We start from the raw sequence: 72,089 nt of genomic DNA, 5'->3' as shown, positions 1-72,089 counted from the left end.
AAGACACATGAAACAAGACGAAGTGCTGGAAAGATGAGCATGGCCCTATATCAAGTATGTGAATGAATTTGTTGAGCGGAAGTTTTCAGGCACACAAAAAATCACGACTTGGCTGATTTGACTGGTGAAGACACAACGAGTCTCTTGTATTAACACTTCAATACTTAAATAGAGAAAAGAAGGGTGGGCAAAGATACCAGTTTCTATTTGGCCCAAAAATACAACAAATAAAACTACAGCACTGAAATGAAAGGGATGCTTCAATGTAGGTAATGGGTCGTCCCGCTGCTGAGCAGCTAACTCCTGACTGTGGTTAGCCCCGGCCACTGTGACTATTTGGGGAGTGAACAAAATGGAAGACCTCTCTCTCTTTCTTTGTAACTCTGCCTTTCAAATAAATAAAAACAAAAATTTTTTAAAAAATCTGAATGGATGCAGGGATGAGAGGTTGTCCCTAGGAAGGCAAGGTGATGAGTGGAAGATAGCCTACTACAAGCTCCCCTTATGGCTTCCATCCCCTTATGTTCCAGAACTGTCACAAAACACCTGCTGAAATTCATGAGCTGTGGTTCAAATATTTTTCTATGTGACCTTTAAGGAACTATGCGAGGCTCACAAGGTATGGTGGTGGAATCATTCTCCTACAGGGCCATAATCAAAGGTGATGCATGCCATTCAGGCTTAATATGTTTCTCTATCACTTTTGTCTTTCTATATATATATATGTATCTCTAACATGCTGTAAGAGAAATCAGACCAACTGTGACATTATTTGTGCCATCTAAGTTTTAAATAGCTCAAAGATGATCAAAAAGATATTGCACAAAATCATATTATTCTCTATACTCAACTGCACTAAATTTCACTGATTAAAGGCGAACATACCACCACTATTCTGAATTATTTCCTTCACACACTATATGTGAATAATGAGCATTATTTCATTGATCATCTTTCCAATGAGTCCAGGTGACTAACAGATATTATTTGTGTTGTCATTAACCTACCTCAAAAAATTTTTATAAAAATGGGAGAAAAATTATAAACAGCTACAGATTTTCCATGTATAAATAATTTTAGCAAGTCTTACTGCAGAATATTATATTTTCTGCTGCTTTTTTAAAGAGGCAAATAGCTTTTTCAGAATTTAAAGAATAATTAAAATGAATTCTTCCTCAACAATTTAGTGCTGTGTGGCCCTGAAATTATTGCTATATTTTTAAAGTCTAGAAACCTAAATTAGAACTTGAACCATGTAATTATGCACAATGCATATTGTAAGGACAGCTAATGGCCTCTATCATTTTGCTGCTAACAGCTGTTTTCTCCTCATAAATTCTCTCCATAGTTTCCATCCACACCATCAACCAAAACTGATAAAGGAAGATAAAGGAGCACAATACAGTCACACAGACATTTTCTTTATTTTGTAAAATCTGAACCACTGCTCAATAACCAATCAAAAAAGCCATATAATTCACATCTTTTTTTAAAAATAATGCAGAGTTTTTCCTTCAGAAAGAGAGACGAAAAGAAGAGTGCAAGTAAAAGAAAAAAAATGAGAAGATAAAAGAAAAGGGAAAGACGGAGAAGGAAAAGGAGAGGAAAAAAATGTAGCCAACATATAAGGAACGATCACTCAGATTTGATGATGTAAACATTGACCACATTCACTTCTGACACTTGCTACAGAACTAAAATAACACAAGTAGAGTTGAAGTTTCCTTGGGTATCTTCACAATCACATTTCTCATCTTTGATCATTAAAATTAACACTATTCCCAGATTTACGACATTGCTGCCCTTTTTTCAATAAGTTTCCTTTGTTATTATCCATAAATTATCACTACGAATCACCATATATCATTACAGTATCACTAATATCATGCAAACACCATCTCAGGACTATAACGATAGTACTGAAAGCTCACTTCAGTTTTCTTCTTCTGTATTAAGGTCATGTCTAGTCTTTTCACATTAGCATGTATTTTAGGAAGAGTCTGATCAAAGTCTACGAAATATAATGAATGAATAGATTTGTTAGCCCAGAATTGGCATCATTATAATGCTCAGTTTTGCCAACCATAACCACAACATCTATCTTCAAAAATTTAGCATTCCATTATTTCATTTTTTTTATTTTTTAAGGTGAACAAATTTCATGTATTTCATATATTCAGATTTAGGAGCACAGTGATACTTTCCAGCCTACCCTCCATCCTGCCCATTAGCTCTCCCTCCTTCCTCCTGCTTTATTATTCTGTATTTTAATTTTTACAATGATCTGCACTCAATTGTTTTTCCCTCATAAGATTAACCCTACACTAAGATCAACAGATCACAGAAAAAAACACTGCTCCTCAACAGTAGAGACAAGAGCTGTAAACAGACATCAGATCTGAAAATGTCAATGTCACTCAAATGCATTATATTTTCTTTTTACTTTGTTACCATAAATCATGGAAAACAGGATATTTGTCTTTAGGGAATAGCTTATTTCACAAATTGTAATGCTTTCCAATTGCATCGATTTTGTTGCAAATGATAGGTTTGCATCCTTTTTTACAGTAGAGTAGTATTCCATACTGTGTGTGTGTGTGTGTGTGTGTGTGTATGCCAGAATTTCTTTATCCAGTCATAATTTGATCGACATCTCGGTTTCCATATCTTAGCTACTGCTAATTGAGTTGCAATAAACATAGAAGGGGGAGAGCACTGTGGCACAGTGGGTTAATGCCCTGGCCTGAAGCACCGGCATCTCATATTGGTGCCAGTTAGAGACGGCTGCTCCACTTCCGATTTAGCTCTCTGCTATGGCCTGTGAAAGCAGTAGAAGACTGCCCAAGTCCCTGGACCCTGCACCTGCATGGGAGACCCGGAAGAGGCTCCTGGCTCAGCTCCAGCGTTGTAGCCAATTGGGGAGTGAACCGTCTGATAGAAGATCTCTCTCTCTGTCTCTCTCTCTCTCTCTGCCTCTCTTCTCTCTGTGTAACTCTTTCAAAAATTAAATAAATCTTAAAAGGAATAATAAACATTGAAGTACAGATAACTCTTTCATATGTTCATTTCATTTTGTTTGAGTAAATCCCAGGAGTGGGATTGCAGGGCCATATGGTAATTCTACTTTCAGATATCTGAGGTGCCCAATATTGTCTTCCACAATGGCTGACTAGTTTATATTCCTACCAACAGTGGTTTAGGGCACCTTTTTCCCACATCCTTGCCAGCACTTATTGTTTGTTGATTTCTGTATGACAGCCATTCTAACTGGGATGTGAAGAAACCTCATTTTGTTTTGGATTTGCATTTCCCTGATGGCTAGTGATCCTGAACATTTTTTCATGTCTTGGCCACTTGAATTTGCTCTTTTGAAAAATGACTGTTCAAGTCCTTTGCCCATTTAGTGACTGGATATTTTGCTTTGTTGTTGTTGAGTTTCTTAAGCACTTTAGAGATTCTAGACAATAATCTTTTATCAGTATCATAGATTGTAAACATTTTCTCCCATTCTGTCAGTTTCCTCTTCACTTGCTGAGTGCAGACTCTTTTCAGCTTGATGTAATCCCACTTGTCTATTTTGGTTTTGACTGCCTGTGCATCTGTATCTTTTCCAAGAAGTCTTTGTCTATGCCACTGCCTTGCAGAGTTTCCCCAATGTTCTGTAATAATTTGATGGTATCAGGTCATAGATTTAGGTCCTTGATCCATTTTTAGTAGATTTTTGTATAAGGTAGGGGTCTTATTTCATACTTCTGAACATGGAGATCTAGTCTTCCCAGCACCCTTTATTGAAAAGAGTGTCCTTGCGCCAGGGATTGATTTTAGCTCTCTTGTCAAAAATTAGTTCATTGTAGATGTGTGGATTGATTTCTTTAGGTTCTCTTCTGTTCCATTCATCTATGTGTCTATTTTTGTTCCAATATCAGGTTGTTTTGATTATATCTACCTTGTAGTATGTCTTAAAATCTGGTATTGTGATGCCTCTGGCTTTTTGTTGTATAAGATTGCCTTAGCTATTAAGGCTCTCTTGTGTTTCCATATAAATTCTAGAATCAATTTTTCTAAAGCTGAGAAGAATGCCCTTGGTATTTTGATTGGGATCACATTGAATCTGTAAATTGCTTTCATTACTATGGACATTTTGATGATATTAATTCTTCTAATCAACAAACATGGAACATTTTTCCACAAATGTGTCTTCTTATATTTCTTTTATATTTCATAATTTTCATCATAGGAATCTTTCATCTACTTGGTTAAATTTACTCCAAATTATTTAAGTTTCTTGCAGTTAGTGTGGATGCGACTTAACTTACAAGTTCTTTTTCTCTTTCTCAGCCATAGCATTGTCTGTATACACAAAATCTATTGATTTTTGTGTGTTGATTTTATATGCTGCAACTTTACCAAGGTCTCTTATTATTTCCAATAGTAAGTTAGTGGAGTATTTTGCTATATATATATATATATATATATATATATATATATATATCAAATCATGTCATCTGCAAGATTTTGTCATCTGTATGATTTTCCAATTTACACTTCTTAGATTTCCTTCTATTATCTAATGGCTTTGGCTGAAACTTTCAGGACTATATTGAATAGCAATGCTGAAAGTCAGCATTTTGTGTAGTTCCAGATCTGAATGGAAATGCATGCAGATTTTCCCTGTTCAGTATGATGCTGGCTGTGGATCTGTCATACACTGCCTTGATTGTGTCAAGGAATGTTCCTTCTACACCCAAATTGCTTATGGTTTTAATCATGAAAGGATGTTGTAACTTATCATTTGTTTCTCTTTCTCTGTTGTATCATATTCTGGTTTTGGAACTAAGGTGATGCTGGCCTCATGGAAGGAGTTCAGGAGGATTCTCTCCCTTTTAATTATTTTTGAGTAGCTTGATAAGAATTGGAGTAAGATCCTAGTGGAAAGAACGGGCCATCAAAGAAGGAGGTACCTTTCTCTGAAGGGAGGAGAGAACTTCCACTTTGACTATGACCTTGTCTAAATAAGATAGAAGTCAGCAAACTCAATAGGCTTCCATAGCCTTGGCAACTCATGACAAGAGCCTAGAGAGATTACTGATGCCATAAACAAGAGTGTCAATTTGTTAAGTCAACAACAGGAGTCACTGTACACTTATTCCTCATGCAGGATCTCTGTCCTTAATGTGTTGTACAATGTGAATTAATGCTATAACTAGTACTGAAACAGTATTTTACACTTTCTGTTTCTGTGTGGATGCAAACAGTTGAAATCTTTACTTAATATATACTAAATTGATCTTCTGTATATAAAGATAATTGAAAATGAATCTTGATGTGAATGGAATGAGAGAGGGAGCAGGAGAAGGGAGGGTTGCGGGTGGAGGGATCTTATGGGGGGGGAAGCCATTGTAATCCATAAGCTGTACTTTGGAAATTTATATTCATTAAATAAAAGTTAAAAAAAGAGTCTGGTAGAATTCAGCAGTGAAGCCATCATGCTTTGCTTTTCTTTGTTGGGAAGGTCTTTATTACTGATTCAATCTCAGTTTTGGTTATTGGTCTGTTACAGTTTTCTCTGTCTTGATGACTCAATTTGGGTAAATTGTATGTGTCCAGGATCTATCCACTTCATCTAAATTTTCCAATTTGTTGGCATAGAGCTGTTTAGAATAATTCCTGATGATTCTTTACATTAGTGTGGTTTTTGTGGCTACATTTCTTTTCATCTCTGATTTCACTAATTTGGTTCTTCTTCCTCATTTTTGGGCAATCGTATTTCAATGTTGTTTATTTAAAAAAAAGTATTTCAATGATGCTTGTGTTTTTGCCTCAATTTTATTTATTCTCTAATTTTAATTATTTCTTTCCTCCTATTAATTTTGGATTTAGTTTGTTATTATTTTTCTAGATTCTTAGGATGAATTGATAGTTCATTGATTTGATGCCATTCTAATTTCTTGATGTAGGCATTAATTGCTAAGAACTTCTTTCTAAACACTGCTCTTGCTGTATCCCATAAGTTTTGATAAGTCTTACTGTCATCTTAATTCATTTCCAGGAATTTTTTATTTCCTTTTTGATTTGTTCAATTACCCACTTTTCATTCAAGAGTATGTTGTTTGGTCTCCATGTGTTCCTATATTTTCTAGAGATTCTTAAGTTTTTAATTTCTAGCTTCATTCCATTGTGGTCAGAAAAGATACAGAGTATGATTTCATTTTTTTTAATTCTCTGAAACTTAATTTATAGCCTAGCATTTGATCTAACTTAGAGAACCTCCTATGAACGGATGAAAAGAATATGTCTTCTGCCACTGTGGGATGAATATTTCTGCTGATATTAGTTAGGTCCATTTGGTCCATAATGTAAGATTAGCTCTGTTTTTTTTTTTTAAACTTTTATTTAATGTATATAATTTTCCAAAGTACGACTTATGGATTACAATGGCTTCCCCCCATACCGTCCCTCCCACCAACAACCCTCCCCTTTCCCACTCCCTCTCCCCTTCCATTCACATCAAGATTCATTTTCGATTATCTTAATATACAGAAGATCAGCTTAGTATACATTAAGTATGGATTTCAACAGTTTGCTCCCACACAGAAACATAAAGTGAAAAATAATAGATGATTTTTTTTTAAATGATGATGAAATCAGAGCAGACCTATTGTCATGTTTAATCCCAGTGAGAGTCAAGTTGGGAATTGATAATTTCTTTTTTTCTTTTCTTTTTTTTTTTTTTTTTTTTTACAGAAGATCAGTTTAGTATGCATTAAGTAAAGATTTCAACAGTTTGCACCCACATAGAAACACAAAGTGAAATATATTGTTTGAGTACTCGTTATAGGATTAAATCTCAATGCACAGCACATTAAGGATAGAGATCCTACATGAGGAGTAAGTGCACAGTGACTCCTGTTGTTGACTTTACCAATTGACACTCCTGTCTATGGCATCAGTAATCTCCCTATGCTCCAGTCATGAGTTTCCAAGGCTATGGAAGCCCTCTGAGTTCTCCGACTCTTATCTTGTTTAGACAAGACAAGGTCATAGTCAAAGTGGAGGTTCTCTCCTCCCTTCAGAGAAAGGTACCTCCTTCTTTGATGACCTGTTCTTTCCACTGGGATCTCACTCGCAGAGATCTTTTGCCAGAGTGTCTTGGCTTTCCATGCCTGAAATACTCTCATGAGCTCTTCAGCCAGCTCCGAATGCCTTTAGGGCTGATTCTGAGGCCAGAGTGCTATTTAGGACATCTGCCATTCTATGAGTCTGCTGAGTATCTCACTTCCCATGTTGGATCACTCTCCCCTTTATTTACTCCATCAGTTAGCATTAGGAGGTACTAGACTTGTCTATGTGCTCCCTTAGACTCCCAGTCCCTTCACCATGACCAACTGTGAACTGAAACTGATCACCTGGAACAGTGAGATGGCATTGGTACATGCCACCTCGATGGGATTGAATTGGAATCCCCTGGTATGCTTCCAACTCCACCACTTGGGGCAAGTCAGCCTGAGCATGTCCCAAATTATACATCTCTTCCCTCTCCCATTCCCACCACCATGTTCAACAGGGATCACATTTCAGTTAATTTTCAACACTTAAGAATAACTGTGCATCAATTACAGATCTAAACCAGTCATATTAAGTAGAACAGATAAAAAAACTACTAAGAGGGATAATGTATTAAGTTGTTCATTAACAGTCAGGGCCATGCTGATCAAGCCACCATTTCCCATAGTGTCCACCTCACTCCAACAGGTTTCCCTCTTGGTGTTCAGTCAGTCGTCACCGATCAGGGAGAACATATGGTATTTGTCCCTTTGGGACTGGCTTACTTCACTCAGCATGATGTGTTCCAGATTCCTCCATTTTGTTGCAAATGACTGGATTTCGTTGTTTCTTACTGCGGTATAGGATTCTAAAGAGTACATATCCCATAATTTCTTTATCCAGTCTATCGTTGATGGGCATTTAGGTTGGTTCCAGGTCTTAGCTATTGTGAATTGAGCTGCAATAAACATTAGGGTGCAGACCTCTTTTTTGTTTGCCAATTTAAATTCCTTTGGGTAAATTCCAAGGAGTGGGATGGCTGGGTCCTGTGGTAGTGCTACATTCAGGTTTCTGAGGACTCTCCAGACTGACTTCCATAGTGGCTTGACCAGTTTGCATTCCCACCAACAGTGGGTTAGTGTCCCTTTTTCCCCACATCCTCGCCAGCATCTGTTGTTGGTAGATTTCTGCATGTGAGCCATTCTAACCGGGGTGAGGTGAAACCTCATTGTGGTTTTGATTTGCATTTCCCTGATTGCCAATGACCTTGAACATTTTTTCATGTGCCTGTTGGCCATTTGGATTTCCTCTTTTGAAAAATGTCTATTGAGGTCCTTGGCCCATCTCTTAAGTGGGTTGTTGGTTTTGTTTTTGTGGAGTTTCTTGATCTCTTTGTAGATTCTGGTTATTAACCCTTTATCTGTTGCATAGTTTGCAAATATTTTTTCCCATTCTGTCGGTTGTCTCTTCACTCTCCTGACTGTTTCTTTTGCAGTACAGAAACTTCTCAATTTGATGCAATCCCAATAGTTGATTTTGGCTTTGACTGCCTGTGCCTCCCGGGTCTTTTCCAGAAATTCTTTGCCTGTGCCAATATCTTGAAGGGTTTCTCCAATGTTCTCTAGTAACTTGATGGTGTCAGGTCGTAGATTTAGGTCTTTAATCCATGTTGAGTGGATTTTTGTGTAAGGTGTAAGGTAGGGGTCTTGCTTCATGATTCTGCACGTGGAAATCCAATTTTCCCAGCACCATTTATTGAATAGACTGTCCTTGCTCCAGGAATTAGTTTTAAATCCTTGATCAAATATAAGTTGGCTGTAGATGTTTGGGTTGATTTCTGGTGTTTCAATTCTGTTCCATTGGTCTATCCATCTGTTTCTGTACCAGTACCATGCTGTTTTAATTACAACTGCCCTGTAGTATGTCCTGAAATCTGGTATTGTGATGCCTCTGGCTTTGTTTTTGTTGTACAAGATTGCTTTAGCTATTCGAGGTCTCTTGTGCCTCCATATAAATTTCAGCACCATTTTTTCCAGATCTGAGAAGAAGGTCTTCGGTATCTTGATTGGTATTGCATTGAATCTGTAAATTGCTTTTGGGAGAATGGACATTTTGATGATATTGATTCTTCCAATCCATGAGCATGGAAGATTTTTCCATTTCTTGGTATCCTCTTCTATTTCTTTCTTTAAGGTTTTGTAATTTTCATCGTAGAGATCTTTAACGTCCTTGGTTAAGTTTATTCCAAGGTATTTGATTGTTTTTGTAGCTATTGTGAATGGGATTGATCTTAGAAGTTCTTCCTCAGCCATGGCATTGTCTGTGTATACAAAGGCTGTTGATTTTTGTGCATTGATTTTATACCCTGCTACTTTGCCAAACTCTTCTATGAGTTCCAATAGTCTCTTAGTGGAGTTCTTTGGGTCCCCTAAATACAGAATCATGTCATCTGCAAAGAGGGATAGTTTGAGTTCTTCCTTCCCAATTTGTATCCCTTTAATTTCTTTTTCTTGCCTAATAGCTCTGGCTAGAACCTCCAGAACTATATTGAATAGCAGTGGTGAGAGTGGGCATCCCTGTCTAGTTCCAGATCTCAGTGGAAATGCTTCCAACTTTTCCCCATTCAATAGGATGTTGGCTGTGGGTTTTTCATAGATTGCTTTGATTGTATTGAGGAATGTTCCTTCCAAACCCAGTTTGCTTAGAGTTTTCATCATGAACGGGTGTTGTATTTTATCAAATGCTTTCTCGGCATCTATTGAGATAATCATATGGTTTTTCTTCTGCAGTCTGTTAATGTGGTGTATCACATTGATTGTCTTGCGCACATTAAACCATCCCTGCATACCAGGGATAAATCCCACTTGGTCTGGGTGGATGATCTTTCTGATGTGTTGTTGCATTCTATTGGCGAGAATTTTATTGAGGATTTTTGCATCTATGTTCATCAGGGATATTGGTCTGTAATTCTCTTTCAGTGCTGCATCTTTTTCCGGCTTAGGAATTAAGGTGATGCTGGCTTCATAGAAAGAATTTGGGAGGACTCCCTCTTCTTCGATTGTTCTGAATAGTTTGAGAAGAATTGGAGTTAGTTCTTCTTTAAACGTCTGGTAGAATTCAGCAGTGAATCCATCTGGTCCTGGGCTTTTCTTTGTTGGGAGGGCCTTTATTACTGTTTCAATTTCTGTCTCAGTTATGGGTCTTTTTAGGTTTTCGATGTCTTCCTGGTTCAATTTAGGCAGGTTGCATGTGTCCAGGAATCTATCCATTTCTGATAGGTTTCCCTGTTTGCTGGCATACAAGTCCTTGTAGTAATTTCTGATGATTCTTTTTATTTCTGTGGTGTCTGTTGTTACATTTCCTTTTTCATCTCTGATTTTATTGATTTGGGTCTTTTCTCTTCTTTTTTTAGTTAGTTGGGCCAATGGGGTGTCAATTTTGTTTATTTTTTCAAAAAACCAGCTCTTCGTTTGGCTGATTTTTTGTAATGTTTTTCTTGATTCAATCCTGTTGATTTCTTCTCTGATTTTAATTATTTCTCTTCTCCTACTAGATTTGGGTCTGATTTGCTGTAGGTTTTCTAGATCCTTGAGGTGAATTGAAAGCTCATCTATTTGGTGTCTTTCCAATTTCTTGATGTAGACACCTATTGATATAAACTTTCCTCTTAACACTGCTTTTGCTGTGTCCCATAAGTTTTGGTATGTTGTGCTGTTATCCTCATTTACTTCCAGAAAGTTTTTGATTTCTCTTTTGATTTCTTCTATGACCCATTGTTCATTCAGGAGCATGTTGTTCAATCTCCATGTGTTTGCGTGTGCTCTAGGGATTCCTGAGTTACTAATTTCCAACTTTATTCCTTTATGGTCTGAGAAGCTGCATGGTATGATTCTAATTCTTTTGAATTTGCTGAGACTTGCTTTATGGCCTAGTATGTGGTCAATCCTAGAGAAGGTTCCATGTACTGCTGAGAAGAATGTAAAATCTTGAGCTGTAGGATTGAAAGTTCTGTATATATCTGTTAGATCCATTTGGGCTATAGTGTCGTTTAAATCTACTGTATCCTTGTTGATCTTCTGACCGGATGATCTGTCTATTTCTGAGAGTGGAGTATTGAAGTCCCCCAGTACTACTGTATTGGGGTCTAAGTCTCCCTTTAAGTCCGTTAATAAATCTTTTAGATAAACTGGTGCCCTGTAGTTAGGTGCATATACATTGATAATTGTTATATCTTCCTGTTGAATTGATCCCTTAATCATGATATAGTGTCCCTCTTTGTCTCTCTTAACAGTTTTTGTGATAAAGTTTATGTTGTCCGATATTAAGATGGCTACGCCCGCTCTTTTTTCATTTCTGTTGGCATGGTATATCTTTTTCCAGCCTTTCACTTTCAGTCTGTATGGATCTTTGTTGGAAAGATGTGTTTCTTATAAGCAGCAAATAGATGGGTTTTGTTCCTTAACCCAATCAGCCAATCGGTGTCTTTTAACTGGACAGTTCAGGCCATTCACGTTCAAAGTGACTAATGATAAGTGGTAACTTTGCCCTGCCATTTGCCAAAGATAAGTTCTAATATATGCTTTGAATTCCCTGTGATCTTTTGCTGTGAGGTTTCCTTCCTTGGTTTCCTTCCTTTACCTTCTTTCATATTGATGACCGTGTTTCTGTGTTTCTGTGTGTAACACATCTTTAAGCATCTTTTGCAGGGCTGGACGAGTGGCAACAAATTCTTTCAATTTCTGTTTGCAATGAAAAGTCTTTATTTCACCTTCATTCACAAATGATAGCTTTGCAGGATATAATATTCTGGGCTGGCAGTTGTTCTCTCTTAGTACCTGGGCTATATCTCGCCATTCCCTCCTAGCTTTTAGAGTTTCTGATGAGAAGTCAGCTGTGAGTCTGATTGGAGATCCTCTGAGAGTAATCTGACATTTCTCTCTTGCACATTTTAGGATCTTTTCTTTATGTTTCACTGTGGAGAGTTTAATTACAACGTGTCGTGGTGAGGGTCTCTTTTGGTCGTGTTTATTAGGGGTTCTGTGGGCTTCCTGTACTAGGATTTCTCTGTCCTTCTCCAAACCTGGGAAATTTTCTGCTAATATCTCACTAAAAAGGCCTTCTAATCCTTTCTCCCTCTCCATGCCTTCAGGAACTCCTAGAACCCGAATGTTGGGTTTTTTAAGAGTATCCTGAAGATTCCCGACAATATGTTTCAGATTTCTAATTTCCTCTTCTTTTCTTTGGTCTGTCTGTATCCTTTCCTGTTCTCTGTCTTCTAAGTCCGATATTCTCTCTTCTGCTTCACCCATTCTGTTTGTAAGGCTCTCTATTGTGTTTTTCATTTGATCTATTGAATTCTTCACTTCAGTCACTATCACAGTTTCCTGTTGTACTAGTTGTTTTGTTTCATTTTGATTCCTCCTTAATATTTCATTTTCACGAGAGAGATTTTCTATCTTGTCCATTAAGGATTTGTGTAGTTCCAGAATTTGTTTTTGAGAACTTCTTAATGTTCTTATCAATTTTTTGAGATCTGCTTCTTGCATTTCTTCTATGTCATCATCTTCATAATCTTGAATTGGGGTGTCTTTTTCATTTGAGGGCTTCATGGTGACTTCCTTGTTTTTATTACCTCGGTTTTTGCGTTTGTTATTTGGCATATTGGAGATATTTGGTTTCTTCACTGTGGTGCTTTTTCTTGTTATACTATGACTCTAGATTAAGTGGACTATCTGTTTTTGATGGAGCCTTAGGGCTTGAGATGGGTGTGGCCTGAGAGCTCTGTTTGGTGTGCCAAAGGTGACACTCCCAGGTTAGGCGTGGTAAATCTCTCTCTCTCTCTTTTTTTTTTTTTTTTTTTGATTCAAAAGGGAAGTAATTCCGCACAGCTGAACGAAGTTGGAGGTAGTTAGCAGGCAAATGATATACCCACAGGAGCCAGAGATCGGAAGCTCTTTCCCAAGATCCCCACAGGGAATCTGTTCAGCCCTCAGAGTGGGCTCAAATTCTCCTTCAGCCTCCCACTGGGTTGCCAAAGTTACGGAATTGTAGCGTCTCTGGAGAGTGCTCACGTGAATTCCGTGAGTTCTCTCCCCCACCGTCTCTTTTTTCACAGTCTCAGTTCAGTAGCACCACAAATTTACTAGGTCCTAATCTCCTGTTAATTCGCCCCGCCCAGAGTCAGGTTTTTCTGCTAGGCTCAGGGCCGGTGCAGACCTGAGGTCGCTCTGCTTATGACGTATGTCCAAGATGGCGCCTGCTCTTTGTCTTGCTCGCCCTTGAGAGGTGAGCGGAGAGAGAGAAACCCGTGTCCGTACTAGTCACCCTTTTTTTTTTTTTCTCTCTCTCTCTCTCTCTTCCAGTTAGCCTTGTGAACTTCCCCCCCCGGGGGTCGTTCCCTCTAGTCTCCTCTCTCCGCTTGCCTGCTGGTGTCTCGGGCTATTGAGGTTCGGCTCACCTCGCGTTCCAGCGCTGGTGTGTTGAGTCTGCCGCTGATGTCCCGAACTGTGGGCTCCCACGCTCTCCACGCAGGTCCGCTGTGAGTCACGCGTTCCGGAAGAGTTTCTTCTGCTGTTTCCTCCCCTACTCTTCCTTGAACCTGCAGTATCTCCACTTTTATTAAACTATCTCTCCCCAGACTATCAGTGTGCTCCCTTCCTATTCCGCCATCTTGCCGGAAGCCTGGTTTTTTTTTATTTTATTTTCTGTGTAGTTGATCTGTGCATTGATGACAGAGGGGTGTTGAAGTCCCCATTACTACTGTATTGGAGTCTTTGCTTCCTTTGCATCCTGTTATTGGCTGCATATACATTTATTATTGCCACAGCTTCTGGTTGAATTGACCATTTAATCATTACAGAGTGCCCTTCTTTGTCTGTTTTAACAGTTTTTGTGTTAGAGTCCATTTTTGTCTGATATTAAGATGGCTATGCCTGGCCAGCGCCATGGCTCACTAGCCTAATACTCTGCCTGCGGCGCCAGCACCCCAGGTTCTAGTCCTGGTTGGGGCACTGGATACTAGTCCTGGTTGCTCCTCTTCCAGTCCAGCTCTCTGCTGTGGCTTGGGTCCCTGCACCCACATGGGAGACTAAGAGGAAGTACCTGGCTCCTGGCTTCAGATGGGCACAGCGCCGGCTGTGGAGGCCATTAGGGGAGTGAACCAACAGAAGGAAGACCTTTCTCTCTCTCTCTCACTGTCTATAACTCTCTCTGTCTCTCTCACTGTCTAACTCTGCCTGGCAATAAATAAATAAATAAAGGTGGCTATGCCTGATTTTTGTTCTTGAGGTGTGTTTTTTGTAGCCAGCAAATAGATGAGTCTGTTTTTTTTTTTTTTATTCATTCAGCCAGTCTATATCTTTTAATTGAAGAATTTAAGTCATTTGCATTCAAGATTACTATTGATAAGTAACAACTTCAAACTCTCATTTTTCCATAAATATTCCGAACTTTTGCTTCGGATTTCATTTGCACTTTTAGAAAGAGATTTTCTGCTTTCACATTTTTTCATTACTATGACTATCTTTCTGTGTAGCACATCCTTAAGCATCTTTTATAAGACCACATGAGAGGTGACAAATTCTTTCAATTTCTGTTTGTTATAGAAGGTCCTTATTTCACTTTCATTCATAAATGGGAACTTGGGCCGGCGCCGCAGCTCAATAGGCTAATCCTCTGCCTGCGGCGCCAGCACACCGGGTTCCAGTCCCGGTCAGGGCGCTGGATTCTGTCCTGGTTGCTCCTCTTCCATTCCAGCTCCCTGCTATGGCCCAGGAAGGCAGTGGAGGATGGCCCAAGTGCTTGGGCCCTGCACCCACATGGGAGACTAGGAGAAACACCTGGCTCCTGGCTATGGATCAGCTCGGTGAGCCGGCCACAGCTCACCAGCCGCAGCGGCCATAGGGGGGTGAACCAATGGGAAGAGGAAGACCTTTCTCTGTCTCTCTCTCTCTCAATGTCCACTCTGCCTGTCAAAAAAATAAAATAAAAAAAATAAATGGGAGCTTAGCGGGATACATTATTTGGATTAACAGGGTTTTTTTTCCCCTTTAAGACATCTCCATTCTCTCCTAGCCTTAGGGTTTCTGATAAAAAATCAGCTGTGAATCTAATTGGGGAGCCTCTGCAAGTAATCTGGCATTTTTGTCATGTACATTTTAGAATCTTTTCTTTTTGTTTGAATGTTGGAAGTCTGACTACAATTTTCCATTTTGAAGATATTTCTGGTAATGTATATTAGCAGTTCTATGTGCCTCATGTATTTGAACATCTTTTTCTTTATCCAAATTAGGGAAATTTTCAGTTATTACTTCACTGAATATGACTTCTAATCAATTCTCTCTTTCCACGTCTTCAGAAAATCACAATATCCATATGTTGTGTCATTTGATAGCATCCCATAAATTTCAAACATTGTTTTTAAATTTTTTAATTATCTCTTCTTTCTCTTCCTCCTCCTCTTCTTTCTTCTTTTTCTCCAGTCTAACTGAGCAATTTCTAAAGATTTTTCTTCTAGCTCAGGCATTCTTTCTTCTGCCTTATGATGTCTGTTGTTAAGACTTTCCACTGGATGTTTTATTTGACATATTATCATTTCTCATATTTCAGTTTAATTTCTATTAAAAATCTCATGGCTCACTTGGCTAATCCTCTGCCCGCAGCACTGGCACCCCAGGTTCTAGTCCCGGTTGGGGCACCGGGTTCTGTACCTGGTTGCTCCTCTTTCAGTCCAGCTCTCTGCTGTGGCCCGGGAGTGCAGTGGAGGATGGCCCAAGTGCTTGGGCCCTGCACCCACATGGGAGACCAGGAGGAGGCACCTGGCTCCTGGCTTCAGATCGGCACAGTGCGCCAGCCATAGTGGCCATTTGGGGGGTGAACCAACAAAAGGAAGACCTTTCTCTCTGTATCTCTCTCTTACTGTCTAACTCTGCCTATCAAAAAAAAAAAAAAAACTCAAACTCAGAGCATTTTTTTCATCCATATCATGTATGAATTTTTTTAACTTGTGAATTTGCTTCTCATTGCTTTTGAGAAATCCTATGATCAATCTTTTGAATTCCTTTTCAGGCATTTCATTAATCTCTTCATTCACATTCTAATATCAAAGTGTTTTTGTGTTCCTTTGCAGAGTCAGGTTGTTGTCCTTACTCTTGTTTCTTGAATTTCTGCATTTATATTTAGGCATTTGTGGAAATACTTGTTGGTTTTCCCTTTTAATGCATTTTTCTTTGAAATATTCCTCTATGGCTCAGTAGAGTCTTTGCTCTTTCAGTGAATACCCAGAGGCATGTGCTGGGTGTGCCAGGGAGCTCTGGTCAGTGCTCCAGAGTGGAGCAAGATTCCAGGGCGACACCTAAGTTGAGCATGGTAGATCTCTATGGTCACCAGGAGAGCAGGTATGATCATGACTGTTGGCATAATCACAACCTTATCTCCTCTCTTGCTAGGTGATCAATGCCCTGGGTTAGCCCATAGTACAGAGAGGTGCATGACCCACAAAAAGGTTCAGTGTAGTCCTCAGTGTGAGCAAGAAAGCCGCTGCAATGACCCATGCCAGGCCGTCAGAGAGTTCTGAGCCTATGATGCCAAATGCAGTGATTGCCCACATCCCCAGCTTCACCTCTGCCCCTCTGTGCTGTCACAGAACTTCCACTGTCATATGATGCAGAGGATCCCCAGGAGCCTGCCCCATGCACAGACACAGCAGATTCATTTCCAGAGCCAGCTGCCCGTTGGTGCTTCATCTGGGCAATTTGAGCCCTAGAGCCTGTGCTATGTGGCAAGGATGGGGGAACATCATCGTCCTATGTAGATGCACAGGCCCCTTCAACTCTCTCAGCCAGATTCAAAACTGATTGAGAATGCAGATTTTTTCTTCTGGTAAAATTCTCTGGTCACACGTGTGCAAAAGAGCTGCCACAACCTCTATTGATGTCAAACTTGAAGCTTCCTCCCACCAGTTGCTAGGACTCCTTGGAGGTGATGGGGAGAAAGAAACATGGGTTTTTTGTATGTCTCTTTGTTTGTTTGTTGTTATTTTGCTGGATTAGGCAGGTACCCTGCCCCCCCACTAGGGTTCCAGGCCAAATTCAAAGACAGTGTGGTCTGCAAGGCTCTTCCTCAGGCACTAACACCAGTGGCACAGGCTACCACAGTCTGCTTCCACTTTGCTCTCCCAAGCTGGCGTTCCCTCCAGCGGCTGGGCTGGCTGCAGGAGTTGTGTTAGCTGCCGAGCATCCACATCTTCCACACTGCTCCATGCATCCCTCTTCCTTCTGTAGAGTTTTCACTGCAATTCGCTCACCAAACTCTCCCCTGGGAATGCACGTCCTCCAGTTTTCTTCTGCTATTTTCCTCTAGGCAAAAGCAAGAAATCTTTTCCGTGTTCAGCCATCATGGAATTCCTCACTATTTGTTTCAATAGCTTTGCAAGCTTTTTTCTTTTGTTAGATTCATACCTGAGATCATAATATATTTCTCACTGTGGTTATTAATTATTTTTTTTTTATTTTTTATTTGACAGGTAGGGTTACAGACAGTGGGAGAGAGAGAGACAGAGAGAAAGGTCTTCCTTTTCCATTGGTTCACTCCCCAATGGCCGCTATCGGCCAGTGCTGCGCCAATCCGAAGCCAGGAGCCAGGTGCTTCCTCCTGGTCTCCCATGGGGGTGCAGGGCCCAAGCACTTGAGCCATCCTCCACTGCACTCCCGGGCCACAGCAGAGAGCTGGACTGGAAGAGGGGCAACTGGGACTAAAACCGGCACCCATAAGGGATGCCGACACCGCAGGCGGAGGATTAACCAAGTGAGCTAAGGTGCTGGCCCCAGTTACTGATATTTTTCATTAAATTATTTTCCTTTTAAATTGTTGTCAAATTTTATACATATTTATTTATTTATTTATGGTAAACATGAATCTTTTTAAATTACTCTAAAACACCTAAAACAAAATAACTATATATCACAGGAAAAGGAAAACACTGATTTTTTAAAAAGAGGCAACAGGAGCCCCTTAACCTCTGAATAAGGATGAGGTTGACTAAACTACAACTAAAACTGAGCGGAGTGGCAGAATGAAAATACACACACACACACACAAAACCCACAATGAAGGGAAATATACTTCACTCACAAAAGCATCAGAAAACTTTCTACACTTAATCCAGTGTGTTTTACTGATTAGGAACCAAAGTAGGTGTAACTGAGAATGATCAGTGAAATTAGGAATATTCCTCACAGGGCTGAATTAATGACAATGAAAAAACCTCTGAGGAGACATTGAAGACCAAACATTAAGATTTAAGTATATTCTCTTGAAACTTTCAGAATTATCAAGTTAATACACTTTTATTAAATTGAATGGCTCACACAAAGACCTGATAGTAATTACAGAATGAAATTGAGTGGTGTGGAAACACTTGACATCAAGTTCAGATAGTGTGGGAGCATGTAACAGATGGGAAATGTCTCAAAAAAAAAAAAAAAACAAAAAAACAAGAAGCCTGAAAACATGCCCCAGTTAATATCTCTTCCTCAAAAAATATTATTTAAACATGAGATACTTCAAAAAATAAATTAAAAACATCAGTCCAGGCATTTTTCAAGAAAAAAAATCATATAAGAGGAATTAGAAAATGTTTCAATTTGGGAAAATCACAGAAATAAGCAGCAAAAAGTTGAAAGCTTTAATATATACAAGTGGAGATAAAGAAATTTTCAGCATAATGCAAACACTGAAAGATCAACTAATATTATAAATCTAAAAGCTGAGAAATATATCCTTAAGCAGCTGGAAGATAAGAATACCTCTCAGGTATCAGAACATACTGTGTGTGGGAATGGGTGAGGTGGGGGTGAAGCAGAAGAGCAAACAGATAACAACAAAAAAAAAAGTAAGAAAAACATCAAGGATGGAAAAGCATACTGTATAAAGGTATTAGAGAAATTTAAAAAACTGAAGAAACAGAAGTCATTTTAAGAATCAATAGAACGGCTGGTGTTGTGGCATGCAAATTTATCAGCTACAGAGCCAGCATCACATAAGGGCTCTGGTTCATGTCCCAGCAGCTCCACTTCCAGTGCATTTCCCTGCTAACATGCCTGGAAAAGAAGCAAGAGATGGTCCAAGTACTTGGGCCCCTGCCCCCATGTGGGATACCTAGAAGAATCTCCCGGCTTCTGAGTTGGCCTGGCCCATCCCTGGCTGTTACAGTCATTTGGGAAGTGAGCCAGTGGATGGAAGATCTCTCTCGCTCTCACTCTCGCTCTCTCTCTCTCTCTCTCTGTAACTTTGCCTTTCAAATAAATATATCTTTTCTTAATAAAGTTATAAATTCTTAAAAAAAGAATCAATAGAAATTAAAATTAAATAAGCCAGTCCCAAAAGGACAAATACCATAAGTTCCCCTGATCTGTGGTAACCAATAGAGCATCTAAAATGTAATTTATAGAAGTGAAATTTACACTGTGAGATGAGATGATTTTGAACAGCCCTGTCGCAACTGCTGAGGAACAGTTTTTTTTTTTTTTCATACTATTTGCTGAAGTCTTTACTTAGTATAGAGTTAATATTTTGTGTACAAAGTTAATTGAAAATATATCTTAGTAAAAAATAAAAATGGGAATAGCAGTGGAAGGAGGAAGAATGGTGAAAGTGAAGGTGGGTAGAGTGGGAAGAGTCACTATGTTCCTAAAGTTGTGTTTATGAAATGCATGAAGTTTGTATACCTTAAATAAAAAGTTTCTAGGGGCTGGGGCCAGTGATGTGGCATAGCAGATAAAGCCGCCACTTGCAGTGCCGGCATCCCGTATGGGTGCTAGTTTGAATCCCAGCTGCTCTACTTCCGATCCAGCTCTCTGCTTAGCCTGGGAAAGCAGTAGAAGATGGCCCAAATGCTTGGGCTCCTGCACCCACATTGGAGATCTGGAAGAAGCTCCTGGCTCCTGGCTTCGGGTCAGCGCAGCTCCAGCGTTTGTGGCCAACTGGGGAGTGAACTAGCAGATGGAAGGCCTCTTTCTCTCTCTGCCTCTCATTCTCTCTCTGAGTAACTCTTTCAAATAAATAAATAAATCTTTAGGAAAAAAAAAAATGGTTTCTGGGTGTCACTCCCCCTCTTTGTGGAGGAACGACACAGGACCCTGCGCTGTTCTTTCGTCTGCTTGGCCCTTCCCGGGTTTGCTGCTGGTCCTTCCCGGGTTGGCTGCCGATCCCTTCCACCTCCGTGGAAGGGCGGCTCCCCCTGCCACTTTCCCCACTTCCGCGGGGGAGCGGCACACCGCCGGCCGGCTCTCTCGGGGGCTGCTCAGATGTTATCCGGATGTTCCCCTTAGATGTTCCTGGTGCATGTTGTCTCTCTCCTCCTTTATAGTCCTCTTCCACCAATCCATGCTCTGCTACCCACACGCCGAGTATGCTGCTCTCCTCCAATCAGGAGCAGGATCAGCTCCTGCAGGTTATTGGTCGAACTGGAGGCAGCTGTGTAGAAGTTGTTTACTCCTCTCCCAGCGCCATATTGTGGGAGAGCAGATGCATAGAATAAGTCTTAATTCCAGTAACTTAGTCTAGTCCGAGTTGCTCCCCACATCTGAGGAAAATATAAAGAGGCTTTTATTTAAAAAAAAGAAATAAATAAAAAAATAAACACATTTGAAAGTTACAGTAATAAAACACAAGCTCTGCTGGGGTTGTAATAACAGGAAACAGATTCATAATCCTAACAGAAACAATAAAAAAAAAAAAACACAAACAAAAACAATGAAACAGTTATTAGGACACTGGAATCAGCAACAAAAGATGTGAAAAGAAGAAAAGCAAACTGGAAGAGCCCTGAAAAAGGTCTGAAAGCTGATTGCCTAGGGAAAGTTCCTAAGCCTTGGCAAAGAGCCCTGAAGACTTCCTAAAATGGGTATGCTTAGTAGACATCCTAGGGAGAACTAAATGGTTTTGATCTGCAGGAAAGACCCACCCAAGGAGAAAATTTTGGCTACTATCAGAGTCTCTGAATATTCATGATGGCCTGAGCAGCACACACATGTGAGGACAACACCTCATGATGGTGTGGAAGAATGTTCAGCAAACTTGGAAGAGTGCCTGGTACTCACACAGAGCAGTCAATGGTGCCTACTCCCACCAGCCAGACTAAGATTCATAGGGCACCCCATGGGATATTCCTTGCTAGGGAATCATTATCCCATGCAAAGGGCTACTCCAGAATCACAAGTACCACATAAGTGCAAAACCAAAATAGATAGAATTATTCACAAGTATTTTAACCCCTTATAGGAACATTGTTAAAACACATTCATGAGAAATCAAAAACTAATACAGCGCCATTTGAACATAAAATGCAAAGTGTCTGGCATTCAAACAAATATGGTAAACAAAGGGAAAATGTAATTTATAATGAGTATAAAAACAATGAAAACTGAAAAAGAAATGATACAGATGTTAGAACATTTGAAAAATGGCATTAAAGCCATCACATTGTTTCTTGTGTTCAAAACTATGAAAAATAGAGAAATGAAGAATATTTTAAAATCAAATTTCTAGAGATGGAAGTCATAATGACTGAGATGAAAGAATGTACATAATGTAATAAATGAAGACTATGTAAGAATATTTGCTCTCACAATTATTCAACATTGAATCATGGTACCTGACAATTTAAAGAGGAAAAAAATAACAAGGCTCAAGAAGTTGTGAAGAAAGACATAACATTTTAGGGTACACAGACTTGACCACTGTTTTGCATAGGGATTCTGTAGCCAGCAATCTGCATGATGTCTCTAATAGTAAAGATTTATTTTTTCAAGTAGATTTTTGTATTATTTCTACGACTCTTACCTTTGATTTTTGTTTCTTTTCTTGCTATAGTGTCCAGGATATCAAGAATGATGAAGAAAAAAATACTTGCTTTATTGTTAATTTTGAAGGATAGCTTCATTAGTTATAAGACTTGCTTAGAGATCGTTCAATCATAAATCTATATTTTTATTATAAACTGTTGTTCATAATATATAATCTTTTTGTGTCTCACTGAAGATTACTGTTCCTTGTTTTTGTATTGATATATTAAAAGCTAAAAATCATTTAAATTCAGATTTAATCAAGTCAAACATGAAATAAATTTTTAAAACAATTGGTTTGAGGTTTAATTTTCTATTCAAGGTTTTGACTTTTGTTTTATATACATAAATAGTTTTTTATATATAGTTACATGTTGATATTTATACTGAATTTTGCTAATTTTTATTAAGATTTATTTATTTATTTGAAAGTCAGAGTAACAAGAGAAGGGGAGACACACAGAGTGAGAGAGAGAGAGAGAGAGAGAGAGAGAGGAAGAAAGAGAGAGAGGGAGAGAGAGAGAGATGGATCTTCCATCCACTGGTTCACTCTCCAGATGGCTGTAATGGCTGTGGCTGGCCCAATCCAAAGCCAGGATCTAGGAGTCTCCTTTGGGTCTCCCATATGGGTAGCAAGGACCCAAGGGCCTGGGTCATCTTCTGTTCTTTTCCCAGACCATTAGCAGGGAACTGGATCAGAAGTGGGGTAGCCAGGATACAAACTGGCACCCACATGGGATGCAGCATTGGAGGTGGTGGCTTTTACCCACTATGCCTCAATTCAGCCCCAAAAATCATTTAAAAATAAACTGTATATGTTCACTGTAAATGAAGTTGAGAGGTGTTCCTTCCCCTTGTAGTCTTGAGGAAAACTATAGTTTGGATATTAGTTTAGATGTCTTCCAAAGGCCTAGGTGTTAAAGGTGTGATCAACAAAGTGACACTATTCCAAGGTGACAGAAACCTTAGGAGGAGGGTACTAGTGAGAGATCCTTAGGAGACCGAGTCCATGCCCTTGAGTGGAGTTCTCCCAAGAAGGTTGTTTTAAAAAACTGAGTTTGAGCCAAATTTCCTTGTTTATTTCCTAATCCTTCCTCTGCACTCACTCTATCACTGGCATCAATCACCCTTGTCAGAGATCAAACAAAAAGAGGCTGACTGATCTTGGACCTGAACCTCTGAAACTGAATACATATATTTTCTTTGTAAAGTTAGTAACCTCAGGTATTTTGCAGTAGTAATAAGAAACTGATTAATACAAGATCAGATTATATGATATAAAGATGGTCTGCACTTTAAAGATGTGTTAATAATTATTTCAAACCAGCACTAGTTTGTTTCTAAATTTTTAATTAGTCATTCTATTATAAATTTCTACAACACTTTGGAGTTGTATTTTTTATAATTTTATGAAATGCTCATCTAATATCAATTTCACATTTGTCAAATTTTATAATTTTAACTTTAACATTATCAAACTACTTATATATCTTTCAATACATAAGCAATACTCAATGTAGTTTTCAGGAAGATAATATTATCATGACAGAATTTCTAATCTTAATCTAGTTTACTACTTAACCATAGTATGATTAATAAATCATTATTGTCAACTATAATATAAAATTTTATGAATTTCAAATATACAAAAATACTCATAATAAAATGCTTAGTATATGCTTTACTAAGCTAAGGAAATAAAACACAATTCTTTTGAATCTCTGTGTACTTCTCAGAACACTTCCTTTCATGTTTTCATCTGCCCAAGAACTGAGTCTCCCAATTTTGGTGTTTATAAATTTTAGCACATCAGTTTAAAAGTTTCTCTATAATTATTTTGTTATCTGCAGTTTTTTAAAAGCCTAATTCTGTTTATTTGTTTCTATTAACACTCAGAACTCACTTCTGATTATGTTTTATAATCCAGCTTTAGCACTTGTTTTCAGAATTTTTTCTTCTTTTTCTCTGATTTCATTCTCTCAATTTCATTTCTTACATGGGTTACAATAGACCTGGGCAGATTTTAGGCATAAATTGTAAATTTGAAAGTTATATGTACACATTTTGGCCTTAAGGCTTTGATTTGTCACGGCTGCCCTCACCCCAACCCACCCTTACCCCTTTATATCCAAGAGAGAAATTGTATCATCACATTTCTTTGTGTGTAGAGTTTTTGTAGTTCACTTTCCATGGACAGGGAGTCTCTATGAAAAGGTTTTCATGCATATCTTTATGCAGGATTAGAAAATCTAGTTTACTCACCTGCAACAGCCTCTGGCTGTCTCTCTTTTCTTCCTGAGTGGATTAGAAGCTTAGTCCTCAGCCTTTCAAGCTGAAATACAGGGTAAAAATCACTGTGGGTTGCAGTGCCATTGGCTCTCTCTTCATGTTGGCTTTTTTTTTTTTTTTTTTGCTCTTTGAATCTATCCTTTCATTCTTTGGTGTTTGATTAGACTTTATTTTTGAAGTTCTGTTTCATCTGTGATCTCATGTTCATAACCGAAGGGAAACTATGAGTCAGGCCATCACTGTTTTTAATAAGAGAAAGCAGTGTAAATGCTCCAGTAAGTTCTCCTATTAAAAACATCCAGCAGCTGGACTTCACCGCATTTGTACCTCTGTTCTTATCTTCAGTCCTCGTGCCAGGACTTCTTTTTTCTACATTTCGCTGTTGGCCTTTGTTTTCTCTTTAAAAACAACCAAGTAGGCCTAACCTCATCATTCATGTGTGAAATTTCTTCAATTTCACTTTCCTCCAGACAATAAAATTCTTTCTTGAATTTATAGTTACTACAAATAATTTCTCTAATTGCAGGTTTAGGGAACTAATTCTATAGCTCAATATAAAAAAGATTTTCTCTTCAAATGCTGATTTTCAATAGCCTTTTCTAGAAGCCATGCTTGCTTTGATGGAGAAAAAAGTAAATGAAAAGAAAATTCGAAAATGCTGCAAAGTTTTATAACATCAAGATAAGAAAGAATTTGTTGGAAAATCAAGTATATACAAGAGTAAGGAGACATAAAGCTGTTATGAAAGCCATAGCTTTGTGGCTACTTTTGATTAGCTGGAGTCACACTTGGTGTGTCATCTTCAAATCTGTTATTGCAACCATACAGGAACATTTCTTTTTTTTGACAGGCAGAGTGGACAGTGAGAGAGAGAGACAGAGAGAAAGGTCTTCCTTTTCCGTTGCTTCACCCCTCAAGTGGCCGCCACGGCCGGCGCATTGTGCCTGATGCGCTACACCAATCCGAAGCCAAGAGTCAGGTGCTTCCTCCTGGTCTCCCATGTGGGTGCAGGGCCCCAAAACCTGGGCCATCCTCCACTGCACTCCCGGGCCACAGCAGAGAGCTGGACTGGAAGAGGAGCAACCGGGACAGAATCCGGCGCCCCAAGAGGGACTAGAACCTGGGGTACCAGTGCCACATGCAAAGGATTAGCCTATTGAGCCACGGTGCCGGCCCAGGAATATTTCTTGTTAAACATCCTAGATCATATTCAAACCCATTAGTTGACAGAGTGGGATCATTCTAATACCTATCTCAGGTTTTCTTTTTCATTTCTTTCTGAGTCTGGACTAGAAGTCAATACTTTCCCTGAAATGATTATTTCTTCAGGCTATTCGATGTTATGTTTCAAGATCACTACACTTATTAAAAGTAAGACTTTTTGTTGTAAACATTGTGAACGTACTAAATGCCACAGAACTACACTCTATAAATGGTTAGTTTTATATTGGGTAAAGTTTACCACAATAAAAAAACAACATGTGAGACTTTTCAGAACCCCAACCCCACCCGCATTGATAGAGCAGAACCAATTCCTGCTATGCATTAACGTCACTGCTACCTGGTCCTTGCTTCAGTTTAAACCTGGAAATATAACATCTGAGAGATTTTGCCTGATCTCTTCAAATGTTTGCACCTACCTTCCCGTGAGTACATCCATTCTCTCAAATTTGAATGGGTTTCCAATTTGCACTTGTTCTTTGCACCTCCTCACTTTCTTACCCTCTAATTCCAACTTTCACCTTTACTTTGCCAGGAACAATGATGGCTCTTTCTACTGGCACCATTCTACTGTTTGACAAACCCAAAGGTTATTTTGTACCTTAAGCTTTCTCTAAAATTGAAAATGGAAACAGCAATATTGCTTTTGAACGTTTCTTTTGTGATTCAGTATGTGTTGATGTTCTTCTTATCTGCATCACCTGCTCCTTTTCTGATTCCTTAGTTTGGGTTGCTGGTTTGAATTTTTCTATTTATCCTTTTGATTTTGAAATTTCACATAGTTTTGTCAACAGACATCTTCTCTTATAGTTGTAAATAAGTCTTTGTGCAACTTAGGATAACATAAAACTTGCAGGAATATCTACTGTTTGTGCTAAACCTCAAACTAATCAGTAAATTACATACATTCTTCACTGCTACCAAGGGGTTGCTGAATACTTCCAGATTAAATGATTTCATTATGAATAATATTAACTGCTTTTTCTACAATTTTAACTGTATTCCCAGTTATTCCTTTTTATGTCTTCAATCAGCATGCTTCTCTCTTTCTCCAAAGCAAACATTTCAAGCCTCTATTCATTCTCTTCATGAAAACTTAATGTGAATCAAATGCGGAAAAGACCAGTGATTCTATATATTGATTGAATGAAAATCTGAGATTTGCTCCATATTTAACATCTATACTTTTATTCAATGCATTGAAAAGCTTGCTCACCTTGTATCCCTCATATAATGTTAAATACATATTTGTTCAATGATTCATATATACAGTAGGTAAATTTTGTATTATAAAAGAGCCTGTTCATTCTTCTCTGCTTCCTCCAGCAAGCCTGAATTGTGATGGAGCCTAATTACTACAGACAATTACTTCTTAGATTACAAAGGCTCCTTTAGACCAATGTCAATGTTTTTACTCTAACACTTTTTTCAAAGGAAAATTACAGCTATTAAATATGTAGCTAAAGAAGGGAAAAATACTATAATCAGTTCTAGGGATTCAATTAAGTAGTGAGTAATAACACTGTTCATTTGAAAGAAAACAAATTGTACCTGCATTTTCTCATTTGGTTACATAAAGTATCTTTTAAAGAATGCTGCATTAATTATAGTGCTGGCTATCCTAATAACAAATCCCAATTTTATAATTACGAAATAATGTAATGACATTCTTCTTAATTCAACTATTTAGCAAATTATGATGTTATTGTGATATCAAGGTGGTGAAGTTCGGCTCTTTTAAATGTGTCTTTTACACATAATTTTAAATTAATACTTATCTGTTTATCCCTAACATTTTTGTGCAAAAGTTTACCTTAATTATTTACTTATTTAAAATCATTTTCCACTCTTTGCATTATTGGAAATGTTACATTCCTTATATTAACACTGTTGTCATTTTATTCAATCTTTTGCTGGTTTTATGCTGTTTCTAAAATGACTCAAATATTCTATTTTCTCTATTATGTTTTTTATAAATTACCTTTACCTACATAATTGTTACCCCTTTTTTCTCACTCTTGGGCCATTGAAATTAACTAAAAGAAAAATACCCATGCTTTTATATTTTCTGTCTTTAAATCAGTCTACATTGTATAGAATATGACAATTTTGTCAAGAGCTTCTGCAAGGCAGTAAGTAAAATTGACCCCATACACCGTAGCAGCAGCAAAAGAGAAGCTTCCACTCAGAAACCTTAACTCTAATTTTTCTTTCCAGTAAGCTGATTTATTCTCATACTTACAACTACTTTAGCCAAGTCTTTGAAAGAAACCCATTTTATTACATTAACATGTAGTGAATTATGGTAACAATAATTTAGAAAAAAATAAAGGCATTTATTCTTTTACAATTTGAACTAAGAAAATAGTTGATGACAAGAAAAATACAACAAAAATCAAAATTCTTGCCTCTATTTCAGGAAGTATTTATTTTGTCTTATTTCATAAACATTTAAAAAAATGGTCACCAAGATATATCACCCTGGATATCATACTCATTTGTAATTCCTCAAAGGCAGCATTGTTTTCTTGATGACCATTCTATATCAATTAAGCAGGTTGTTTCTAAATTACTCCAGTATTCATGCAGTATAAGATCTATGATTACCTTGCACCCACCCCAGGGTTTCAATAACATTTACCTTCCAAGTAGTCTGATAAAATTCTACTTTGGCAAATCATCCCTAAGTTATTTTTATCAAGAAGAGAAATTTGCTCACCATAAAAGTGACCTTGAAGGCATTTATATAAATATATAATGAGAGAGTGTAATTTAAAGGATAGAATGGGTTCAGATGCTAGCTTCAGCACTTAATTTCTGCATGAGCTTTTCACTGCATGTATTTTAGTATCTTTTGCAACTTCAGTATATTTGACTTTCCTAAACCTAAGAGTCTACAGACCTCATGGGATACCATCTGAAAAATAATTTAAAGCAGTTTATAGTACATAGCCTAGGAGGCTATAATAGCTCCTGAAGAAACTTTTCTTTATTTTCTGGGTGTTAACAGCAACACATGTCAATATTGTGGGATATTTTGAGGGAAGAAGCAGGGGAGATTAAGTTACATAACCTATGTGAGGTTTTCAAACAGTTTCCTTGAATATGACACCCTTTCAATGATTAAGGGATATTTTATTAGCTTTTAGCCCTATCTAGTTTAGTTGTATACCATTTAAAATATTTTAAACTATAATGTTGTATAGATCACAAATCAATCCATGATTTATTGCCATTCCTGTTAACCACTCTATGTAAGCAGCTGCATCAACATTTGTCACCTAACCTATTTTAATGTCAAAATGAAAAAAAAAAATTGAAATCTGAGATATACCTTTTGTATAATAATGTTATGGGCCTAAGTATCTCAATTTTTAGTCCAGGTTCTTGCTCCCATAGAGTTAAGAATTCAAAGCAGAGACATAAGTGCTGTATAACCAGCGAGAAGAGGATATATTTAAAAGAGAGTGAAGATCCATCCATGTGTGAGAACCGGCAACTGTACTCAAAAGAAATACCCATCATAAGTGGGCCAGAGAGTTCCCTATGAGGAGAGTGTGAGGATGCCAGAAGCATGGCCCCGAAGCTAAGAGCCAAAAAATATGCTCCCATGTTATCAGCCCTTTTGTATTAGGTAGACAGTACTGCCCTAATTGAATACACAAATGGGGGGGGGGGGGTAGTATGTGTGAAGCTTTCTGGGGATTTCATGGAGCCTGCATGTGGAACCTAATTTCCACATGGCCATCACAGTGTCTCATACATCCTGATCCTGGATGAAACATAGGTACATTATGGTAAACTGGACAAAGCAGATCAATGAGGGGTCACATGTTAGAATACAGTGGTACACAGATATTATGGCGGGAAAATCCACTTTTATTTATTTCTATGTAACTACTTGCCTAGTTCTCCCATATCAGCACTCTACGAAAAATAAGGAATAATTAACCATACTGCAAGTCTATTTATCTACAAAACTATGATTTATTTTAACTTCACGTGATAAAAATCATTGTAACAACATTTAATACCTTCAAAGGCTATTGGAAAGCAGAATATAAATGCAGAGCAGAAATCTGCTATATACTGTTTCTACTGCTCTAAAGTTCATCACAGTTACTACATAATTTCGGTAAATAATTTACCATTGCTCTGCCTCAGTTTTTTTCATGTGTTTTACATTAGAGGTGATATTACCTGTACTACAGAGACTGAGAGAAAACTTTTTACAGAAGACAAATTTAATTTTATCCTAACAGAAGAAAGTGAAAAGTGAAGGCTCAATGTAATATTGGCACGGAATTGCCCAATGTCCTTTGTACTCCTAAATTGTCTTTCAAAAGTGTAAGATTGAAAGGAGGTTTGAGTATGGTCTCTGATTTGTGGTATTTATTCTGAATTGTCTGGAATTCTATTTGTTTTCCTGCCCAGTGCTGACATGGGGTTGATGGCTTTAAGTTTTTTGTGATTGTCCCCACAGGATTCTTTCCTTATCAGCTCTTAGCAGATTGTGACCATTTAAGGAAAAACTTCTTTACTGCTTTATCAACCTTATTTTCATAGCTTCTTATTCCCCAGTGTCAAAAAGTATTATGTACATTTTAAAAAAAAAAAAAAAGTGCAGCCATCCATGCCAGGCAATTGTAAGTAGAATTGTATTTTAAGTGATACAGCAAACAAAATTGACCTTGGTAAGCCTCATGACTTATCAGAAATATGGCCATTCCTTCAATCCAGGTTTTATTTACAGAACATAAGAGCTAAGCGGAAAGAAAATGGACTGTTTTAAGACGAGAAGGTCATGGCTAGTTCTTAAATACAATGCCGACTGTGCTCTCTTCAGCAAATGACAGTTGGGCATTTCATTTGAACAAAACGATGAGAGTCTAGTATTTTCTCATGTTCTTTGGAGATGATTTCCAAAGCGTTGCCCCTTGTCCAGCAGCAGTGGCATCACTAAGGGACTTCTTAAAAATTCAGATTATCAGACCCCCACCTTCTAGAGCTAATGAATCAGAAACTTCGGGGTGCAGACCAGCAGCAGTAGGCTCGTTTTTAAACAGCTGCCAGGTGACTCTGGTGCACAATCACATTTGAGAACCACTAGAGGAAGCTGCAAGATATAATACATACAAAAAGAATTCATGTTTTTAAATTGTTTTCATTTTAAACCTGTACTGGACATGAAATTAATTTTCTAAAAATAAATAAACAGGCACTGCAATAAGTGACTTAGGAAAAAAAATATTTGGCATAATGGTTAAGACACCACGTGGGCTGCCCATATCCCACATCAGAGTTCCTGAATTGCAGTTCCTGCTAGATTCCCAAGTCTAGCCTCCAGCTAAAGCATACACTGGTAGGCAGCAAGCGAGGACTCAAGAAGTTGGATCCCTGCCTTTCACATGGGAGACCTGGATTCAATTCCTCATTCATGGTTTTATTTATTTTTTTTATTTTATTTTTTATTTTTGACAGGCAGAGTGGACACTGAGAGAGAGAGAGAGAGAGAAAGGTCTTCCTTTTCTGTTGGTTCACCCGCCAATGGCCGCTGCGGCCGGCGCACCACGCTGATCCGAAGCCAGGAGCCAGGTGCTTCTCCTGGTCTCCCACGTGGGTGCAGGGCCCAAGAACTTGGGCCATCCTCCACTGCCTTCCTGGGCCACAGCAGAGAGCTGGACTGGAAGAGTAGCATCCAGGACAGAATCCAGCACCCCGACCAGGACTAGAACCCTGTGTGCCGGTGCCACAGGCGGAGGATTAGCCTATTGAGCCGCGGTGCTGGCCTATGGTTTTAGCTTTTGCAGGCATTTCAAGAATGAAACTGCATATAGGAGATTTCTGTCTGCCTTTATACATATATATATATATATATAATGTATATCTCTCTGTCTTTCAAATAAATTAAATTAAATATAAATGAATGGAAACGATGCTTTGCAAATTGAATCTCATCGATGCATCCTAGGTTCTAGAAAGCTCCCCATGAAAGAAGGGTGAAACTGAAGGGAAAAATAACCATGGTAATCAGTAAAACAAAACATTAAAAAAGAAACATCAAAAGTCATAAAGCAAAGAATCCCAGTCCCAAACTTTGCAATATTCGTTTGCCGCACTGATATCCATAAACCATTCCAGTAATTTAATCCTGAACAAGGCAAGTATTTGGGACACTTTGAGTGTTATTCTCCCTATCACAGCCTATGAAAATATTCCCCACTCACCATTGTAAAAGAAAGTGTGCGCTATCCAGAGATTTCTGGAGAAAATATTGAAAGACTGGGTAATATCTTTATGAATAAGAGTGGAAAGTAGATGTCTCTACAAGGTTAATAGTCAAGGCAGGGTCAGGGAATTGAAAAAATGTGGTTTGTTTTTAGACATTTGTGTAATAGCAGTTTTATTTTAAAGAGGTTTCATGTTGAAACTAGAGCCACTCTGAAGAGAAAGGGTGAGGATCCCTGTCTTGAAATAAGCTGAGTGGGAATGAAAATACAGCCAAGTGGGCTTGTATCTCAGGATCATTGTAAAAATAAGCTATGGTGAACTTGGGCCTGAGTCAAAAACCATGGCCACAAAGGGCACACTAATGGTTGAGTGCTGAAGATTGTATTCCACTGGCATCACCATGAAAATAGAAAGCAAATATGAAGAATGAAGCTTTGGTGTTTGCAGGAAATTGTAGGCAGTTTAGTAAGAGAATAGGACTAGGCTGTTAGATTATTTTCTTGAAGAAAGGATAGCCAAAACCGTGAATTTTTTTTTCAAATTTATGGAACATCAAATATACATACTAATACCAGTATTATGATTATTTTATTGTCCTGTACACTGCTTTAATGAATACATTCATTTAAAAAATGAATACAGAGGCTGGCATTGTGGCACAATGGGTTGAACCATTGCTTGCATCAGTCATCTCATACGGGCACTCGTTTGAGTTTCAACTGCTCCACTTCTTATCCACCTCCCTGCCGATGTGACTGGGAAAGCAAAAGAAGATGGCCCAAGTCTTTGTGCCCCTACACACACACTGGAGACCCTGATGAAACTCCTGGATCCTGGCTTCAGCCTGACCCATCCTTGGCCTTGGCGACAATCTGGGGAGCGAACCAGCAGATGAAAGATATTCTCTCTCTCTCTCACCCTCCCTCTCCTCTGTAACTCTGCCTTGCAAATAAATAAAATGAAACTTTTTCTGTGACAGGCAGTTAGACAGTGGGAGAGAGAGAGACAGAGAGAAAGGTCTTCCTTTTTCCATTGGTTCACCCCCCAAGTGGCCGCCACGGCCAGCGCATTGTGGCCAGCGCGCTGCGCCAATCTGAAGAAGCCAGGAGCCAGGTGCTTCCTCCTGGTCTCCCCTGTGGGTGCAGGGCCCAAAGACCTGGGCCATCCTCTACTGCACTCCCGAGCCACAGCAGGGAGCTAGACTGGAAGAGGAGCAACCGGGACAGAATCCGGCACCCCAACAGGGACTAGAACCCTGAGGGACGGTGCCACAGGGGAGGATTAGCCCAGTGAGCCAGAGCGCTAGCCAAAATGAAACTTTTAAGAATGATTACAAAGAACTACAGTGAATTGCTATCTATAGCTGTTTTAAAACTTTGCTTCTTTATACTGTTTTCCAACTCAATAACTCATTGTTCTTTGATGATGAAATTTACAAAAGAAATTTTAATTAGGACATCAAACATAACAGGATAACTACATAACAATCTTTAACATGTTATATGGTTTCTCAAACCCTTTCCCTCCTATGATACTTTTTCTACCTATAATTAATAACCAATTGACTATCTCAAAATAGCAAGATGCATTTAATGCTTACCAAATCTTAAAATATATATTTTGCTATTGGGCATTTAATTGCTTACTTATTGGTAATACTCTCTATCACTCTTTAATGTTAAGTTTCATTGTTTATGAAGGTAATTTAAGCATGAATCTAAATAAGAGAAAATAAATCAGAGTTCAATACTTAATACCATCAATTACTAATTTCTTACTTGGAATCAAATAACTGTAAATAATTCACCCATTCCTACCAATTGCAGAATAATTTTCTCTACAAAGAGTAAAGAAAAATGCTAATATTTTGGGGTTATGAAATTCATACAGAAATACTATTTAATGTAATTATCATTGCACAGATCAAGAAACCAAACTTTAAATTACAGTAATTCATCCCATATCACACAGTAGCAGAATTAAAAGTGGAGTGGATTCCCAGCAGATTGTAAATTCTTTTGGGAATGCCACCTTTTTTTATTTTGCTTTTTAAAGTGAACTGGTCAGGGATGGTGTTTAGCAAAGCAACTGTAACACTGCTAAGATGCCTACTACCTCTATCAGAGTGCCAACATTCTAGAGTCTTAGCACTGCTCCCAATTCAGCTTCCTACTAATCAACACTTTCAGAGGCTACAGGCGACAGCATAAGTATTCGTGTCCCTACCACCCACTTGGGAGACCTGGAGTCAGTAGTGTCTCCTGTCTTCAGCCTGGCCCAGTGCTCACTGTTGCCGGCATTTGGAAGTAAATTAGCAGAAGGCAGACCTCTGTTGTTCTGTTGATCATTCTCTTCTCTCCCTGCATCTCTCTCTCTCTCTCTCCCTTTCAAAAAAATAGCAAAATAAAACTTTGAAGATGATATGCCTCAAAAATTATTTAAAAATTAAAACTAAAGTATATTGGGAAATAATGGTGTCTTGCATATATAGTAAATCGGATAATATTTAAAAATAAATATCTACTCTAGAGCTTTTTTTCAAATAAACTTGGGAATGATATATTAATGTCTCCAATGAGACATTTCATCTAATTAAAGTTAAGCCTACCTGAAATGTTTGGGTAATATTGTATTTGCTGTTTCAGAACACAGCATAGTAAAAGTCTAAAAATTAGGAGCAGTGCATCTGGTTAAAGCCCTGGCCTGGCATCCCATATGAGTGCCAGATGCTCTACTTGTGATCCAGCTCTCTGCAAATGGCCTGGGAAAGCAGTGGAGGACAGCCCAAGTACTTGGGTCCCTGCACCCTGATGGGACATCAGGAAGAAGCTCCTGGCTTTGGATCAGCTCAGCTCCAGCTGATGTGGTGATTTGGGGAGTGAACCAGTGGATGCAAGATTTCTCTCTCTCTTTCTCTGTCTACCTTTTTCTATAATTCCATCTTTCAAATTGTGGGGAGCAGGGCCCTGTGGGGAGCAGGGCCCATCACTGGCAGCATGGCGAAATAAGTACTGAGACTATCCAGACTAGACTAGACTACTGAGACTATTGAGACTAACTCTATGCGCCTGATCTCCCACCATATGGCGCTGAGAGGGAGTAAACAAATCTTACACAGCTGCTTCATTAATTAGCTGATTCCTGATCCAACCTCTGATTGGAGGAGAACAGCGTGCTCAGCACCTGGGCAGCAGAGCACAGATTGGTAGGAGAGGACTATAAAGGCGAGATAGAAGGTGGGGTGGGGGGGGATTCGCTTATGCAGACATCTCACACCAGGCGCCAAAGGAATAACAAGAATGCGGACACACACCACACACCAAGTGGAATGCGGTTAGCACAGGAGTGAACTTGAGCGCACAAGGCATAGTCATTCGCTTAAACAACAGCGTCCGGTCCAGTGTTGGTCTCCTGCGAGCCCGCGGAGGAGCGACACAAATAAATAAATCTTTAGAAAAGTCTAACAAATAATGGTTTAATTAATAACTACACAAACATTTAATATTTAAATTAGATTAATAGTCTTAAACAAATATTAGCATTAATGAATATAGTAAGCAATTAACTAGTAGTTGAATATATATATTTTATGTAATATATGTATATAATATGTGTGCTATATCACTTTAAAAGAAAGCAAACCAAAAACCAGATGAGAACATTAGTTTATATTTCATTATGGCAAGACTATAGTACTTGGTTATTTAATCAAATAATATTTTAGATATGGCTGTGAAGATATTCTGTAGCTCTGGCTAACATTTACAGTCACTTGCCTTTAAGATTACCCTATGGAGTGTAAGTGGGCTCCAACTCATCAGTTGAAAGTCCTAATTGAAAAACAGGTTTTCCCAGCAAAGAAAGACTTGTTCCTCCGGATTATCACATAGAATCCCCTTATGAGCTTCCAGTCTACTGGCCAGCCTAACAGATTTTGGATTTGTCACCCTCATAATCACATCAGGCTACTCATTAAAACAATATATTTCTTAAGTAAATCATACAATTCTTTCTTTTTAATTTATTTAGTTGAAAGGCAGAGCTACAGAGAGGTGGAGAGAGAGAGGGGTCTTCCATTCGATGGTTCACTCCCCAGTTGGCCACAATGGCCGGAACTCAGCCAATCCGAAGCCAGGAGCCAGGAGCTTCTTCCAGGTCTCCCACACTGGTGCAAGGGCCCAAGGACTAGGATCATCTTCTACTGCTTTCCCAGGCCATAGCAGAGAGGTGGATCAGAAGTGGAGCAGCCAGGACTCAAACTAGTTTCCACGTGGGATGCCGGAACTGCAGGCAGAGGCTTTACCCGCTATGCCACAGGGCCAGCCCCAATCATATAATTCTTGAAATAATACCAAAAAAATACATCCAAATCTTTTTGTTCTGTTTTACTGGTGAACACTAACAGATAGATTAGCATTAAAACCAGCTAAGGAAATATCTGGTGCTTCCTTCTACCAGCTTTATAAGAAAGTTGCCAACATTCTTCAGATTAGACGTACTGAAATGTTTTGTATTAAATGATCAGAAAATAATAATTAAATTTTACTGATTAGTTAATACATGTGAATCACATTCCATTATTTTCCCTGTTTTAAATGAAGTATTCATAACATTAGCCAGAGCTTTTTTAATTAGGTCAAGATTTTCAGAAACATATTAGTCCTTTAAAAAGTCCTTTTACTTTTTCAAACACTTTATATACTCAATTCCTTAATTGTAGTAGTAAGCTAATTCTCAATTGGATGATTAAAATATGTTAAAGATAATAAAATGATGTTTCATAATATATCCTACCCAAGATTTGAAATATCTGAATTTACCAGAATTACATTTAAAAACAAATTTTCAAAGAACAAATCTGTAAAACTAGACAGCTGAACTAGTTGGATTCCCTTTGGTAAGTATGTGTTTTGAGCAAAGTTTAACTAAAACCATCTGTTGATGACTCACTCACTCTTGAATCATCTAAAATGTTTTTTCTCCAATTTATACAAATGCTCAATGAAATGCCTTTCAAATTTTCTGAATTGCCTTTTTCCTTTAAAAATCTAAAGCCAAGCAAAGAAGAATGGAACAGTTATAAATTGGAGGTTAAAGATTAATTTTTACTTGTTTTTAAGTGAGGTTTATATACTCTGGTTCACTCCCCAATTCCCGCCAATGGTCAGGTCTGGGTTAGTCAAAATCCAGGAGCCAGAAATGTCATTTGAGTCTCTTACATGGTTAGCAGGGACCCAAGTACTTGAACCATCATCTGCTGCTTTCCAGGGTAAGTGTAATCAGGAAGCTACATGAGAGGCAGAGAATGGAGTTTAACTGAGGTACTCAGATTTGGCATGGTGGCATCCCACGTGGTGGTTTAATCTACCGTTCTGCAACACTTGCCCCTTTCTGAAGGCAGTGAACAAATTTGTGTTTGTTCAGAATGTGTTCCTGAAACAAAGTCCTTTGTATGGAAATCTTGCCAATTTGAATAGTAAATTTTCGTTAAAAACAGTACTTTTCTTCTAGGCTGCTTTTACTATTTTTATCCATCTAGGGGGTACTTAGTAACATTCGAAGATGTTTTTGGTGTCAGTTTGAAGGAATCTAATTGATACTTGAATGAATAGCAGCCATATGTGCTAATAAACTTTTTGCAGTGCAAAGGCAGTCCCATAATGAATAGTCCACCCAAAGTTTTTTTTTTTTTTTTAATTTATTTTATTTATTTGAAAGAGTTACAGTGAGAGATAGAGAGAGAGAGAGAGAGAGAGAAAGAGGTCTTCTATCTGCTGATTCACTCCCCAAATGGTGGCACTGTCCAGAGCTGAGCAGATCCAAAGCTAGGAGCCAGGAGCTTCTTCCAGATCTCCCATTTGGGTGCAGGGGCCCAAGGACTTGGACCATCTTCTACTGCTTTCCGAGGTGCACCAGAAAGGAGCTGGTTTGGAATTGGAACAGCTGGGCCTTGAACTGGCGTCCACAGGAATGCTGGTACTGCAGGCTGGGGCTTTAACCCACTGCGCCACAGCAGCTGGCCCCAACCCAAAGTTTTAACAGACCTCTTTCTTACTTTCTGTCTTTTTCCCTTTCTTCCTCATTTTATACCTGACGTGAAGATTTCTGAATATCTATTGATGCTTGTTGTGCACAGATCGTCAGATCCCCAAACCCCGCCAGAGACTTGAACACACCGAAATGCAAGAGCAAGGTTTATTTCGGAAGTACAAGCTGCAGCAGGGATCCCGTCTACTCAAGCGTGCAGCGGAGGGCAGAGGAAGGCCCTGAGCCTTGCTTGGGAGCCTCTTTTAAAGCCAGGCTACAGCATCGAGGGGTGTGGGGTAACAGTGGACTGGCTAGGGTCACCTCTGATACTTCCTGATCGAACGCGGTTGTTCCTGATTGGGTCAGATCCAGGAGATTTCCTTATACAGTGAACGCTAGCAAGCTGTTCTGTTGCAACTTTCCGTTTCCCCAGAGTGAGGCTGCTTTTACAAGAAGTGGGGCCTGCCTCTCCGAATGGAGGCACTTTTTTGAACCATAGTTACTTCAGCCCTTCAATGCTTTATAAATATTCTTTATAATTTTCTGGATTGAAGAATACAATATGGTACCCCAACGCTTATATATATTAGGACATTGCAAATTTTGACAAATGGAGGGGCCCTGAATTACGCTTATTTCACAAGAATATAATTGAAGAGACTATGTGACTGCTCAGAGTAAAAGGTATTAAATAATGAAATCAAAACCCAAACCAAATCTATTGGCTCCAAATCATACCATCATTTCTAACCAATAAAGCATACTGAGATAATATTGCAGAAGAGGATTTTTGGGAAAAAGCTAATGAATTCAGATTGGAACAGGTGAAGAGCTAGCTAACTTCAATAAATAAAAGGACTTCAAAAAGTTTATGAAATATTGAACTAAAAGATTAATTTATTTTGATATAATTTTTGAAATTCATGATTATAAGGAATCTTTAGAAAGATCTTGTAAAATTCATATTGTTAAAAAAAAAAACACTGTACATGGATTTCCAGACATTCTCCTGGACTGCAAAGCTGCACAGCCTCCTTCATCAATAGGATCTGGATTCCAAGAGTGCTTCAGAATCTAGCTTCACTGTAGCCTTAACCTGTCCCAGCTTTGGTAGGCAATGGTACTCATATATATATATATATATATATATATATATATATCCTACTTATGTTGCTCCTCTCTCCAGACCACTTAGCTTTAGTAGGTATAGATAACAGAGCACTCATGCCCTAGACTTGGGACTGGAACTGCCATGACACTCGCCTACCACCACTGAGACCCACAAATTATGCTGGGATTCAGAGGAGCATCTCATACTCCTGCTGCCACTGTCATTATTAAAAGGAAGGAGAAATAAATGCCTTCCAAGATATGCAAGAACTATGGGAAATTCATCACTATAAGAACAACTATATTGGGGAAAAAAAAAAGCTTGAGGGTTCTTACCTACAGATAAAAAGAAAAAATACTACCATCATGAAAAGAGATGTATAACACCCAAAGAAAAATAATGGAGGGTGTGCAAAATAAGCAGAAGGAATTTAGGAATTTATAAATAAATGATGAGACTACTCATCAATAATAAATTTGATTGTAGACTACCTAAATTTCCCAATTAACAGAGAGACTACATGGATTAAAAACAAAACAAAACAAAACAAAAAAACTCAATGATGTGCTGCCAATAGCAAACACAATTTACCAGAAAAGACAAATACCCATGGGGAAATTAAAAATATGGGAAAGACATTACATGCAGACAGAAACCAAAAGCGAGCAGGAATAGCACTGTTTGTACCAGAGAAAACAGACTGTAGTACAGATAGCTTAAAAACAGATTGAGAAGGTCATTATTTAATGATAAAGGAATCAATTAAACAAGAAGACAGGATTTTAGTAGGTACGTACCTAATGCCAGTGCACCCAATTTTATAAAATAAACATTATTAGATCAAAAAAGGGAAATAATTTCCAAACACAAAAAACTAGAGGACTTTCAGACTCAGCATTCATCCATAGAAGATCATTCAGAGAAAAATAAATAATATCAGAATTAGATTACACTATTGACCTAAAAAACATAAGAAATCTATAGAATATCAGAATATTTCATCCAACAAAAACACAAGGCACACTTTTTTTTTTTTTTAACCCATCTATTTGAAAGGTAGAATCAGAGACAGAGAAAGAGGAAGAGAAAAAACTTCCATTCACTGGTTCGCTTTCCAAATGGCCACAAAAGCCAAGGTGGACTAAGTTGAAGCCAGGATCCTGGAAGTCCATTGGAGTGCTCCACATGAGTGATAGGGGCCCAAGCATGTAGTAATGTGCTTTCCCAGGCACATTTACCAGGAGCTGGATTGGAAGTGGAGCAGCTGGGACTTGAACAAGTCACCCACATGAGATGCCAGCACCACAGGAAACAACGTAACCTCCTGTGTCACAGTATATCCAATATACACATTCTTTTCATCAGCACATAGAACATTCTCTAGGATAGCCATTCCATTAGGTCACAAAATGAGTCACACGAATTAAAAAAAAAAGTCAGCATTATATCACATATCTTTTCTGACAACAGTGGAATAAAACTAGACACAGAGAACAAAAGAAACTCTAAAATTTATGCAAATAATTAGATATTGCAAAAATATGCCCCTTAATGAAGAATATGTCATTGAAGAAAGCAAAAGGGAAACTTAAAAATTCGTTGCAACAAATGAACATGGAAACACAATATACCCAAACTATGAGATATGGCAAAAGCAATACAGACAGAACAATATCAAATAAACAACTTAATAGTGTATCTCAAGGATGTAGAAAAACAAGAAAATATCAAACCCAGATTAGAAGGAAAGGAATAATAAAGATCAAAACAGAATTAAATGAAACTGAAAAAGTAATTTACAAGATCAAAAATATGAAGAGTTGGTTCTATGAAAAGATACAAAAATTGGCCGGCGCCGCAGCTCACTAGGCTAATCCTCCACCTTGCGGTGCCGGCGCACCGGGTTCTAGTCCCGGTTGGGGCGCCAGATTCTGTCCCGGTTGCCCCTCTTCCAGGCCAGCTCTCTGCTGTGGCCAGGGAGTGCAGTGGAGGATGGCCCAAGTGCTTGGGCCCTGCACCCCCTGGGAGACCAGGATAAGCACCTGGCTCCTGCCTTCGGATCAGCGCAGTGCGCTGGCCGCAGTGCGCCGGCCGCAGCGGCCATTGGAGGGTGAACCAACGGCAAAGGAAGACCTTTCTCTCTGTCTCTCTCTCTCACTGTCCACTCTGTCAAAAAAAAAAAAAAAAAAGATATAAAAATTGAATAAACCTGAAGCCAGACTAAGGGAAAATAATGAGAAGACTCAAATTGATAAAATCAGAGATGAGAAAGGAGACATTACAAATGAAATGACAGAAATAGAAAGGTTTATTAGGAGCTATTATGTACAACTACATACCAATAAATTGGAAAACCTAGATGTGGGTAAATTTCTGAAAACACATAACTTACCAAGATTAAATCATGAAGACAAAGTAAATCTGAAAGAGCAATAATGAGCAATGAGATTCTATCAGTTATCAAAAGTCTCACAGGAAAGAAAAGCTGGTAACTAGATGGATTCATGCCTAATTTTACCACTTAGGGTAGGTCTACTCTAATTCTCAAATATTCCAAAAAATTGAAAAGCAGTGAATCTTTCCTAACTCATTTGACACCTTTGATTCTAAACCCATACAACAGAAGATAGAACCTAGAAACTGATAATTTTGAGCAAAATACCAGCAAGGTACTCTATTCTGTTCCATTGATCCTTCTTGATTACAATGACTACCTGGTAAATCTTAATGTCAGGTAGGGTGATGCCTCCTTTTTTCAATAGGTTACCTTAGCTCCTCTATATCCTTTGCCTTCACACTGAAATTTTTAATTAAGCCTAACGAGGTTTACTAAACCCATTTCTTGGCATTTCATAGCAGTTGCATTAAATTTATATATCAGTGTGGAGAAAGCTGACATCAATATTTCAAGTCCTCCAATCAGTGAACATGTTATTTTTCTCCAAATGTTTAGGTCACTAATTTATTTCAACATTTTATAATTTTCAGCTTATATATACTGTGTGTGTTAAGTGCATATTTCATTTTTGTGGCAATTATAAATATAATATTTTTAATTTTGGTGTCTCCATGCTCATTGTTAATATACCGAATTATTAAATTTATATATTTATTTGTGTCCTGTCATCATGTACTCCTTTATTATTCCCAGGAGGTTAATATGGATCCTTCGAATGCTTTATGTATACAATTATGCTATCAGTAACTTTTTGTTCCCTTTAATTGTTTTATCTTTCCAATCTCTAAGTTCTTTATTTTTAGCTCATTATTGCACTCACTAGAATTTTCTGTACTAGCCTTTTTTTTTTTTTTTTCTTTTTCTGCCAGGCAGAGTTAGACAGTGAGAGAGAGAGAGAAAGGTCTTCCTTCCGTTAGTTCACCCCCTACATGGCCCCTATGCGCGCATCCAAAGCCAGGAGCCAGGTACTTCCTCCTGGTCTCCCATGGGGATGCAGGGCCCAAACACTTAGGCCATCCTCCACTGCCTTCCCAGGCCATTGCAGAGAGCTGGACTGGAAGAGGAGCAACCGGGACAGAACTAGAGCCTCAACCAGCACTGGAACCCAGAGTACCGGCGCCACAGGCGGAGGATTAGCCTAGTGAGCCGCAGCACTGCCCAATTTCATTGGTTTTTGCTATAATCTTCCCATTACTGACTATATTGATTTCTGGTCTTTATTATTTATTTTGTTTTACTTGCATGTTACATTTTCATTTACATTCATTTCTTTGCATTTTCGAATTGTGTTGAAATCACTCCCCTTTCATATACAATTTATTTAAAATGTACAGCTTAATTTACATTTTTTTTAACATTTTGCTCTTGTAGTTCTGTTTCTGACATCCGATTTCATTGCATTATGATAAAAATATTCTTAGATAATCTGTAAAATCACATGATTTAAAAGTATTTTAGATTTGTTTTGTGGCCCAAGATTAGATCTATCTTGGTAAACATTTTGTAATTCCTCAAAAAAATATATACTCTGTAGTTACATAGTGGGGTTTTACAGACAGATAGATAAATAGATAGATAAACAGATAAATTTTGTTCTTTAATTGGGCAATTCAGATCATCTGTATCTCTACTTAAAATTTTTAGGACTGCCACAAACAGCGTAGCTTATTTCAATGGAAATATTTTGCAGCAAAGTTCTGGAAGCTATAATTTTACCACAACGTATTGGCAGAGCTGGTTCCTTCTGAACACTCTGAACGATGATCTGTGCATATGATTTGCCTAGCTCCTGGTGATGGTCAACAATCTTAACATTCCTGGACTTTGCATCACCTGATCTCTGCCCCCATCTCCACATGACAATCTCTCTGTATGTCTGAGTTCAAATTATGATCTTCAAAAGACATATATCATATGGGATTAAGATAAACACCAATTACCTCATTTAACTTTTTAAATCTGCAAAGGCTAGTTTCAACTAAGATTAGTTTTGGGGAAATGGTTTCCTGAGTTTTTTAACTTTGCCTGTTTCCCTCTTCCACAAAATCTAGGGCATTTTCAAACTGTTGAAATCTTTACTTAACATATGCTAAACTGATCTTCTGTATATAAAGAGAATTGAAAATGAATCTTGATGTGAATGGAAGGGGGGAGGGAGAGGGAAAGGGGAGGGGTGCCGGTGGGAGGGAAGTTATGGTGGGGGGGAAGCCATTGTAATTCATAAGCTGTACTTTGGAAATTTATATTCATTAAATAAAAGTTAAAAAAATTCTAAAAAAAAAATCTAGGGCATTTTCAACCATTGTTTCTCATTATTTTTTCAAATACTCTCTTTCTTCTATTCTTTCCATTTCTTATAATAAACATCACCAAGACAAAAATGGTGAAATTTTCATTATCCCCAAAGTAACTGAGGCACTGTTCATTTTTCCTATCTTGTCTGTTCAAACTACTAAGCTCTTTGATCAGTTTTCAAGTTCTATGAGTGCTACTTCTTTCTTGAGAAAATTCCATGAGGTCATTTTAATTTGTTATTATAGTTTTCAGATGTATAATTCCCATATCAGTTATTAAAATAACTTCTCTTTGCTGATATTTTGTTTTTGTTATATATAATGAAATTATATTGTAAAATTGTTATAACACATAAAAATGTTCAAATGAGCACTTGTAATCACTCTGAAAACAATTTGAAAGTAGCAATGTTCATGAAAGATGTAGAAGAAATACAGGAGAAGAAAATGGAAACTTGGAGTCAGTTTTGTGGTGTTCTGGGTAAAGTCACCACCTGTGATGCCAGAATCCAGTATGGGCACTAGTTCATGTTCAGCTGCTCCATTTCTAATTTAGCTCCCTGTTAACGGCCTGGGAAAGCAGCAAAAGATGGCGCAAGTGTTTGGGCCACTGCCATCCATGTGGGAAATCCAGATGAAGGTCCTGGCTCCTAGTTTGGCCATTGCAGCCATCTGGAGAATGAACTGTCAGATGGAATAGTGCTCTCTCCCTAAATCAATCATTCTCTCTACACCCCCGCACCCCTCTTCCTAACTCAGACTTTCAAATAAATAAATATTCACCAAAATAGAAACGTAAGATTTGAAAAATGCGATAATTAAAAATTTCATTGGATAAATAAAATGGAAATATAAGAAGAAAGGTAAGCTAATATAAACCATCCAAGCTAAAATAAATAAAGGAAAAAAATTGAAAAAAAAACCCTCTTTATGAAATGAGGGCAATAACAAGATCTACAAGCTACAGTTTAAGGAAACAGGAAAAAATCAAAGAAATTTGTATCTAGATTCAACATTTTCAAATTCCTGAGAGAAAAATAACTGAAGATAGGCTGAGGTAAAAGATGCATTACTTGTAGGGAACAACAAATTAAATAACTATTTTCTCATCAGAAAAAATGGTAAATAAAATATATTGGTCTCCCCTTGAGTTCCTAAAAATTGTTTGCTAGCTTAAAGCAAAATATATCATTGTTGGGGTTTACAGAGAGATATTATTATATAAGATAACTTTACCAAAAAATGTGTGGAAAGGTATTAAAATATTCTTTGTTCTGTCAAAGTTTCTATATATTCTTGGCACTTCTAGCTGAAGTGCTATATAATTCTTTGAAAGTGGACTTTAAAATGCCATGTATGTACGTTAAAATGCATAGAAATAATTAAAATATATACGTAAGATACATTAAAATGAAATATTATAATCCAAATGATCTAAAAGAAGGCAGGAGGATGGAGGAGAAGGAATAAACAGAAACAAATAATAAAGTGGTAGATCTAATCCAAGAATGTCAATAATTACATAAATGGAAATTCTATTAACACACTAATTAAAAGGCAGAAATAATATGTGTATATAAAAATAGAATCAACAGTCTGTGGTCTACAAGTTATTCACTTAAAATAGGATGCTGGAGGCTGGCACTGTGGCACAGTGGGTTAAGCCACTGCCTGCAATGCCCACATTCTATGTGGGCACTCATTTTGAGTCCCAGTCGCTTCCCTTCTGATCCAGTTCCCTATAAGGTACAAGGCAAAGCACCAGAAGATGGCCCCAGAACTTTGGCCCCAGCCACCCATGTGGGAGACTTGGATGAAATCCCTGGCTCCTGGCTTCAGCCTGGCCCAGCCCTGGCCTTTGCAGCCATTTGGGGAGTAAACCAGCAGATCGAAGACCTTTCTCTCTCTGCAACTCTGCCTTTCAAATAAATAAAATAAATCTTTAGAAAAAAAGATATCGGGCCGGCGCCGCGGCTCACTAGGCTAATCCTCTGCCTTGAGGCGCCGGCACACCAGGCTCTAGTCCCGGTCGGGGCGCCGGATTCTGTCCCGGTTGCCCTCTTCCAGGCCAGCTCTCTGCTGTGGCCAGAGAGTGCAGTGGAGGATGGCCCAAGTGCTTGGGCCCTGCACCCCATGGGAGACCAGGAAAAGTACCTGGCTCCTGCCATCGGATCAGTGCGGTGTGCAGGCAGCAGCGCACGGGCCACAGCGGCCATTGGAGGGTGAACCAACGGCAAAGGAAGACCTTTTTCTCTGTCTCTCTCAGTGTCCACTCTGCCTGTTAAAAATAAAAAATAAAAAATAAAAAATAAAAAATAAAATAAAATAAAAAAATAAATAAAAAGAAAAAATATATCAAAGGAAAAGTGGAGTTTTTAATATTAATGATAAAAAAAGTTGATTTCAAAACAGGGAAATTAACACAGATAAAAAGTAATTTTGCGGGGCTGGCACTGTCGTGCAGTGGGTTCACGCCCTGGTCTGAAGCTCGGGCATCCCATATGGGCTCCGGTTCTAGTCCCAGTTGCCCCTCTTCTGATCCAGCTCCCTGCTGTGGCCTGAGATAGCAGTGGAAGATGGCCTAAATCCTTGGGCCCTTGCACCCATGTGGGAGACCCAGAAGAGGCTCCTGGCTCTTGGCTTCGGATCGGCGCAGCTCCTGCCCTTGCAGCCATCTGGGGAGTGAATCAGCAGATGGAAGACCTCTCTCTCTCTGTGTGTGTCTCTACCACTCTCTCTAATTTTGTCTTTCAAATAAATAAAATATTAATAATAATAATAATTTTGCTTATAGTCAACTCATCAAGAAGAAGTAATCATTCTAAATGTATGCTCAATTAATAAGAGAACTTAAAATAGATAAAGCAAAAACTGAAACACAATTCACAGGACAAATAATTAAGCCCATAATCAGAGCTGAAGTTTTCAATATTATTTTTTAACACAGACAAATTTCCTGTCAGAAAATCAGGGAAGACATAAAAAAACAAACACCACCATCCACCAACAGAATCTTAGCACCTGCAAAACACTACAGTCAACAACACCAGAACAGAGAAACTTGTCAGGTAGACCTGGAAGACTGACCATGAGAAACCCTTTTCGGAGTTATAAACATCTTAATAAATTGACAAGTATTTAAAGAAAATTAAGTATGTATTTTGATCATAGCAGAAATGTTCAAGAATAATGAAAGTAAACACATCAAATATTTGGAAATAAAACATAACATTTCTTTTTTTTTTTTTTTTTTTTTTTTTTTTTTTTTGACAGGCAGAGTGGACAGTGAGAGAGAGAGACAGAGAGAGAAAGGTCTTCCTTTGCCGTTGGTTCACCCTCCAATGGCCGCCGCTGCAGCCGGCGCACCGCGCTGATCCTGGCAGGAGCCAGGATCCAGGTGCTTTTCCTGGTCTCCCATGGGGTGCAGGGCCCAAGCACCTGGGCCATCCTCCACTGCACTCCCTGGCCATAGCAGAGAGCTGGCCTGGAAGAGGGGCAACCGGGACAGAATCCGGCGCCCCAACCGGGACTAGAACCCGGTGTGCCGGCGCCGCAAGGTGGAGGATTAGCCTATTGAGCCACGGCGCCGGCAAAACATAACATTTCTAAACGATTTGTGGTTCAGAGGAAACTCAAAAGAAATTAGAATATCCTAGAACTAAGTAAAAACAGTACTATGTCAAAATTTGTGGCTATATCAGCACTCAAATAATAAGAATTAAAGATTAAAGTTCTAAAGCAATAATATAGCTAAATAGTACTCAGTATGAAATTTACAGATATATATATTAGAACAGTAGAAAAGTCTCAACTCTCAACTTTCACTTTAAGAAACAAACAAAAACATAGAACAAAACAAATAAGCTTAAACAAGCAGAAGGCAGAAAACAATTAAATTGAACAGAGAATCTTAGACTATGCCAACATTAAGATAAAGTGATAAAATAGTAAATCAGTGAAATACTGAGGAGTCACTAGAGAAAATTTAAAAAGAACCTTTTCTTACAATTATTAGGAAGAAATGTCAACAGGAATATACTGTTCAGTAATATCGAAACAGCAAAGTTTAAATAGGAGAATTAGAAGCTATGAATTTAGGGTGACAATTAGGTACTCATTCTTGCCTTTTGATATAAGAATAATATCAAGATGATATAGAAATGAGATTTTAGGGGGCCAGCGGCAACCCATATGGGCAGCGGTTCCTGACCAGTTGCTCCACTTCTGGTCAAGTTCCCTGCTAATGGACAGGGAAAAGCAGCAGGAGATTGTCCATGTTTGGGCCAATGCCACCATGCCACCCACGTAAAAGATCCAGATGAAGCTCCTGGTTCCTGGGATGGCTGTGTGGCCATCAGGTGAGTGAACCAGCAGACGGAAAAATTTCTCTCTCTGTGTAAATAAATTTCAATTACATAAATCAATCTTAAAAATCATATTTAATTATCTGACTAGTAGGAGGTAAAAATATGGAAGTAATTTTGCAGAAATTCTTATGAAGGTAGTGGGAACTTGATCAGACAATCTGATTAAATAAAGATGTTTTAGGAGATATGGTTGTGGCATAAAAGATTAAGTTACCACTGGCAAAGCCAGCAAACCATATTCCCAGCTGCTTCACTTAAAAATCCAGCTGCCTGCTGATAATAAGGTTCGGGAAAGCAACAGAATATGGCACAAGCACAGGGGCTCCTACTACTCACATGGGCAATCAGGAGGGAGTTCCATACTCCTGTCTTCGGCCTAGCCCACCTCTGGACTTTGTGCCACTTGGGGAGTGAACCAGCAGATGGATGCTTGCTCTCTCTCTCTCTCTCTCTCTCTTCCATTCTCTGTAATTCTGCCTTTCAAATAAATACATAGTTCTAAAAATGTTTTAATACATTTTAAAATGATCATGTTTGAAGTATTTGGTGAAGAGCCACTGTGAAGGGGGAAGTTGAAGATGAAGATCCAAGTGGAAATGACCAAGGAATCAGGACAGCAGGAGTGTGGGGTGAGATGGAGAATGGGCTGGGGGTATCATGTTGAGGAAGGGAAGGAAGGTATTAACTTGGAAAGGGAAATGATCACTTATCCTATGGAAAAAAATAAGTAAATGATGGAAAGTGTTCTGAGAAATTTTGAAAGAAGTGCTTATTATATTGTTTCATTATTTGTAAATTAGAAAGCAAAATAAATTCACTAATATGAAGAGAATCAAAAGGCTCCAGGTGCTTTCGAGAGGTAAAAAATTTGCAATACCTGTAATTAACATATACATATATATAGGGATTTATCAGAGAATAAAAAGAATAACATATAGCACATAAGATTCAGCTGAGGTTAGGTATTATTAACTATAATGAAACAAGGAAGAATGACTAAATAATTTCTCCAACATCTAGTCAAAAAATGTCTCTACCAATTTTATAGTGTAAGAAGGAAAAGACTGGGGTCTGACAAGGGAATCAATTTTGGATATTGATTAGTGGATACCTTACATTAACACATTTCTATGATACTGGAGCCCGCATAGTGGCACAGTAGGTTATGTGATTGCTTGAGGTGTTAGAATTCCCTATCAGAGTGCCAGTTTGAATCTCACCTGTTCAGCTTCTGATCCAGCTCCCTGCTAATGTGAAATGGGAAGAACAGCAGAAGATGGCCCAAGTACTTGGGACTCTAACCACCCACGTGGGAACCCCAGCTGGAGTTCTTGGCCCCTGACTTCAGCCTGGCCAGCCCTGTCCTTTGTGGTCATTTGGAGAGTGAACCATTGCATAGAAGATCTCTCACTTACTTTCTTTCTCACTCTGTATGTCACTGCCTTTCAAACAACAGACAGATATTTTTTTCAAAAAATATTTATTTATTAATTTGAATGGCAGAGTTACAGAGAAGCAGAGTCAGAGAAAGAGAGAGGTCTTCCACCTGCTGGTTCACTCCCCAGATGGTCGGAGCTGGGCCAATCCAAAGCCAGGAGCCAGGAGCTTCTTTCAGGTCTCCCACGTGGGTGCAGGAGCCCAAGGACTTGGGCCATCTTCCACTGCTTTCCCAGGCCATCAGCAGGCAGCTGGATTGAAGTGTAGCAGCTGCAACTCAAACTGGCGCCTGTATGGGATGCCAGCACTATAGGCGGAGGCTTTACATGCTATGCCACAGCACTGGCCCCAAAAGAAAGATATTTTAAAAGCATTTCTGATACTGAGTTTTGAAATAACAGTAGATGTTTACCATTTTGAAAACCCTATATAGTATTGAAATAATTTTTATCTAATACCACTCCCACTTATTTTATATTATGTCACTCAGTTATTTCTGCTTCTCTCCAGCATTTACATTGACTTCTGTATTCCTTTCTATGGCCTGCTATTTTTCTTGTGTCCTTATTCCACCAATTCACTTCTCATATTGTCCCTCCATTTAGTTCTCCGTGAAATCTATATTTTAGCACTTATTTAAAGAAATCAGTATTTGTCCATAAGTTAATAATTTGAATTGTCCTTAAAAAACCTATAAAACCATAATTCTAAGAAATAATCAATGCACTTTAATATTATTGTAATAGCATTATTTAGTATTAATATAATTATAAAATTTTAAATGCAATATATTTACATATAATTATATTCTAATAGCATAAAACTAATATATAATTTCAGTATAATCTAAATCAGAAATTCAAGGCATGCAAGAACAGAGCTACAGAAACAAACAAATGATTCACCTTTCCTCCTTGTTTGGTTATTTCATCTTTTATGTTGTCATCATATTCTTTAAATTATAATCTTCTCAAAGAAAAAAGAAAATCCTTACAGAAAGTTTTAGTTTCTATTTATAAGTTTTCTCACTAATATCCTTAATAAAAAAGAAATAGAAATTTGGCCTAAAAAGAGCAAACAATTGCTTGTTTCATAAAGCTTCTTTAGATTTTTTGAATTCCACTGTTGTCTGAAGCTGATGAACCTGATAGCAGTAACCATTAGTGCCAGAACAATGTTCATGCTTTGACTCTCATTTTCAATTTAATTAATTCTTCCCTGTATTTAAACTGTTTTCCTTTGTATCTGAAGTTAAATCCTTTTGTATCCTTTGCCTGTGGGCCCCAACTGATTTATGTTGCTGCCCTGCTAGACAGGTCAAAAACCTGCTTAGAATAGTTTATTCCACTTTTGCTGTTTTGATTTAAATACATGCTTCTAACATCAAGGGCAATCACTTCTCCAGGCCTATAGGGAAATGGCAGGTGGCTTCTTCCTGGTTTCCTCAGTAATACTGCCAGTACTCGACCACTAACAGGCACAGTGTTAGGACTATGTTTAACCGCATATCTAAGCTATTACAGAACAATTACAACTGGAAATTGGATCAAATAAAGCTGAAATGCATAAACCGTGAAACATATTCTTCAGAGAAGTGACAGTTCAGGTTTGTATACACTTGCCAAATCTTGGATTTGCACTTAGGTTCAATTGAACTGAAGTATAAAATATCTTACCTTACAAAGTGCATAGACATCTCTGTTGATGGTAGAAATGATTACAAAAATGGTACTCCCAATTTCAAAGCAAAAATCTGAAGGCACACAAGAAAACAGTATTTAAAAAATTCTTTTTAATTCTGTGTGGGGGCAGACATTTGGCTCAGCAGTAATGACGCTTTCATTCTATATTGAAATGCCTGGGTTGAGTCCACAATTTGCAAAGCAGCAGGTAAAGTCTCAAGGTTTTGAGTCCCTGCCACCCAAGTGGAATTGAGTTTAGGCTCTGCTTCAGCTGGACCAGTGCCAGGCATTGCAGGCATTTGGAGAGTGGAGAGTGGATCTACCTCTCTCTCCCCCTCTTTAGCACTCCTTCAAACAAATAAAAGTAATTTTAAATACATAATTTTATATATGAATAAGAGGATACTACTCGAAGCCAAGTCATGATATTTAGAACCAAGTACTTTCTCCATTTTCCAAAAATAATAAGTGAAAAAGTCCTAAGATTTATTTAAATTGTTAAGGAGAAATATCTTAAAATATTTATATCAAAAACAACAAAATAGAAAGCATTGTCATTAAAAAACATTTCTTTGTAGAATATTGTAACTAATTATGGATTATTCAACACATACACACAAACACAAGTAAGTACTTTTAGAAAAATACTGTACAGATTATACGGTGACTAGTTCAACATCAAATCCAATATTTCTCATCAAAGTCTCTAACATCATCTGCTTTTCTTCCTTTCCCTTTTTTCTCTCCCCATCCCATTTCCTTATTTCATATTTTTTCTCAGTGCTGTCAGTGATAAACATTTTGCCTAGACTTAAAAGAAACAAAATTTCTCATTATATTTAAAACAAGTAAACTTCACATATAGGTATATAGACCGTTGTGGGCTGTGCACAGATGCTAAGATCATGCTAAGAAGTGCATGGGATGGAGGTAGGACTTTAACATTTTCTTTGAAAGTGAAAGAATGGATAGAAAAGTGTAAATCATACATGACCGAGGGAGCATGAAAAGTTCTAGAAATTGCAAATAATGTGGTATAAAACCAAAGAAAGTCGGGGCCAGTGTTGTGGTACAGTGAGTTAAGTCACCAACCCCAACTTTGGCATCCAATGTGAGCTCCAGCTGGAGTTCTGCCTGTTCCACTTCCTATCCAGACCCCTACTAATGTTCCTGAGAAGGAGTGGAAGATGGCCCAAGTAACTGGGCCCTTGTCAACCATGTGGAAGACTCAAACGTAGTTCCAGGCTCCTGGCTTCAGCCTGGCCCAGCCCAGCGCCTGGCTGGTCCAGCCATTTAGGGAGTGAACCAGCATATGGAATTTCTCTTTCTATCTCTCTTTTTCTGTAACTCCATCTTTCAAATAAAGAAATAAATCTTTAAAATAATAAAAACAGAAAGCTGAGCAGGAAATAGAATACTAAACGACAAGAAGGAATGATTTTATTCTCATGACTGTCACAAGATATTAAAGGATTTAAATTAGGAGAGTACCTAAACTCTGTGTGGTATCTTCCTAGAAAATAAGCCAGCTAATCACTAGGATATGTTTAATCATTGTCATGTAAAATTCTTAATGCCAATTTAATTTGAAAAGAGCAGAAGAAAGAAGATGAGATATATGTGACTACCATGGACTGTATCAGTGATGAGGATTCTTTGAACAATTCCATGCTAAGATAACAATGGACGTTCAGCCAACCTTGAAGTGTGGGATTTCAAGTAGAAATGCTTGGACTGAAGGTAGACTTCTTGGCTTCTCCAGTTTATGAAAGGTAATTGAAGCCAGTGGAAATGGTATGATTTTTCAGAAAGATTCCTCATAAATGAAAAGAACAAAAACGGGCCAATGATTGAATGCTAGAAGGCACTAATTTTGAAAAGAGTGAGCTTCAAGTAAGAACAATATTGAGAAAGAATGATACTGATGAAAAAGAATCAGAATAGAACGGGGCCTGAGACAGCTAAGGAAGAAATATTCTTTAAAGTATGCAATGCTAAATGGCTTCAAGTTACACAATAATAAATAAGAAGGGAAGGAGAGTAAACATTTATCAGCAAAGGTAAAAATACTTTTGATGACTTTTGGAGTCAATAATATGGTAGTGTATGGTAAGGTAGTATAAGCACGGAACTTTGGGGCCCGTGCTGTGGCGTAGCAGGTAAAGCCACTGCCTGCAGTGCTGGCATCCCATATGGGTGCCAGTTCAGGTCCTGGCTATTCCACTTCCAATCCAGCACTCTTCTATGGCTGGGAAAGCAGTAGAAGATGGCCCAAGTCCTTGGGCCCCTGCACCTGCATGGGAGTCCCAGAGGAAGCTCCTGGCTCCTGGCTTTGCATGGGCACAGCTCGCACTGTTGCAGCCAATAGGGGAGTGAACCAGAAGATGGAAGACCTCCCTCCCTCCCTTTCTCTGCCACTTGTTCTCTCTCTGTGTAACTCAAATAAATAAATCAATCCTGGGGCTAGTTCCATGGCTCACTTGGTTAATCCTCCGCCTGTGGCGCAGGCATCCCATATGGGCACTGGGTTCTAGTCCCGGTTGTTCCTCTTCCAGTCTAGCTCTCTGCTGTGGCCCGGGAGTGCGGTGGAGGATGGCCCAAGTGCTTGGGCCCCTGCACCCGCGTGAGGGACCAAGAGGGGGCACCTGGCTCCTGACTACGGTGGCGCAGCACCACCATGGCAGCCCTTTGGGAGGTGAACCGGCAGATGGCAGGCCTTTCTCTCTCTCCCTCTCACTGTCTGTAACTCTGTCAAATAAATAAAAATATGAAAAAATTAAAAATAAATAAATCCTACCAAAAATAAGTAGGAAACTTCTACTCTTTGACATTTCTCTGTACATTCTTAATGTGCCCTACCTTCTCTATATAACCCAACACTTCACAAACGCTACCCTGAAGCCCCTTACAATCCTCGTTTCTGTACTGGAAGCAACTAAGACGGGCCCTGAGACGCTGGAAAGGAGAGAGCGAATAGACTCCACAGAATCCATTGTAAAAAACTTTGTCCCTGAACAAATATTTTCCATTTCAAGGCCTCTCGCCTGAAGGTTCAGCCTATTGAGACAGGATATTGTGCTCAACCCTGAGGGGCTCAGATGTGCCCCGTTTTAACTCGCCTAACCGCAAAATCCTGCTGAACAAGATGGAAAATTTCCTTTGGCAAACCTAATGATAGCTCCCTTGACCGGCAACAACAGCAAAAAATCCCATCAGCTGCCGCCTCCTCTGAGTGTAAAAACCAACCCCAAAAGACAGCAGCTGCAACCCCCACACACACCCTTCCCCCCAACACTCACACAGCCAGTAGACTGCCTCAGAAAGCCTTGCTCCTCTCTTCTCACCCTCGCGCATGGTCTCCTCAATCTTCTTCCACTCACGAACAACAACCCGGACTCAACCAGAACAAAAGTCTCCCAGCACAACCCACGTCCCACAGCAGCAAGAAACAAAGTACTGTTGGAGGAGCGGGATGCAGGCGGCACTGAGGAGGGCGGGAGATGGCTGTGGACCCGCTGCCAGTCAGGGACCCTCCGGGACAGCTTCCCTCTTGGGGCATCTTGAGGAAAGCGCCCGTGTTGCCTCAAAGTCCACAATTTAGCTTTTCTCACCTGCAGGTACCCTGGTTCCGTGGCCTCGCCTCCGGCCTCGCTCCGTTTTCCAGGTGCCCAAGGGGCGCCCGGTCCAGCGCCAGCGCGGGCGCCCCAGCCAGGGCTGTGGCAGAGGGCACCCCACTGTGGGTCCCACCATAGGGGCCACGCATGGCGCGCCCTTCCTCGCTTCTGTGGGTCCTCAGCTGCATTTCATCAAGAGCTGAATGGCCTGCTGCTTGGAGTAACAGATGGGAGGCTTGCTAACTGATGCGGGACTTCACTCCTTTCCTTTCAGTTCTTGTTGAATCCAAGATTAGGGAGGGAGAAACGAATAGAGAACCTGATTTAAAAAAAAAAAAAATGGCAAGCAAACTGGGGCCTGCGCTGTGGCTCAGAGGGTTAACGCCTTGGCCTGAAACGCAGGCATCCCATAAGCGCACCGGTTCGAGTCCCAGCTGTTCCACATCCCATCCAGCTTTCTGCTATGGCCTGGGAAAGCAGTGGAAGATGGCCCAAGTCACTGGGCCCCTGCGCCTACCCAGGGAGACCGGGAAGAAGCTCCTGGCTCCTGGCTTCGGATTGGCACAGCTCCAGCGGTTGAGGCCAATTGGGGAGTGAACCAGCAGGTGGAAGACCTCTCTCTCTCTCTCTGCCTCTCCTCTCTCTGTTTAACACTGACTTTCAAATAAATAAATAAAAATCTTTAAAAAAAAAAAAGCAAACTGTGACCAAAACTCTTAAAATCTTGATTATTTTATAGATTTTTAAAGCATAGTGTGATAGTTCAACGACGACACCTCCTGTTTAGTAAAACATGCCTTATTACCAGAAAAATACAATTAATTCGATCATAAAACAAAAAGGTTTGAATTCACCGGCTTTAGGCCCACCTATACCCAGATGACCAAATCGTGCTATCACAGACGCATGTCTCCCTGTCTTGGCTCTGCTTCCTTGTAGGTTGTAGATCTTCTCAGGCAGTTAGTGTTAACAGCTTACTGAGAAACGTGAACCCTGGAAGCTCCAGACCTTCATACCAGTTATGCTTTGTAATCCATGGAGTGAGAAGCTCTTCATTAAAAATTCTAAATGGCCCAGCTAGCCTATCCTTGAAGTTGGAGAAAAGGATGTATCCTATTAAAATCTCTTGCCTGAGAATATGGATAAAGTGGATTCTGAGGGACAGAGGAATTTTGATTGGTACAAAGAGGATTGCCACACTGGAAATGCAGCTAATAGCCAAACCAAAATACTAAGAATACATCCTCACATGCTTTTCCACTGCATGAGACTACAGAAAACACACGTGTTTTATTCAGATATACCTGGCAATGTTCAACGTATCCAATTTTCTGTCAGACAATGCCTTGTTAAAGATACTGGAATTGTACTATGGCCTACTGCTTGAAACAACCGTTTCTGATCCCTAAATCCATGATCATGCCAAAGATGGGCTGACACAACATAAACAATGAAATGAGGTATCCTACTGCTGCCTTAGCACATCATAAAGCTACAATTACAAGGCTTGCAATAAAATCCTTAATGACACTAGGAGATGAGCTCGTTGTACCACATACAACCCATTACCACAAACACTGAATCCGCAGCAGAGAGCTGAAATGAAGATTTTGACAAGGTCGCTTTTTATTTTACTGTAATCACATCTTGGGCGAGGCCAGAGTTTTTTAAGAAAATGTAATATTTATTTTGAGGGAGATAGAGAGAGAGAAAGAGAGAGAGAGAAACTGCTATTAGCTGGCTCACTCCCCAAATGTCTGCAATGGTGCAACCCTCAGGACCAGCTCAGGCAAGAGCAGGGAGCTGTGAACAGAATCAAAATCTTCACACGGGAGGCAGGAACCCAATCACTTGAGCTATCATCTGCAGGTTGTGCACCAGCAGGAAATTTAAATCAAAAGCTCAAGACAGGCACTGGATGCAGCCAGTATGAGATGATGTGAGACAGATATCCTAACCAGCTTCTTAACCTAGGACAAATGCCCACTTCAACCATTGTTTTCTTAATCATGCAATTCGGAATCCTCAGAGCCCAGTGTCATGTCCCCTCTCAGAATGTGAAGATTCGACCTGTTATACCTCATTGCACAAGGCCTAAATGGACAAGAGGCAGTAATGGATCCACCTGCATGTTACTAAATGCTACTTCTGAATTTTCCTGAAGGAGCCCTACTCCTGCAAGCCTGGTATCTATTCAACCTTGCATTAGACTTTGTTGGATGACAGCATGTCCATTTCACTTCAAATTATTTGTTTTCCCTTAGAAAAACTGTTTAACCTCAGTGTCTCATTACCCAAAGGCATCTCTGATTACTGAGCAAGAGTTCTGTTTTTTAAGAGCTTCATTAGCCACTTTCCAGTGTACATAATTCCCTGAATTCACTCACATTAACCTGATTTTCCAAGATCTTAAATGAAAAAGGATATATCTATTTTGCTTTCTATGCTTCAATCTCCTAGCTACACCCTTGACCAAATACTTGCTACAATAAATTTTTACTTGTTTTTATTTTTAGGTTCTTTTTACAATATATTGTCATTGTTATTATTTTAACATTCAGAAAAATGCACAGAATGTAAGCTACATTGCAAATTATCACAAACTGAGAACCCATGCCAGTAAAACCAAGGTCATGAAATATACTAATATTGTCATAACTCAGGAATATCCCCAATTTCTTTTGCTACCACTCTGTACTGACAATATTCCAACCTGGGTTTTACAGTAATAACTTTATTACCTATTTTATGCTTATTTTAATAGTTTTGCCACCAAACAATTCACACTTAACTATATTTCAGTTTCATCTATTATTGATCTTTATGGAAACAGGATTATAAAACATGATACTGTGGGGACTGCTGCTTTTTTTTTTTTCTTCAACATCTTATGTTTTAGATCTAGCCATGTGGTTGCAAGTATCTACAATTTACTTTTTTTTTTTTTTCACAGACAGAGTGGACAGTGAAAGAGAGAGAGACAGAGAGAAAGGTCTTCCTTTGCCATTGGTTCACCCTCTAATGGCCGCCGTGGCCTGCGCGCAGCACGCCACGCTGATCCGATGGCAGGAGCCAGGTGCTTATCCTGGTCTCCCATGGGGTGCAGGGCCCAAGCACTTGGGCCATCCTCCACTGCACTCCCTGGCCACAGCAGAGAGCTGGCCTGGAAGAGGGACAACCGGGACAGAATCCAGCTCCCCGACCAGGACCAGAACCTGGTGTGCCGGCGCCGCAAGGCGGAGGATTAGCCTAGTGAGCCCCGGCGCCGGCCTACAGTTTACTTTCATTTCATTTCTGTAGTACATGGTAACACAAGGGTGATCTCAGGGACCACTGCCAGAGTGGACATTCTGGTTCATATCTTCTGATGTGTGTGTGTTATGTACTTCTGTTGGGTTTAAATTTAGGAATGAAATTACTATCCGTCTCTTCAACCTTAATAGATAATGCAGAATAACGTTGCCAATTGATTTAATATTTGCCATTATTATCAGCCCAGTATGTTCCTGTTGTTCCATATACTACCACTGACATGGTCAATCTTTTAAAACTTTAACCATGCTGGTGGTTGTCTTGTGGTAGCACATTGTTGTTTTAAATTACATTGTTTTGATTTTGTTAAGATTAAATATACTTTAATATATTTGTTGACCATTTAGAGATCCTGTTGAAGATTATCGCCCATCTTTCTATGACATGATCCTTTTTTTGTAATTGATTTTAATTGGGTATATATTGATTTATATTCTGGATGGTACATTTTATTACTTTTATGTATTGAAAACATTTTCACCATATTAGCAGATTCTTTTTTAGTTTTCTAATGGTAATTCTGGTATTTTACTAACCAACTTTGAAAAGAAGAATAGATTAAAGATAATATAAGCTGAAGGGAAATGTAAAATATTTTATGCTAGTTAACTAGTTTACAACATCACAGAAAGTAGTCACTCTGCAGGAGGTATATGTAACATGATTATTTTGGTCTAAATAGTTTGGAGTTAATTGATTAAACATACCTATTAGTAATTTCAAGGTCAATAAATACATATTATTAGTAATCTAAAGTTCCTCCCATGTCACGTTCAAAGTATTACCTTTCCTTCTTCAGAGATAATTACTACTCTGATTTGTAAACCAAAGTTTAGTTTTGTAAATTCTTGAACTTTATTTGCATATATAATAATATTGATATATCCTTTGGAATGTATTTGTGAATTTCATATTTTTGTGCGTGCACTGATAATTTTTTGTTTCTTTGTTTTTGACAGGAAGAGTTAGACAGTGAGAGAGAGAGACAGAGAGAAAGGTCTTCCTTCCGTTGGTTCACCCCCAAAATGGTCGCTACGGCCAGGCGCTGCACCGATCCGAAGCCAGGAGCCAGGTGCCTCCTCCTGGTCTCCCAGGCGGGTGCAGGCGCCCAAGCACTTGGGCCATCCTCTACTGCCTTCCCAGGCCACAGCAGAGAGCTGGACTGGAAGAGGAGCAACCGGGACAGAACCAGTACCCCAAACCGGGACTAGAACCCGGAGTACTGGCACCACAGGCGAAGGATTAGCCTAGTGAGCCACAGTGCTGGCCAACGGATAATTTATTAATTCTGATTTTATAAGAGATTTCTTCAAAAACTTTGTGGCCAGGTGTGGGCCTTTAGCCTAGTTATTAAGATAACTGTGTCCTATATTAATGTATCTGTATCTCAGTTGAATTCCCAACTCCAGTTACTGATTCTAGATTGCCAGCAATGCAGAACTCAGGAGGCATTGGGGCTGGCTTCATGGCTTATTGGGTTAATCCTCTGCCTGCGGCGCCAGCATCCCATATGGGCGCTGGGTTCTAGTCCTGGCTGCTCCTCTTCCAGTCCAGCTCTCTGCTGTGACCCAGGAAGGCAATGGAGGATGGCCCAAGTGCTTGGGCGCCTGCACCCGCATGGGAGACCAGGAGGAGGCACCTGGCTCCTGGCTTCAGATCTGCGCAGTTCCAGCCGTGGTGGCCATTTGGGGAGTGAACCAACGGAAAAGGAAGACCTTTCTCTCTGTCTCTCTCTCTCACTGTCTGTAACTCTACCTGTCAAATAAATAAATAAAATCTTTTAAAAAAAATACAAAATAAAGAACTCAGGAGGCATGGTTGATGGTTCAAGTAGCTGAGTTCCACCCATATGGGAAACCTAAATTACATCCCTGGCTCCTGACTTTGATTCTGGTCCAGTTCCGACTATTGCAATGTTTTAAAATTGAACACAGAACTGGCAGTGCTCTATCTCTGCTTCATATATACATATATATATATATATATGATTGTATAAAAGGAATCAAATATAAGCTTCTTCTGGTGAAAAGTAATTTTAAATCTACTCATATTTCTGTCATAACAAATATTTTCCATGAAATTTTTAAAAACCCCTTCAAACAATGTTTCACTGTATGAATATTTCCCATGTTTTACATATTTTATTTATTCTTTCTATTTTCCTACTTATTTATTTTCAATTTGGGGCTATTATAATAAATGTTGCTATGAACATTCATTGTATTTCACATACATATACACATGTATGAAATTATGTTGGACCCACACTTAGGAACACTTCCATCAGCATTGTATAAGTTTCATTTGCTCAACATCCTCATCAACATGTGATATCATCAGTCTTACTCATTTAAATTATTCATATTGGTATGGAGTTATTATTCCGTTATGGAATAATATCTACTTCTGACTTTAATTTTTGCTTACTAAATGAGGTTCAACATGTTTTTATAATCTTAAGGACTACTTTATTTTCTTAAAATAAATGAATGCCCAGTTTATACATCCACTTTTCTACTGGGCTATAGTAGTTATTTAGATACATTTTGGATATGAGAACTTTAGAGTTTCATGCACTATAGATACCTTTTTTCAATCTCTTACCTATCTTCAATTTCTCTCTTAATAGTGATTTCTTATTTAAAGTCTTTAATTTAGTATGTTTCAATTCACTAGTCACTCCCTTTTGAATGCTTTATGTATTCTGCGTCAGAACGTTCCTCATCAGTAATTACATGATGATATTTTCTTGTGTTACTTCCTAGAACCATTTTGATTTTTTTTTTATATTCATAGCTACAGAGTGTCTAAGACTGAGTTTTGCTTATGGCATGAAGCTAGTATCAAGTTCTATTTTTATCCACATGGATAGTGAACTGACTGGGTATCAGTTAATAAAAATATCTTCATATAGATTCTGCATTGTCATTTTTGTATAAATTTATCATCCAATTGACTTCTGGCTTCCATTATTTATGCTGAAAAATCAAGTACTAGCCTAATTGATGTTGTTTGAAACATATGATTTTCTTATTTTAAAAATGCCTTTTTGTCTTTTATTCTCACTATAATTACTATGATGTGTATGTATAGAGTATTTTAATTTACTCTTCTGTTTACCCTTCTGTGATTTTTATGTTATTATTGGGAAAATTTGAGCCATTATTTCTTTACATAGTAATTGCTCCTAAATGCTGCCACTGAATTTTAATATATTTTTATTTGAAATGTTAATATAAATCTTCCATGTTTTAAAAAATTCTACAGTTCTTTGTTAAATTGTTAATATTTTTAATTGTTAAAAATGTTTATTTTATTTATTTGAACACAGAATGATGGAGTGGGGGAGAGACAGGGAGAGACAGAGCTTCCATGACTGCTTCACTCGCCAAATGGCTGGGCTAGTCCAAAGCCAGGAGCCTGGAACTTAATCCAGGTCTCCTACAGGGGTAGCAGGGGCCTAAGCACTCGGGCAATCATTTAATGTTTTTCTAGGAGTGTTAGCAGGGAGCTGGATCAGAAGCAGATCTGCCAGGACTCAAACTGGTACTCAGATGTTAGATGCCAGCATTGTGCACAGTGGCATAACCCACAGTGCCACAAGGCCAGCATCAATTATTAATCTTCTTATGTCCTTGGACACTAAAAGCTTGATCATTTTATAATCTGGTGGAAAATTAATATCTCAGGCCCCTGGTGGTCTGTTTTAAATGTATGGGTTTATTTGCTGATACTCCTTCATATTTACTTCCTTTTCAAGGACCTGTTGCTTTATATTGTGTGCCAGGATTTCTATTTGAAATCTAGTAAAATTATTCCAAGTATAGGATAAGCCCAGCTTCTCCAGAGAAAATTGATTTTTCCTGGTAATAGAAATCTTGAGTTGGCTCTCTTCAACTCTGAAAGCATGAAGAATTTCCATGTGAACACCCTCCCTTTACCTGCTTGGTATGCTCTGATCTTCAAGTGTGATTGCACTGCACCCAGGATGCTTTCAAAATGCTTAAGGTGTTAGCCTGTCTGGTATCAATGTCAGCTCACACTCCCAGTGAAAAGTGGCTCAAGGGATCTAGCTTATTTTTCCTTTTCCATGATTTTCACCAAATGATTCTTCATTAGTTTATTATATCCCTGATGGTTTGAAGAAAAAAAAATTGTCAAGTTTTTTTCTTTACATAAAAGGAAAAATAAAGAAGAATTTTCAAGTCAACCATTAACAGAAGTGACAAATTTTGATAGTATACATTTTAGGGGTCACCTTAAAATTTTTCCTCTTCATTGGTATGTCCTATTCCTTCAAGTGGGATACTGTAGTTTTATAAACTAAAAATCCTTTCTAAGTAAACTTGTTTTATTTATACAAAAATTCATTTCTAAGTTTAGTAAAGTAGCAGTATGTATTTATAATAATCACTTTTTATAGCTTACTCATGTTCTCAACAGTTATAATACTGCTCTTGACTTGTGTACATTCAAAAACTATCTCATTTGAGAACTTAGTATTAGCCACTCTACTCTAATTGAGTTCTTGGAGATAACAGTTTATATATGTCATTGGTAACTCAAGACTCACTGAAAATATAAAACTCCAGTAAAACCTTATTTTGTCCTTACTATTTGATTTAGCAATAGTTTTGATTCTTCATTTTAATTTGCTATATATATATATATATATATATGGATAATTACCATTTGGTTAATCTCACTTGCTTAATTTCTATTGCTGTGTTCCCAAAATCTTTATTTGTGCCCCCTTTAGTTACCTTTCTTTATAGTTTCATGGAGCAAACTAATTTTTAGTTGAGTTTGGAAAATGTCTCTGAATACCTCCAAATTGCCCTGCAAGATGTTGTTTTCTATGATAATCATCAATAAAACACTTGTGTAATACTAATGCAGCAATGTCTATCTAACCATTTGTTTATCTCCACCCTCTGCAATAAATAAAACTGAGTGTTCTATTCCATTGGGGGAATTTTTATAAGATCCCATCTAAAAAATAAATTGGTTTCCAATTGGATAAAGAATTTGTCATATTTTCTGTATTAACACCTCCCAGAAGGAGAGGAGAATGGTCTAAGACTGTTATTACTTAATCAGTTCATGCACAGTTTATATAGATTTGTAATTTCTTTTTTTTTCTCTGTCCACTTGAGTGTCAAATGCCACTGGTACAGTCCCAGGGCAAAGATATAACAAGGGATTTCAGTACCAGCTGCCAAATCCTGGCTCCACTGCCTAGGAGAGGACCTGTGAAAGTGCTAATGGATCTGTAATTTCTAAACTTGAGGAATTTTTCTTAAAAAATATTCTCTCATATTTCATTTTAGTCCCTGAAATTTTTTTGAAGATTTATTTATTGATTTGAAAGGCAACTTACAGACAGGCAGAGGCAGGGAGAGAGAATTCTTCTATCTGCCTGTTCACTCTCCATATGACTCCAATGGCCAAAGTTGTGTTGATCCAAAGCAGGAGCCAGAAGTTTCTTCGGGGTCTCCCGCGTGGAGGCCGGGGCCCAAGGACTTGGGCCATCCTCCACTGCCTTTCCAGGCCATAGCAGAGAGCTGGATCGGAAGTGGAGCAGCCAGGACTCGAACTGGTGCCCATATGCAATGCCAGTGCTACAGCTATGCCAAAGTGCAAACCCTTGATGGATCTTCAGAAGTTTTTGTTTTGTTTACTTTTTGGTTTTTGGTTTTTTAAATACAAAACATCATGGTGCAACATAGACCTAAAAATCAGCATTTTTTAGGATGGAACCTGACAATGGTTTGTGGAAATTTTCTTTGAGTTTGGTTTTGTTTTGTTGTTTGTTTGTTTTGATTTTTAACTTTCTTTTATAACTGTGATGTCAGAGTGGGACCTGCTGTGGTAGAGTATTTATTCTTTCCAAATTAAATCTGCACAGCAAAAAATCTGTTACTTAATGTTTATGTATCATTTGTTGATCTTGACACATTTTTCTTTAAATTAATCTTTATACTCATTATTTTATAATCTTTAGTCACCTGGGATTTTAATTCGAAAGCTATTATTGATTTCTTTTTCTCCCACTTTTGCTTTCCCAATTTGCATCCAGTCTCAGAGACATATTGATTCTATTTCCACAATGCTTCTCTCATCTGTCTTCCTCTTTACATTTCCAGTGTTACTACTCTAATTCAGCATCTATTTCTCTTGCTAAGACTTTTTAAAGAGCCTATTCTTCCTGACTTCAGGATCAATGTGATATAAGCCATCCAAAACCTTACTCTCAAAAACCATATATTGATCCCAGTGATCCCTTTTTCTAACGTGTTTAATATCTCTTCATTGTCTATAACACATAGCAAGTGTTCATAGGCTGACATTCAAAACTTGTTATCATCCTGTCATCTGGTTGCAATACATTATTTTACCATCGTCTCCCTTTTCCCCCTTCATCCCTGTATATTCTGATAAACGTATTTCATTATCCTGCTCTGTACTTTTTAGCTTTTATGAATTTACTACGAAGTTTTTTTCACTGACTTTTTTCTTCTTCTTCCTGTTTTGAGATAAAATTGAAATCCCACCTTCTTCGTATCTTACTGGCTTTCACATAATTACAGGGATCCATTTGTCTTCACAATATTGCTACCTTATGTTTTAGCAATTTTGCATGTAGCTTTTGTGTCCTCATTGTTTGTAAGCTCCCTGAAAGTTAAACCTGTAAATTATTCAGCTTTCTCTGCTTCTGAATGCCTGGCGTAATGCCTTGCCCACAATGAAGACTCAGTGATTTATGGAATAAATTGGTGGGTGCATGAATAAATAGCTAGGCTGAGAATCATAAAACAACAGTAAAATGACTATCTAGGCATCACTAAAAGTCGCTTACAAGATTCTAATGAGAGAAATTGAGAATAATAGAGCTACAAACATATTGACATTTTCCAAGAATTATTTCATTTTTATGAGATGAGTAAGTGATTATGTTTGCTTGCATTTCTACTTTGGTTTTCTCAAGGGCATAACCTCATCATGCACATACACTGAAGGCGTATACAGAAAGCTCTATTTAATAATTATTTAGAATTAATTTATCTCCATTGTAATACTTATGTAAATGAATTGAAATGTAAAATATCACACAAGACTCTGTAAAATATTTCTGTTTTAAAATAATCTTTATTTATAAAAGAATAAGCAAAGATTAGGAAATTATTATGTATGCATTTGTTGAATCATTTCTAAAAGCAAATTACCTAATACATTTGTTACTGTTTCAGGAAAAAATAGATCTTTAACTCTGTATTCATTATATGGGCCACCAGCAGCTTGCTCTTGAAAGTAGATGTCAGTTACTAAGGGAAAAAATGCCTCTCTGAAATCGTTTGAATCATTTGCCTCTTCTGGAGTTTGTTTACAGCTATCTCAGAACGTGTTATGCCTCTGGCCTTTAGAGGTAGTCACATACGTATACTATTTACATAAAAAATGTTGGTCCATGTGTTGTTAAAACATCAAGAGTATCTTTAAAGCACTCAGGTTGGTTCAAATGGGGGCAGTTTGGAAATTTGCATCTTTCTTTCCAAAAAAGAACAGCAATTACTGTAAAAATGGTTTATAAAGGACAGTAATATTATATCTTTTAAAAAATCAAATCTATTTTTACAGAATTTAAAGACATACTTTTCTATATTAATTTAAACAGATAAACGACCTCTGATGGTGTTCATAAGATTCACATTCAGACAGTGATTAAACGATGCAAATGATTAGGTCTAGGCCTTTGTACTTACAGTTTCTCCCTTCTTCTTGTCCTCCCTTTGATATCCCTCTACTTACATTTAATACTGCTCATTTCCCTTTCTCCTCAGGCTGCCAGAAACTGCTAATGGGCAGTGCTCATGTGATTCTCTAGTGTTATCTTTTCCCTTGGTGTTATTAATTTGTGTAATATTTGGTTTTAAAGATATTAGAATATCCTTTTAAAAACCTATTGGCTGCTATGAAAGACCTGACTTCTGTGACACTCTATGAAGTAAAATAAAGTCACTCAATGATGTTTCTTTTCCCTCCCTTAAATACGTTCCTGAAATTATTAAAAAGAGAAATGTGAAGGACGCTGTGGTGCAGTGGCATTAGTTGCTTCCTGGGATGCCTGCATCCCATAAACGAGTGCATGAGATTGAGTCTCACATCTGCTTCTGATACATCTTCCTGCTAATAGATACTCTAAGAGGCAGCTGGTAATAGCCAAGTTACTTGAGTCCCTGCCACTCACGTGGGAGAAGCAGATGGAGTTCCTGGCTCCTGGCTTCAGCTTAATGTAGCCACGGTATTGTGGAGTGAACCAGCAGATGGAAAAGTCTCAATCTCTCTCCCTCTCCCCCAACTCCCTCTCCCTTTCAAATAAATAAAAATTAATAAATAATCATTTTAAAAGAAGGAATGAGACAAAGATAACAATCCTTACCAAAAAATTAAGAGCATTGTGTGTTATGTTTATATATTTCTAGCATTCTATCTGTAGCAATACAAATGCTTAGCATGAGCCATATGATTACAAGAAGTTACAGTTTTCATGTGCCTAAGAGTAAGGAATAACTTAGTACCTAGGCAGCTGGGCATTTGGCTTAGTTGAGATACCTGCCTCCCATATCAGAGTATCTGGATTTGAATCCTATCCCTACTCCCAATTCCAGCTTTGATTAATGTACTGCACAGTACTTAGCAGTGATGGTTCAAGTATCCTGATTCCCTGCCATCCATATGGGAGGACTGGATTGACTCGTTTACATCTGGCTTTGTAGTGTCCCAACCCCGGCCACTATGACAATTTTGAGAGTAAATAAATGGATGTAACGTCTCTCTCTGTCTCTCTGTCTCTCTCTCTCTTTATTTCTCTTTCTCTCTCTATGTATATGTGTGTGTATGTGTATGTGTGCATATGTGTGCCTCTCAAATAAATGAAAGAAAAATAAAAATTATTTAGTACACGGAAACAGAAAACATAATTTTGCCAGTAAGTATACAGTTTATATTCTGTCCTCCCAATATTCTTTTTTCTTTGAGAAATGAGAATCTCCACATGTATATTCTTTTCTATCTGTAAAGATCTAACTGAAAGGTCTTAACATGTCTTTTTCACTTAATCTTAAACTAATCTATCACTAATGTAATTTGCTCCTCTCTTTTAAATATGCCTTGAGTACAGTGCCATCAACCTGTCATCACATCTGTTTAGGCCCTCAACATTGGTACTGCTGAAATTATCTCTGGAGTAGTCGCAATGCCTGAATTCTTTTTTCCCCTTATTATACCCCATCACAAGGGTAGCAGTGCTAAAAATCATGTCTAATCAACTGAATAGCCTACTTTCAGTCTGTAGATAGGTGAAATCTCCCAGCAACGGCATTCATGCTGTGGCACAGTAACCGATGAAATAACTGCCCTGATCTTTTCCCATCTCGTACTGACGACAGAGAAGTACTCCCCTCATTATATTATCGTGTTAAGTAGCTCCATGGATTGACTCATCCAATGGAAGCAAGTTTAAAAATGCTCCTTCAGTTGTACTTTACTAAACATAGTTCTATTATTGCATTAACAGTCTTTCATCTTTTCACATGCCTCACCATCTTTGTCCACATTAGGCTCTGTTTATTAAGTGTATTCTAAGACTTTGTTACTCAAAGTGCTATTCCATAGACCAAAAGCATTAAGATCATTCACAAGCTGTTTGGAAATGATATATCGTTTACCTCACAATAGGCCTATTGAACCAGAATATGAATTAAACAAAATCATTCCAGTGATTTGAGCGTACTTTAAATTTTGAGCAGTACTGATTTACGACAAATTCTTCACATTTTAAAACCAGATTTCTAACAAACAACTTCTTAGGCCTAGTTTATTGTTTATGACTTGCACATTTTGGATTTAATTGAAAGACCTTCATTTTCATCATTATGCTTTTTAGAGTCTTAGGTGAAAAGTCTGCACCCTTCATGGAAATACATTGAGGGACTTCCCTGTACAAGATAATGATCCTGCAATAACCCATATGGCCACAATACAGAATTAATATTTGGGTACATCTCTTCCTTTAAATTCCAGAAAATATCTCTCTGTTTCCTGCGGGCTCACCACATTAACCAAAAAATACAAAACACTGATGAAGAAATATATGAAAAAGAGTTCAAGCTGAATTGTAGATGACTGAAATAGATTGATTGCATTAGTGGTCTTCAATTTTACAGCATTTGGTCACACCCTCCCAAACCAGCACAATTCTCATGAACAGTTGGTAATGTGTTTTCCATTACAATCTTAGGCTATTCTGTAGAGTATACTATATATAGCATGTACTTATTCTGACTTTGCCTGAATCCACCATTTACCCCAAAAGTTTCTAAAATGTGATTACAGCAACTGCATCCTTAATCAGCAAGAGGTAGAATATAATTATCTTGCTCCTCCTAATGAAAGTATACCTTATTAAAGTAGTTTAAAATTTTTAATTATACAATTCCAAAATACATGTCATTTATCTTCTAGCCATTCTACTAACTACATTTGTAAAGTGAAATAATTGTGCCTTATTTAATTTCATTTACTATATTTTCTAATATATCTGTGACAACAATTTGAGGAAGAAATAGGAATAGATTTTTTAAATTGCTTGTTTTCTCTACATCCCTATAAATTAAATGTTCTCACTGTCTGTGTGTGCTGCTACTATTTTAGAGGAAAACAGAATAGGAACTTGATTTACTTTCTTACATAATGTGATAACTACTTATTGAGGACTGCAAGTCTCATGAATAAAAGAGTAGAGATCCCAACATTATGTAAAGCACAAGCTAGAAGAAACACAGTATTTAGGAAATGATGACACAAAACAACTATGGAATGCACAGGAAGCAGTAGCTGATTGCTCAACTACTGGGATTCCTGACACCATGTGGGATATGCAGTTTGTACTCCTTGCTCCTGGCGTTGGCCTGGCCCAGCCACGGTGGTTGTGGGCATCGGGGGACTAAACCAACAACTAAGAATTCTCTGTGTCTCTCTCTGCCTCTGCCTTTCAAATAAATAATATATATATACTTCAAATAATATATATATACTTCAAATAATATAAAATTCAGTATTTCATTGTACTTTAATACTATAGAGAACTCTGATTGCACAATTTGAATTTTTAGAAAATGTCTTCATAAAATCAGTGGTTTAATTGCTGTTTTTAGTAATTTAAAAACTTTAACTGGGGGCCAGTTCTTCAGTGTAGTTGGTAAAGCCATCACCTGCAGTGCTGGCATCCCATATGGGTGCAGGTTCAAGTCTCACTGCTTCACTTTCCATCCAACTCTCTGCTAAGGAACCTGGGAAAGCAGCAGAAGATGGTTCAACTCTTTGGGGGCTCTACACCTACATAGGAGACTGGGAAGAAGCTTTTGGCTCCTGGTTTCAGATCGGTCCAGCTCCTGCAGTTGCAGCCATTTGGAGAATGAACTAGCAGATGGAAAATGGTTCCATCTCTCTCTCTCTCTCTCTGACTCTGCCTTTTCCTCTCTGTAACCTGCCTTTCAAATAAATAAATAAGTCTTTAAAACTCTTTTACCAATTTATCAAATAACACCATTTAATGTAGTGATCAGCTGGTGTTGAGAAATTCCTGATATTTTGATTATTTTAATACTTGACAAAAATCAATAAATTTCTTCAATGATCTACAGAAGTATGGTCTAAGGGCCGAAATGTGACAGAATTCTTAGCCAATACATTGCTCGACCTCTATTCAACAATTTATCTAGTTCATTACAAATTGTAAAATGCTCTATTAGCCAGGTAAGTTGTATTACACAATAATTACTTTCTGATAGGAAAACCAAAATTATGAACAAATTTAGAACAAAATCAACCATCCAAGTGAAATAAAACACAGCAAATAAAATACAAAATTAAAAAATTAGCATTAATGTCATTGTTTATTTCCCTAAGTATCTTTTTATTTAGATCAGCAAACTTAATATGTAAATTGTTTTATTTTCAAGGATGGCCATATTTAATGCACTGATAATATAAACTAAGAGTAGCTGGCCGGCGCCGTGGCTCAATAGGCTAATCCTCCACCTTGCGGCGCTGGCACACCGGGTTCTAGTCCCGGTCGGGGCGCCGGATTCTGTCCCGGTTGCCCCTCTTCCAGGCCAGCTCTCTGCTATGGCCAGGGAGTGCAGTGGAGGATGGCCCAAGTGCTTGGGCCCTGCACCCCATGGGAGACCAGGAAAAGCACCTGGATCCTGGCTCCTGCCATCGGATCAGCGCGGTGCGCCGGCTGCAGCGGCGGCCATTGGAGGGTGAACCAACGGCAAAGGAAGACCTTTCCCTCTCTGTCTCTCTCTCTCACTGTCCACTCTGCCTGTCAAAAAAAAAAAAAAAAAAAAAAAAAAAAAACTAAGAGTAGCTTTGTCATGCCCCTGTTCTGTAATAACAATAAAGATAAATTGCATATGATTATTATTTATTTTCCTTTAAATATTTGAAGAGTTATTAACTAAATAATATTTTTTACAAATGTACCGGTAACCTTAATAAATAAAAGATAGCTAAATATAGACAGTATTAATGTAATCATTTAAGTCATTTAAAGCAGTTTTTTTTAACAAAACCAACAAAATAAATCTATAAAATAAAATTTTAGCTTTGGCAGACGAACAAGTTTGAGTCTCCTAAATAAAGATTTTTTATAAAGTAATGGAAAATGTACTGTTAAGATGAGTAAATATCAAAGCTCAAAATACTATGTTCAGAGTTTAACACAAAAACTTATTCGTATACTTTTCTTCTAACCAGATGAAAAGAAAATGAAGTTTCATAAAGCCTCTTGAGTCATTCATGCATAAGAAATTATTTTTATGCCTTTTTTGGTAAACTTCATAATACATATATATTAGCACTAAAAATCACCATGCATCTATCAGATATGAATGCAAACAATGTATCCAAATAAACTTTAATATTTCACTAGGTCAAAAGAAGACATGGAAAGCCATAGATATATCTTAAAAATAAACAAAGAAGGGACAGGTGGAACAGGAAAAGAAAAAAAAGAAACTTATAAGAGCCGGGCACATGTATCTTCCTGCCAATAATCCAAGCTGAGCATCATGAGTTGGAGTCAACCTGCCAGTACAGATAGATACAGAAGATAAACTGCATCCAAGATTTCTATGCTAAGAAATATCCAGTGCAAAACCCAAAAATATCCCAGAAGGTTAAAAGAAGAATGTTAGCAAAGCCTTTTCAGTGGAGCAGCTGGGGTCCTCAAATGCTCAGGAAATCCCAAGCTAGATGCTTCTTATGACTTTACTGTTACTTTCAGCTGCCACAGGTTGATGGAATCCCTATCCCTAGTACCTCTTATCCATACCTCACACTGAAGGAAATAGTCCAGCTCTTCCAATCAAAACTGTCAGATCTTCAAGAAGCTATATGAAGGGTCTACGAAAAAAGTTACTGGAAAATACTTATTATGAAAAAAAGTATGTATAAATTTCAAAAAGAATTTATACTAAATTGCACTTATTTTTAAATTACATTTTTCCATGAGCTCATATACTAAAAAATCAGCCCTTGGAGAAGTCATTTGGCCTCTCAGTTAAAATCTTGCTAAGATGTTCATGTCCCATAACAGAATGCCTGGATTCAATACTCTGCTCTAGCTCCCAAATCCAGCTTCCTGTAAATACAGATCTGTGAAGCAGCAGGTAAGGACTGAAGCGGAAGGGTCCTTCTCATCCACTTGGGGAGCTAACTTCCAGCTTTAACCTGGCCCACCCATCTGTTGCAAGCATTTTGGGACATAGTCAGTGAATGGCAGCTTAGTCTCACTTTCACCCTTACTCTCACTCTCTCTCTGTATCTCAAATTTTAAAAGTAAAAAAAAAAAAAAAAGAAAGAAAGAAAAAATGACCAAATGACCATTTCATCAAGCATCATTCTTCCATTTTTTACATAAAGCAAAATGTTCCAGTTTTTCAAGGCATTTCTTTCATTAATTAATTTAATTTAATTGCTTACAATTATGCTGCATAGTCTATTTCATATCACGTAGGTAGAATTGGATGCAAAGTCACCAGACCTGTTCAGATGAGTAGGATAATGCATATATTCCCCGAGAGCGAAAAAGA

The 72,089-nt window shown here is 38.2% G+C and overlaps 1 protein-coding gene across 7 annotated transcripts; it reads right to left on the bottom strand.

Moving 5' to 3' along the window:
- Positions 1–20,168: 20,168 nt before the first annotated feature.
- Positions 20,169–55,277, bottom strand: LOC149125027 (uncharacterized). 7 transcript variants are annotated; one of them, XM_089302481.1, is made up of 4 exons: positions 54,304–54,608; positions 50,999–51,075; positions 24,150–24,219; positions 20,169–20,626 (listed from the first exon to the last, which is right to left on the bottom strand). In XM_089302481.1, exons 1-4 carry the CDS (start codon positions 54,356–54,358, stop codon positions 20,604–20,606), a joined length of 225 nt encoding a protein of 74 aa, XP_089158607.1. In that variant the 5' UTR covers positions 54,359–54,608; the 3' UTR covers positions 20,169–20,603. The 7 variants fall into 7 exon arrangements, 3 of the variants coding, with proteins under 3 accessions (XP_089158607.1, XP_089158605.1, XP_089158606.1); XM_089302479.1 differs by lacking the exon at positions 54,304–54,608 and adding an exon at positions 54,616–54,932 and having other exon boundaries at positions 20,205–20,626; XR_016211934.1 differs by lacking the exons at positions 20,169–20,626; positions 24,150–24,219; positions 54,304–54,608 and adding exons at positions 27,868–30,513; positions 54,616–54,931.
- Between the last annotated feature and the right edge of the window lie 16,812 nt (positions 55,278–72,089).

The sequence above is a fragment of the Oryctolagus cuniculus genome, chromosome 8 (genome assembly GCF_051225735.1).
Source record: "Oryctolagus cuniculus isolate XC-2025 breed Fujian yellow rabbit chromosome 8, ASM5122573v1, whole genome shotgun sequence".
Classification (NCBI taxonomy): domain Eukaryota; kingdom Metazoa; phylum Chordata; class Mammalia; order Lagomorpha; family Leporidae; genus Oryctolagus; species Oryctolagus cuniculus.
The sequence above is the reverse complement of the archived record's forward strand: the minus strand, read 5'-3'. Positions and strand labels throughout refer to the sequence as shown.

What these genes read in the sequence shown, in the direction of transcription:
- LOC149125027 (XM_089302479.1), bottom strand. Translation starts at nt 54,754, where the DNA reads ATGGTGGGACCCACAGTGGGGTGCCCTCTGCCACAGCCCTGGCTGGGG. An exon ending in ATGTCTATGCACTTTGTAAG is followed by an intron (nt 24,220 to 50,998) that starts GTAAGATATTTT and finishes CCTGTATTTCAG; the next exon opens with CTTGAAAGGCTGAGGACTAA. An exon ending in ACAGCCAGAGGCTGTTGCAG is followed by an intron (nt 20,627 to 24,149) that starts GTGAGTAAACTA and finishes TATTTTCCTCAG; the next exon opens with ATGTGGGGAGCAACTCGGAC.